At 40.6% G+C, this 72,089-nt stretch overlaps 2 long non-coding RNA genes across 2 annotated transcripts; one reads left to right on the top strand and one right to left on the bottom strand.

The window, feature by feature from the left end:
* Nucleotides 1-24,423: 24,423 nt before the first annotated feature.
* On the bottom strand, nt 24,424-35,497 carry LOC114107003 (uncharacterized). The gene is made up of 3 exons (XR_003585273.2): nt 35,416-35,497; nt 30,725-34,366; nt 24,424-25,187 (listed from the first exon to the last, which is right to left on the bottom strand). It is a non-coding gene; the product is annotated as an uncharacterized lncRNA (long non-coding RNA).
* LOC114107047 (uncharacterized) lies at nt 29,504-52,588 on the top strand. The gene is made up of 5 exons (XR_003585284.3): nt 29,504-29,574; nt 29,855-29,988; nt 41,116-41,785; nt 51,185-51,256; nt 52,230-52,588. It is a non-coding gene; the product is annotated as an uncharacterized lncRNA (long non-coding RNA).
* The last annotated feature ends 19,501 nt before the right edge of the window (nt 52,589-72,089 follow it).

Below are 72,089 nucleotides of genomic sequence, written 5' to 3'. Positions count from 1 at the left end.
GGCAACCTGTGCCCACAACTACATAATACCAGTGTAACTCGCCCTCTTGTCACCCTTCTCCTGCATACCCAAACCACTCAGAGAAGTGACCTATTTGTGATCTTCAAATAAATTTTAACTTTTGGATCATTGCATCTTTATGCATGCCATTCATTCTGCTTGTCTGGGCATTTGGGAGTAGATACCAAATGAAGGGGATTCTTCCAGCTGCCCACAGAGGAGGACCATGGTCCATCAGACTGACTGGCAGTTCATTTCTGCAAAGAGGACTGATGAGAAGATGGCTCAGCCCTTTGAAACTAAGGGGGGAAATCCAGAAAATCACCTATCTGCATATAATTATAACCTTGGTATCCATCAGCCCTAAGCAAAAAAAAAAAATCTCTGTTAGGACATGTATTATTATAAATGAAGAAACAAATTCGGTAAGTGGTTTGACCAGTTCTGAACCCAGAATAATGACCTCAGGTGATCACTTTCATCAACCTAACTACACATTACTTCTGACCTCAACAGAAGTATTAAATGACAAGACCCAAATTTGTGTATATAAGACACAAATTTATAAATGATTTAGTACATAAATCGCAGATTAACCTGTATGTCACCAATCTAATGTGCCAATGATTTTAAGACACACCATTATTTAAAGAAGACAAAAAAACACCAATTAAACCATGACACCAGCCTTTCTTACTAGAAATTTTAATTTTCTGTTATGTTAAATTCATAGGCTATAAATATGTATTTATTCAAACAACACAGAATCATCGAATGAATATATCTATGTTCCTGCTTCCATACAGCAATGACTGTCGCCCAGGCAACAAGTCTGATGTCATCCCTTGTAAGAGGCATTTCAGAGTTGTACCACTGTGAAAAACTCGGCCCTTTGGCATTGGTGAATATGGTGTCTGTATGTTACAGGAGAGCCTCTCATATAACCAAGAGCCCCTCCTCATCTGACACCAGCAGCAGCCCAATGGATGAATCAAATTTGGGGCCAGAGCCTTCCCTTTCTTTGTCTTCTGTCCCCACCATGCTCCATGATGGTCCTCCCGGTTCTAACTGCCCATCTGGCACCTCACACTGGACTCCTCTGTTAGAATTGTTAGGACTCAATTCTTATTTTATTCTTGTATTTCCCTCGAACTTCCTGTCACTTGCCATGGCCACCTTACCTCTATTATTGATCTTGGTTTATTTAAATATTTTTTGAAATTATGTTTCCTTTACATCAAGAAAAACTTCCTTTGATTAAAACAGGTAACTGTCTCCATTCTCTCCAGGAAGATTTTGTTAATTTCAAGAATGAGAAGATACTATTATTTTTAATATTTCTACTTTGTGTTTCCTATATGTTATATTAAACTTATCATCTTCACCTTTTCTTCAACAGAATATTTTGACTTTTCATGTTATCAGTGTTATATACACCATTTCCGTGTATGTTTAAAGCACCACAACTCATTGTTTGTTTGTTCGTTTTGTTTTTGCCCCCGAAAAGAGTTTTAGAGGTCTGCCATGATTCGGGGTAGAAAGACCAGCGTGAAGCACTGGTTCAAAGACATCCCTCCCCCACTTCCAGAAAGGCACCCAAATACATCCTATTACCCTGCATTTTTAAATTTTTTTAGTTCTGTGATACAGCTCTACAGCAAGATCAAAGGGAACACCTTGTCCCTGGGGTTTCAGCTAGCAGCTGAAAGAGCAGCACAGAAAGGCCCTTGACTTTCCAGGAGATCACTAGGTTCATCCAACCATTTCCCGCCTACTCGGCCAGAACCAGCTGGAGGCCCTGCAGCCCAAGCGCATGCGCACATGCACCCTACCCGCCCCTCCAGCTTGCTGCTGCTTTTTTTTTTTTTTCCTTTTCTTTTTTTAATTTCCTTTCACCTTTGAAGAGGCTTTTAATATTCATGTTAACCTGATTTCACCTGTATAAAAACGTTCATGGACATGTGGGCATTTTGTGACTTGTCCTGGTTTTAAATATCCCCGAGGGGGCTCCTGACCCACATAGAACGAGTTTGCTTCAGAGCAAACTGGAGGTGATCGCAGGAGTCGTGCATAGTTTTTGGAGATCATTCTTCCCCTTGATATGTATATGCAATGCTGTGTTGGTCAGTGTTAAGCTGCTGACTCTGGAGAGAGAAGGAAAAGCCCTGTTCGGTAGACTTCGTCAGTTTCAGGTGTGAATGCTCCCCAGTGGCCGATTTGGAGATACCTGGATGACTTCACCCGTGGCTGTTCGGAAGAGATTCACTAGGCACGCGTTACATGGCATTTCCTACTTTCAGATACAATGAATAATAGTTAAATGGAGTAAAGTTATCAGGAAGGGATGAGTGTTGACTATTGCTTTTGTTGTTAGCATAATTTAATTACAAATCTATATAATTTAATTTTTCTTAATGGCTATGTTTAAATAACCAGTTTGCAAAACTCTGGAAAATTTAGCAATGACTTTGTTTTAGTCAGCTTTTCACCACTGTGAAGAAAATACCCCAGAAGAACAACTTAGAGAAAGGAAAGTTTATTTGGGTTCAGGGTTTCAAAGGTCTCAGTCCGTAGACACTGACTCCATTGCTCTGGCCCAAAGTGAGGAAAAGGCTTAATGGAGGAAAGCTGCCCAGCCTAAGGCAAGGTCAGTAAGGACTGAGAGAAAGACAGCCAGAAAGAGACAGGCCCGCAGGCAGGCTGGCTGCTGGCCGCAGGGAAGAACAATCCTTCCAGGGCAGCTCCAGTGACCCATCTCTTTCAGTCATGCCCCACCTGCCATAGTTACCACCCAGGGTGTCCATTCAAACTAGGATGGACTGATTAGGTTAGGGCTGCTACGCCCAATCATCTCACCTGAGAACATTCCTGCAGTGACCCAAGAGCTTTTGAATACCTCATATCCCAACCATAATGTGGCACTTGCAAGCCAGTAGGAGAAGCTCCAGTCCATCCAAGAAATAAAGTATATGCTAACTTATATTTTTGATCTTTTATGTTCCCACCTAAATTTATACCCTAGAACATGAAGCTGCCTTATGCTTCCTTTTATTTGCTATGCTGTTGCAGACAGATAGAAAACCAATTTCTAACATTAATGATCATGTTTACTTATTTATACATGCTTTTGAGAGGTCATCGAAATTCACCAATAACAAAATTTAGACTATACCCCAAATCTGACTCTTCCTGAAATGACATTTTTAACCTAAAAAAGCTTATAAACAAAAAAAAATGCCAAAAAATATATTATTGCCAGTGTAAATAAACCATCTTTGTCACAAACTAAAAAGCTTCGCACAACAAAGGAAATAACAAAGTGAAGAGACAAGCTACAAAGTAGAAGAAAATATTTGTAAAATGTCCAACAAGAATTAATTTGCAGAATATATAAAGAATTCAAACAGCAGAAAAGCAATCTGATTTAAAATAGACAACTGACATGAATATATATTTCTCAAAGATAATACACATTGACCAACACAAACATAAAGAAGTATTCAACATTACTAATCAGGGAAATGAAATCAATGAGATGTCATCTAACCCCAGTTGGGAAGACTATTATCAAAAAGACAAAAAATAACAAATACTGGTGAGAATGAGGAAAAAGGGGTACTTTCATATGCTACTGGTGGAAATGCAAATCAATACAACCATTGTGGAAAACAGTATGCAGGTTCCTCAAAAGACTAGAAATGTGCAGGCATGGTGACACATACCTGTAATGCCTGCTACTAAGGAGACTGAAAATCACAAATTTGAGGCCAGCCTGGGTAACTCAGCAAAAGACTATCTAAAAATGAAACAAAAAAATACCAAGTATGTGGTTCAGTGGTAGAGCAACTGCTTAGCATGTGTCAGACTCTGAGTTGGATCCCCAGTACTACAGAAAAAAAAGAAAGAAAATAAAAATGGAACTACCATACATCTCACTATTGAGTAAATATCCAAAGGAAATAAAATCAGTATGTTGGAGAAACATCTGCACTCATATGTGTATTGTGGCACTAGTCACAATAGACTGATGAATGGATAAAAGAAAATGTGGTATATATACACAATGAATTACTATTCAGCCACAAAAAAATACTAAGATTGGGTCATTTGCATCAACTTAGATGGGACTGGAGGACATTATGTTAAGTGAAATATACAAGGCATTGAATGACAAATACAGATGTTTTCCCTTATATAGAGAATTTAAAAATCTGATTTCATAGAGGTAGAGAACCGAACAGTGTTTACTAGAGCCTGGGAAGGGGTAGGGGAGTGTTAAGGTCTGTAAACAAGTCTGGATGGCGCCTGGCAAAATGCCAGAGGGAGTGGTTTGTGAAGTAACGCCAGCGAGCCATTAAGTGTGGAGATTTCTTATTGGTTGACTGATGTATCTAGTTTATGTTAATTAAGATAAGCTGTGTGGAATGTATAAATACCGCTCCTGTCCTATAATAAACGGCTCCCACTCCTGCTGTATCAATCTACACAAGTTGTTCGTCAACCCCCACCCCCGTTTATTTTGCTGCAGCCGGACTGCGGCAGGGGAGGATGAACAAAGGATGGGTACAGGTACAGGGGTGGAGTCGGGTAGGGGAATAACTTCTAATGTTCTATAGTTAATAGGGTAACTATGTTTGATGACTGCTTTTGTCAACTTTTTTGATGCTGTGACTTAAAGACCCAACCAGAACAACTGCAGGGAAGGAAAAGTTCATTTGGGGGCTCACGGTTTCAAAGGTCTCAATCGATAGACAGTAGACTCCATTCCTTGGGGCTCGAGGTGAGGCAGAGGGAAAAGCAGCTCACATGATGATCAGAAAGCAGAGAGAGAGATCTCCACTTGCCAGACACAAATATAAACCCCAAAGCCATGCCCCCAATTCCACTCCTCCAGCCACACCCTATCACTTCAGTTTCCAGTTAATCCCTATCAGGGGATTAATTCACTGATCAGGTTAAGGCTACCACCCAATCATTTCTCCTCCAAACCTTCTTGTATTGTCTCACATGTGAACTTTTGGGGGACACCTCACATCCAACTATAATATGTTATGTTATATTATATTATATTATATTATATTATATTAATTGAATATTTAAAAGTAACTAGTAGAGACGGTTTTGAATGCTCCCAATACAAAGAAATGATAAATATCTGGACTAATAGATATGTCAATCAATCTGATCTGATCACTACACAATGTACCCATGTATTGAAATGTCACACTGTATCCCATAAATATGTACAATTACTGCTTCAGTTAAAAAAAAAAATATATATATATATATATATATATATATATATATATATATGCATATATATTGTTTACCATCACATTTGAATGTGTGGTTTAAAAGTCAATCATTAAAGCTTTTTTTCAGAAGGGGGCACTTGGCCACTTCCACCAGAGGATGCCATGGAAAGGGGAAGGAGGTCAAAACAAAAGGAAGCCATTTTTCTCTTCCGTGGCCTCAGGCTGACTCTGCTCAGCCCTACCATCCAGAGAAGGAAGTTCTGACCTGACTGCTGTACCAATAGGAAGCCACTTTCCATCCAAACAGACGTGGAACGGCTGAGGACAAGGCAAGGCTTTGTATCTCCATGTCATCCTGGTGCCTGGTACAGAGAAAGCTCTCCCTAAACAGTTGTGTGTTCAGTTTTAGACCTCACATGCTGAAAATCACAGGCATCTTATTGAGGGTGTCAGACATGGAAACCCCACTACCTTATTCAGTTCTAACAAGTTTTCCATGAGTTAATAGGCAAGTGCTTAGGCCCTGCTTTCTAATTCTTCATACCAGGAAATCATTCCTATATGGGCACCCACTGGTCTTCTGTTATTTCACACAGTAGAATTAAGCTTCTTGATTCCACCTGCAAAAGGTGGGATACAAAAAAGAAACTTCTGGATGTCATTCATCTTGACCTTGTAGACTTTTTGTAGAAAAGATCTCACCAGACAGCTTTGGGGATAACTCTCTAATCAAAATACATTCTAACAGCGACCTTCCCCTACCCTGAAATTCTTAGAGGTCCCCCACCCCCTCCCTGTTGGCTTTATGTTCTTCCCAGTAGGCTTTTGAAATTGAGCAAGCTCCTGGGAGTATTTTGAAAGGCCCAAGAGCTCTCTGGTCAGCACTTTCAATCTCTAATTATAACCTCTGCCTGATGGCTTTCACTTAATACTTCTAAGGTGGGGCTGAGAGTAATTGATGGTTTTGAAGTTTTCGAGGCTACTGTCAATGTGTTAAGGCTTAATTCCTCCTGTGATTGCAGAGAAGTTACTGAAAGTGAAAAGGAAACTAATACTCTTCTCCATCCCAGGAGAAGAGAGATTTTATTAGAGGGTAGTGAAATATTTATAAGAACATTAGAGCATGTGGGACTCAAGAACTGAATTCACCTCAAACCTTCATTTGCATACTTGCTACCAGCGAAATCTATTATGGGATGGCCTGGATATGTCACTTTGGAAATACTGCATGTAATGAACATCGAGAAAAGGTGAGTGGTTGTTGGCAGGAAGCACATCTTTCTCGCCCACTGCCTTCCCAGAAAAATATAAGTGTGCTCAAAATATAGTATAGAAATAAAGGGGCTATTTTGAAACAGAGACAGAAACATTTTGACTCATGAAAGGAATGTCAGTAATGATAGAGAATTTCTTTAACACAAAGGATTGGCTTTATCACAAAGAATTGGCTTTATTTGTGTGTCTGTGTGTGTGTATAGGGAAACTCTCAGTCTTTAGTCACGACTTTCTGTTTTAGCAAACTCTTATTCACTGGCTTCACTGGCTTCTCCTTGCACTAACACTTCTGTGATTGGTAACTAAGGCTTCATTGGTACTTACTGTCTTTCTGGCAAGCCATGTCTTTCCCTTCCACACTTATTAAGCATATACTCTAATACCTGCATTGGCCCATTACAGATGCTTTATTCATTCATTCATTCATTCATTCACTCACTCACTCACTCAACAAACACATATTACAGTCAGATGTGGGGGATTTGAGCACAAAAAGTAGTCCATACTCTCCAGGAACTCTGAATTCAAAGAGAATACCACTGTTTGAACCATCTGTTGACATTACCAAGTATGTTAAATTCTGAAGCCATATTGAAATTCTCAAAGACCATCATCATCCCTCCCTTCACACTCTTGAAGTTTCCAATCAGGTGACATATTTGTAACCCTGATCCAGTGGACAAGATATAACTACCATTCCTTAGCCTGTACAGGCCCTTAGTAGGCCAACGGAGGTGAGAGAGAAAGCTGAAGGAAGTCTGGCAGAAGTCTGGAACTTCAGCAAAGAACAGATATAAATTCATAGAAAGAGCTCTGCTCTCCTCTGGCTCAAAGTTGGAGGACAAGATATCTTGTCCCTGGGGATTCAACCCATCACAGGTTTATCTGGAATGAGTCACACTCCATCCTTTCTCTTTCTACCCAGCCAAACTAACCAGGCTTAGCAAAGAAGCCAATTTTCTTGTGAAGTCAGTAATCCCTAATACTAAAAAACACACTTACTTTGGGATAACTCAGGAGATGTCAATTCAAACAGAAGCCTACCTACAAAGTTCAGAACATAAAAGGGCAATCCGGTTTCACCTCTCCCTGAAGCCCATACTTAGTGTCAGCATCTGTGTAATTCTGTGTAATGCTAATGATTATTAAATCAAAAGGCATTCATTTAATGGAGCCATTTCAGGATCAAGCAGTAAATTGCCTTCTGCCGTATGGCTTTGGGCACTAAATGATTAAACTATAATGTCTGAGTCTCTGTTGCTGGGCTATGTAATGATGTTGTGCACCGGGAGCCCTGTCTGAGATGGCTGGGAATCTGTTTTCAGTTTGCATCACCAGCAAAAAAAAAAGTCTCTTTGGGCCTAGAGACATTAAATCCTCCTGCTCTGATCAATCACCATGGTATTCGGCATTCAGAATCACCCTGATCCTGCATACAGGATGGATGCATACATCTCCAACTCAGGGTAGAGACAGGGACTTTAAAACCAGATAATCTATAGTGACTAATAAAGAAAAAAGGGAGCGGGGAAGCCCAGCACAGAGCTCTTGAGACAAAGACAATTTGGAACACAGTAAATGAGTTGCCGCCTGAAACCACTCAAAAACCATTCCCTTGACTAATAAAGCCACCAGACTTCGATTTCATCTTCTGTGCCATCCACCCCACTAAGCACTTTAACATAGATCTCCTCTTAATCTTCATAACAACCTCTATAGAGGAAATACTATTGTTGTTCCCATTTTACTGATGATAAGACAGGGGTTTAGTGGAATCAAGTAAACCAACCAAAGCCACAGCTGGTTAATGGTGGAGCTGAAATTCCGACTCCAGTCTGCTTGACTCAAGAGTCAACGTTCTTTATCCTCAATGCTGGCAGACCATTATTGCCAATTCCTTAGTTCAAGGAAATCCATGGTAAATATGACTAGGGTGTTTATTTTAGTTCCTTGTTTCTAAATATAACTGGTAAACTGTGTATGACCCTCATCACAATCTGTTGACTCGGTCATGTCAAAAGATTTTTCTGTTGTCTTCATAAAATCCAAAGTTAAGGAACCATTTCAAATGCTGCCACAGTAGTCCACCAGAGCATACCTCCCATCAACAAGATTCTGGAACCCAGAAAGGGCCAAGTTAGATGACTACCCCCGGTTCAGAATTCTGCCTCATTGTGGTTATGCGACTTCCTGTGCTATCCACTGCAGGACTCTAAGTATTTTTAGGCATGTAACACAGTTCCTGTTCCCAAAGGGTCTTACGCTCCTGCTGGGAAGACAGTTCCACTCAAGAATATGTAAGCCCTCAGCAGGACGGACAGTGCTCTAGACATGCAGAAACTCAAAAGGCCTTCAAAGAAAGTCCACGCTATTTTCCTTTGTGAAAGACTAACTCACAGACTTCACCTCACCAGGTTAAAATCAGACTTCTTGTTCGTGCACTTGACTCAGTATGAATAAGTCATTTAAAATCATAATTGTCCAGGAACTTTGGGCACCCGTGATCAAAAGTTCTATAAAAAAATTAATAAAGCTGTAGGCATTGTACCAATCAATCCCTTGGGAAATGTCTAGTCTAATTCTGAGGGTTACTAACTTTCTTCTTGCAAAAGACAGAGGCACTATCTCACTCTTAGCAAATCAGTCCCTCTCTCCTGGTGGGTCCTGCTTCATTAACTTTTAACTGGCACTTTTAAAATTCAGTTTGTACTTTAAAACTTTTAAAGCCTTTATCAGATGTTCTTTGGAACTAAATGCATACCATTAAAATGCACACTTTTCCAACGTGATCAGATTTCATTTAAACATATTCACAAAGACCTCGAGAGGACAAACAATGCATTTAATGATAGGAACTAGAATGGCGCCAGTAATGAAGGGTTCTGTTCTGCCAATAATACCCAAAACTAAGGCAATGATTTTTCCAAGCGTTGTTTTGCTTTAGAAATTGACAGTAAAGTACTTTCACATATATTATCTTATTTAGTCCTTTTGACAACCACAGAACCAAGTGGGGTAGGTTTCCTTGTCTCCATTCTAAAATAAAGAAAGAGCCTTAAAATAAGGTTCAGAATATTTAAATACTGGAGCCAAGTTTACACAACCAGTAAGTGACAGAGTCAGAGCCAGAATTCTGGCCCTCTGGTTTCCAGCCCATTTCCAGTTGAACTCTGCTCATTATATCAAACAATATAACTTTTATTCTAGCATGATCTCTGCAAGGAAAAGTTGCAAGTCCTATTTGCCTTTGAATCCCTGGCACCTCACTTGTGGCAAGTAAGAGTTTATGATGAACCACAAATAAAGACACTTTGTTCTAGTGTCTGTGCTTCCTGGTCACTGTCACCAGTTAGCAGAGTCAAGTTAAGATGAATAATGATATTTTCAGATTTTAAATAGGCCTGAGACAGTAAGATTTTTTTATATTCCATGGACATACAAGGGGGGTCCTAAACACAGCTAGTGATTTTTAAAATTTTTTTTAATTTAATTTTTAGTTGTAGATGGACACAATACCTTTATATAATTTATTTATTTTTATGTGGTGCTGAGGATCAAACTCAGTGCCTCACACATGCAAGATCAGAACTCTACCACTGAGCCACAACCCCAGCTCCACAACTCGTGATTTTATTAACCTATCCCAAGAGGGACCTGGCAAGTTAATGCATAGATTGATCCAATATCCTCCCCTAAATGTATCTTTCATACTTGAGGACAAGGACCATCACACCTGCAACTGACTTCTCAGGAAATGTCCTTTCATTCAGTCTCTTCCAGGAGAATTCCTTGACAAGGTTTTAGATAGCTGTGGCCACATCTGCTCCCAGCGACTCTCCCCAGCCTCCAACCCAGCATAACAAATTAGAGCCAAGTGGGTTGTTGGTCCATTGCTTGACCCAATGGACTGCTGTTAAAAATCAATGAATATTCAAAAACCTTTGAGGGGCCCCAGCAGAAAGGTACACTCCAACAGAAACGATAGTGATTTATTGGACCAACCCAATGTTCCTTATTAGGAATTCAAAATGAAGATATAAGAGTAACTTAGGAGAAAGAAGAATCAGAGATGGAATCAGATATGGAAGCACACTGATTGTGGAGCAGCAGGATCAGAAACACAGGCCAACCTCCTGCCTGAGTTCCCATCGGAGTTAAGGAGATAATGGCTACATGTTAGAGCCAGGGCTGAGGTTCTTCCCTTTCTAGGCCAGTTGCTTTTTAATCCTTTCTGGATCCCAATCCCCTTACAATCTAATGAAAAATATAAGTCTGTCCGTATCTCAGAAAAAATATATGTTTATACACATTCAAACCCATGATTTTATTTAATTTCAAAGGGATTTCCAAGTCTCCTAAGCTCAACTTCACACCCAGTAGGGTCCACAGAAACCCAGGACAAGGAATCTTATTTAAACTATTAGTTCATCTAGAACAACTGTGGCATCACATTCATCTCTGAATCTCAGCATCTATATAGGGTCTAGAACATGGTAGGTATTACATATGTCTTGATCAAATGAGTGAGTGAGTGAATGAGAGCGTGAATAAGTAGATGAATAAAAGAAATACAACTTGGAAGTTCATGTTTTATTCACGGCATGCTGGGAACATCCTCTTTCTCTGTCTTATGTAATACTTTATTAATAAGCTGGGTGGTATGTGTGGATGGAAGGGACAAATGGTCACCTTTCACACGCAGACCTAGAAGGGTGTTGTGCCTTCAGTATGCAAATGAGAACTTGGATTGTCGTAGCCTGGGAGGGCAGCTCTATGCATCTAGCAATTATAGAAATGAAAAGCTACTCTTTTCTACCTGAAATGAATGTAATAATAATTGCTCAGAATTTTAAACTACTATTTCCTAAATAGCTTTTAATTTATTGTCTGGGAGAAAATAATTGAGGATTCTATTTGGGGAGGGATGAACATTAGTTGGTGTCCCAATTCACTTTGTATGTCCTATTTTACAGAGAAGGAGAAAAAGAGACAGAGATGAGGAGGGGACATCCTACTTCCCTTTAATTGCTATTGCCAGCTTTATTTGGAATGTTTCCATCTAAGGATTTGCAAGAATATAAGCTCTTTTGGAGCAAGGTTATATGACATGGTTTTATAGCTGCTCCCCCTGCCTATTGCCAATCTTGGTGCATAACAGATAGAGGGATTTTAAGTTTCTATTGTGAACCGTAAAGTTGGTAAGACAGACATACATTTTTATTTGAAGAGGAAAGAGGAGAGAGAGAGAGAGAGAGAGAGAGAGACAGAGAGAGACAGAGACAGAGACAGAGACAGAGAGAGAGAGAGAGAATTATAGCAGAATGTAATTATTTCAAATGTTAAATATTGAAAACATCACTTCAAACTGGTTACATTTAAAGACAAGAATCTATTCTGTAGGCTAGATTTTTAAACATCTTAATTCTCAATCAAAAACTTCTACATAAATGACTTTACTTCAATTTAAACCTTCCATTATTAGTATTGAAAGGTATTACGTGTTCGATTACATGTTTTCATATAGTTTTTTTTTACCTTTTTAATCATATGCCCTGATAGTGTAAGAAAATTGAGTTCACTTGCAACGCATAACTTATATGATTGCATTTGCCTTGGTGCATCCTTATTGTCCCAGGGGCACAAAGTATTGTCCTATTTTGTGCTTCTATGCAAGGAGCACAAGCATTCTCTAATTAATATATTTAAAGTTCATTAACAGGAGATCTTCACTTGGCATATAGCATAGCTAACCCTAAAAAACTAATTTATGCTAGCTATTGAGTCACTTAGCTTACCTAAATAATATATTTAGTTTTTACATGTTATGTACAGAATATCACTGCTGTATTATGCATGTGCATTTTGTAAAGAATGGCAAAACACATACGCACAAACACAATTTTCTGAATATCCTTTATGCTATAGGGACTTTCCAAAGATTATCTCAAGAGATTCGTTTTACCCCTTTTACAGACCAGGACATTGAGCTATATAGAGTGTAAGGGACTTGACCAGAGTGGCACAGCCAGGGAACAGAGCTGGGATTTAAACTCAGAATAATCTGACCTCAAAGTTGGCGCACTAGTGTCTTGCTACCTCTCCTGTGACATGAGATCATGTCTGAATCACTTCTCCTACTGCAAATCACATATTCTGCTGCATCGAGCTATCATTTGAGTAGATACAACATACAAATGTTGCCATGAGGTCCCACCCTCCCCCACTAGAGGTCAGGAACAGGAAGTGAAGTAACTTCCTCCAAAGGAAGAAAAAGAAAAATAGGTCAAAACAAGAAGCTGCCTTGCTCCAGCAATGGGAGGGCCAAATTAAACATCAGAAAGCTATAACCTAGACCTGGAAGTTAGTTCTCAGGTTGTTCTTTGTTTGTTTTAGGTGAACCCAGAACCTTGTGCACGCTAGGCAGGTGCTCTACCACTGAGTGCAGCCTTGGCCTGAGGTCTGTTTTAAAAGAAAAGGAGAGGTAGATCAGGAATAGAGACTTGGATTTTATTTGTGCCTTACACAAGACATTACGGAGTGAATTTGGGCCTTATCCACAACTTTAGTTTTTCTAACTTTGGAGTGTCGATAACAATATCTGCCTGGCACCCAACATTTTAAGGTTTTTTTTTTTTTTTTTAAATAGGACTTTCACGGTCCTTTGTGCAAGCTATATCTCTGAGAGTAGCTCTTCCTGTATACACAGCAGAACATGGGACAGAACACCAGATCCTCAGGCCCCACCCACTCCAAGGACCTCCTCTGGGCAATCTGTATGTCCAAACCCCAAACCTCCCTGCTGCACCCCGATGTGCAAGGTGAGTTCTATGGGGTCAGACCACAATCCCACACTCTCACATCAATGCTTTTTGCTATTTCCAGACACTGCAGCAGTGCTGCTGTCCAGGGTTAAAACTTAAGAACTTGAAAGCTTCCAGATAGGTGCAGTTTCTTGTCTCCACATCAAGTAAACAGCCCATGACATTGGCTTTTTAGCAGGTGACAACGGACACTCACAGAGCAGCAGCCGAGGAGCTGTGTTTACATGATACTTAATACCCTGGAAGGTATTGGACATATGGGGATTCCCCTACCCAGGTAACCCAACCCATGGATTCAGACCAGTGGTGAACGCAAGATGATATCCATCTTTCTTTGGCTGTCACCACCTCCCCAGCCTGCAAGAGCTGGCCAGCAGTTACAGACAATGACCCCCAACCTCTTAAATAGAAAAGAATGGTGTATCATATGTTTTCCGGCCAAAAGAAGAAAAAGGAAGTCTTTAAGAAAATATGTTTAATGTTGGAAGGAAAAAGGGAGACAGCTTTCAAAGGGCTATTTTTATAGTCTTCAAATGAGAAATAAATGACCACAGCTGAGGGCTACCGAAAGCAAAGCAGGTAGCCTGCTAAGCTCTCAATTTCCTTTATCCTAACATCTGCTGGGGAGTAGTTCATGGGCCTCCTGGAGAGCCGCTCATGGGTTTATTCTTCATGAGGCCCTTAATATACATTGTCTGATTAATTCTCATGGTAATCTAACATGCTCTGTCATGAGCTATCTATGTGACCTTGAGCTAATCGTTAATATTCCTGGGCCTACCATGTTCTATGTCAGGGTAAAAACTACAAAATACGTATGTTGAAATCCTCAACAATTTCACCAAGGAGTGGGCTAGAAAGGAAGACAGCATGCATTTTGAAGAGTTAGAGACCTTCCAAATTAAAGGGGGAGTCAGGAGCAGCATATATAACTAGGAAATCTCGGGAGAAAAAGAAAAGCAAATTCAATAAGCAGTTTCAAAGCATGGGCCTCAAAACCAGTGTCTCTCTTCCTTGTAATATTACTGTTTTGTGTGGGGTTAAGATGCTAGACTATCTCCTGTCTGCCTCAGAAAACAGACAGGATAACAGGAAACAGTTTCAGATTCCATAGTGATTATAGCTACTTAAGTTTGACTTACCAAATACTGTCTCAAACAGATGGTATGTAACATTTGATTAAGGGCTTATCCTGCAAGCCAAGAGAGAACATTTCTTTCCCTTTTAATATAGAAAAAAATGCGGAGAAGAAGGGAAAGAAGCTAACAACTTTGCTCATACCCCATGTGTGTCAGCTTTACCCAGTGTCTATGACTTTCCTAAAATTAACCTGTGCTTATCATGCAACTCCAGACTACAGTGTGTAATGTCAACACTACAGAATTTCAGTGAGGAAAGATATTGAAGATCATCAATTCAAAGACCATTATTTTATAGATAAGGAAACTGAGACCCTGAGAGGTATGCTGATGTGTTCTTAAGTCTTTCTTGTAGTAAGTCTGGGACCACATCTCCCAACTCTAGGACTGGCCTTCATACGTGCGAAATGTTCAATATGGAGGAAACATACCACTCTGCCCACACCGTTATTCTAAACTATCACCAATCTGTGATTAGCAATTATCAGAACTGAAAGCTGATGGGTGATGCCATTCAAGTCCAGTTAATGAGCCAAAAGCTGAGTTCTTCAAAACACTTAACATTCATCAGCATTTGGCTTCAGTTTGTGACAAGTGTTTTCAAAACACCACAGACAATTACAATATTCTTGGCTTTGCGGAGGGTAAACACACGATAAAAGAAAGTCAGAATTTCATAAATGACAGTCTCCAGAATGGAAATAATGAGTCCCACAGAGAAGGGACAATGTGTTCATCTTTCTAGCAGGCCGAATGCAATTTGGGAACTAATGAGGTCACTGGGAGATCACAGAGTGTGAATCTTCTGCTTGAGGAAGATGAAGAGGCCTCTTTTTATCATAGCAAAGCAAAGCTAACAAGCAGGACCAGGATGCCTAATGGAGGAATCACCACTAGTTTTAGGGCCCTTGGCCCCACCCCACTCACCTCCATGGCGATGGGCAGTGTCACAGGGGAGAAGGCTCCCTGCAGGGGGTACTGAGGTGTCCACTCCGTGTGGAAAAGCAGCATACTGAGAGGAGTTGGGAACCTATCACATGGTGTAACAGTTTTTGTGGGGGCTCTGAGGACCATGCCTTTAGCTTCACACTCCAGAATCCCAAGAACAGTTTTCATGGAATTCTCAAAGTTTGCTGGAACATTTTAGCTATGCTTTTATTTGTTTATTATGTTACCAGCTCAAAATCCAAACTGTGATTAATGTTAGGTTTTCTGAGATCGGAAATTACTTCAACAACAGGGCTTAGGATGATATTACCCAGTTAGCTAGCTTTATATGTATGAAAAAGATGTTAATCAAGTAAACAGTCGTTGACAATCAGCCCGTTAATAGTCAACATTTATTGAAAAGTCAGTGTGCCAGAAACAACGTTACATGCTTTCTTCAGATTATCTCATTCACTTCCCACCATGATTCCTTGAGATGATAATCATCATAATTATATTCAGGAATTTATTTAACATACACATATGTTGAACACCTGCTTATGTAACACACTATTCTAAGCAGTGGAATTACAGGAGTAAATCAATTGGTTTAAGTTCCTTGTTCCTGTTAGGTCCTAGAGCTGATGTCAGTTATTACTGCATAATCAACCTCCCAAAACCTACTGGGTTAGAACAATTAGAATTTATTATTGCTCATGCATGGGTTTCCTGAGTATTTTTTGGATCTTGGCTGAACTCACTTATGTATCTGTAGCCAATTGGCAGGCTGGTTGGTCTGGGGAGAAGACCCATCTCCACAGAGAAGACTCATCTCTACTCCACAAGGTTTCTCATCCTCCAGCTGCTCTCCTGAGCTTGCTCTATGGCAAAGGCAGGAGTCTCAAGGTGGAGAGTGGAAAGGGACAGGGCCTCTTGAGGCCTGGTTTGAGAAGGAACATAGCATCACCTTTGCCACATTCTGTTGGAAGACCTACCCAGATTCAAGGGTGGAGTCAGGGAGTACACCTCATGATGGAAAGAGTTGTGAAGTCCCATTGGAAAGCACATGACTACTGAGAGGCCATCAATGAAGTCCACCTTCTGCATATCTAAGGGTGACTAAAATGATGCTAAGGAATTCATGAAAATATTTTATTTGAGCCTCAAAATAATCTTATAAGGCAAATTTTATTAACATTCCCCAGATGAAGAAATGGAGGCCCAGAGAGTGTTAAAACTTGCCTGAGATCTATGAATATTTTCTGATGAAGCCAGGATTCAAACACAAGGGTCCCAGGCCTGAGCACCAACCCACTGTGCGATTCTTTCCAGCCTGGGCACTCTGGGAGAGAGAGAGCATAAAATATAGCCACATCCTGCAAGGCACTTGAAGGCCTGCTGGAGATACATAGCTTAAGTCCACAACAAATCAGTGACAGTACATGTCACTGACCCATACTTAAGAAATGCACTTTAAATAGTATTGGGGATGTGTAATATACAACAAAGCATCAGTTAGCAATACATCATATCACTAATCTATACTTGATAATTATCCAACACAAAGTGAAGACAAAGGGAACCAAGACAGGAAGAGACTGAATAGAGCCTCCAGGAGTATGGATACTTACAGCCAAAGGAGAGGGTTTTCTGATACAGCATCCCCTGAATTTCTTATAAAAAGTGCTTATAGAAAAATTCTGTTTCTTTAGAATTACACTTAATATTCCTAACAGATGACTGTAGCATTTGATTCAGCTGCAATCAATAGGAAACCTAATAATGACATTACTCAAGTAGAGTTTTGTTTTTTTGGTTTTGTCTTGTACAATAAGGAGTGTGGGGAAAAATAGCCCACAGCTTCACGGTAGTCAGATGACATCATCAAGGAAACAGGGTTCTTTCTGTCTTTGTTCTCTGCCATCCTGTGGACATATCCTTATTCTCAGGGTCTCATGGTGCCAGGATGGCTGCTATGCCCATGAGTATTCTTGTGCATTCCCAAAGAAGAAAAACGGGGAGGCAGGAAGCCCAAGGAGAGCATTCCTGCACATCCTACTTTTAAAATACTTTCCCATAGCTTCCACCCTGTCACACCCTCCTTACTCTCTTTGGCCAGAACTCAAGTCATGCATAGCTGCAAGGGAAACTGGGGAAGCTAATGTTGCAGTTGTCTGATTCCCTGCTGTGGGAAAAGAGAAAGAAAGCTGTTTTCTCCTCTACCTTCAACCACCATAACAAGGATGCCACACTGGTCCTAAGAAATTGTGGGGAAGTCACTAGGTAATATATGGGGGATTGTGGAAGATGAGGGCTATTTTAGTAAATTCATACAGATCCATGTCAGAGTTGATCCCCAATCTTTGTGGATAAGGATGCTCTTCTCTTACTGGCACAGGGAGAGGCCCTAGATCAGGGGATATTATCTTCTTAGGTAAGAAAGGTGGAAGGTCAGAAAGCTCTTCTTGCATCTTTCTCAAAGGCCTCCAGCAAAAAGTAACTGATACACCAAAGGGACATATTTTGAGTTGGCCTCTCCTGAACTGCTTTAGGGCAGGTGACCGGCATAGTAGGACTGCCATCAATAGCACCAGAGGGTGCTGAGTGCTGTTTCAGACTTGTTGAGTGTGAGCTGAGCATTGAGCCCTCAAACAGAAAATAAAAACCAGCATCCAGTTTCCGGAGAAAGGTCAGAATTTGAATTATAGGTGTGATACAAAGAGGAGAGGGCTGGCAATTTTATCCTCAGTCTGAAAAGACCACGTATGCTCAGTCTCTCCAAAGAATAAGTATACATTGAAAGCAGTGCTATGCAGTGACACGGGTCTGATATCACCTGGCTTCTGCCAGAGAGGGAGCACTAGACATTCACGCTCTCAAGTGGTCAGTGTCCTGGTGAAGAGCAACAGAGACTAGAATTGAGCAAGTGTTTTCCAGGCAACCTCTAAAGTTCAGACTAGCTGTAAGTGGACACAGCAGCTATTAACTGCTGTGAAATCTTAAGAAGGCAAATGTATTCATGTGATCTCCTTTCATTGCAAGCTTGAGAAACTCAGCTGAACTTGGCTTAAAACTGGCTTCAATAAAATCAATTTATTGGTTCATGAAAGAACAGGGCTTGTTTGGTTTCAGGCATGGCTGGATTCAGGGTCCAAGACCTCAGGACCCTGTCTCTCTGTAGTCAATCCTCATCTCTCTCTTCATTTGGGACTCTTTCCTAATATTGGACTCATTCTCTCTTTTACACATGCTTTTCCCCATGCATCTGGAAAAGGGAACAGGAAGCAATTTTAATCTAAATTATCTTTATAGCTTGTGATCCCAAAATGAGGGAAGGCCCTATTTTCTCACTAAGCACCTAAATAGCAAATCTGGACATAATCTGATTGAGCCTTCCAGGGTTCCCTGCCTATCCCAAGCCATGAGGATGGATTATTCTGATTGAGTAGACTAGGTCACATGCTGACTTCTCTGGGAAATTGGGAGATTCTGAAAAAAAAAAAGAAAAAAGAAAGCAGTTCTTTCAACAGAAGAAGTCCTTTCTTACAAGCCCTGTTGCAAACAAATTTTAATTTAATAACCAGATCCCTGTTACTGGTTAGCAGATTCAGACACAGGGAACTTTTTGATAACTGTGAAGATCTGTTTGACTCATTACCCTGTTGCCCACTTGCCCGTTTAACTAGTAAACAGCCTTTTTACCTTTCAGACACACTCCAGGCAGAGAAAGCAGATGGAGCCTCAGACCAGTCCATCCCAAGGCTGGGTGTTTTCCGTAACCAGATTCTGCCCTGGTTGCCTTATATTTACATATGCTTTAGATTATATTTGGCTCCGCCCCCATGCCTTCCTGAGCTACATCTTGGATTCCTATTCCATATGCTGTTTCTTCAGGGCCTTGAATATTACTTTATTCTACTCTGATACAACCCCTTTCCCAGTTCCCATGACTGGGTCTCCATCTTAAATGGCTACCTAGTGCTAGCTACCCCTGCATCCTGCTCTGCTCACTTGTCAACCCTTCTTCCTGTCCCCCACTGCTTGGACCACCCCTGAGCCATCTCTGAAGGCTGGTTCAGTTCCCCAGTTATGATAGTTGCTAACATCCCTAACAACTCTTCCTTAGTCTCTAAACATACAGGGAAACCAGAGCACATGGAACAACAATCTTGCAAGTACCCACACTGTGTTTATTGCTTGTAAACATTCCATCTTCTCTACAGAACCATGCAGAAGTGGGAAGAGCGCCAACTCCCCGGCTTCTAGATCACACTTTATCACCTGGGTTTTTAAAGAGCTTAGGCTGCTGGATATCAAGGCATCAGATCCCTTATAAAATAGATCATTCCCTTTCTGCCTGAGCTGCTTTTTTCCATTGAGTTCAGGCCTTGCTATGCAGTACTTACCACTTGGCCCTTCTATTTCCCCTGTATCTCTTTCCAAGTTCTTAGACATAGAAATGTCTTTCCCCTTCCCTCAGGAAAAAACAAAGAAGTCATGCACACAAATGCATACAAATAGACTCTCTTAGGTCTGCCCCATTAATTTCTCAAACATGCCCAGACATGAACTCCAGCAGAAGAATAGATGTGGGTTCAGGTTGAAATCTCTGCCACAAGAAGAGGCATGTTACTGGAAAACTGTTTCCCAATCTGGGTCTACATTACCAGAACCCTCTTGGTTTGTGTACTGGATACTGCTCCCACACCTCTTCCTCTCCTCTCAGCCCCGTCTTCTACTGCAGCCACTGCTCTAGGTGTATGTGTGTGGGGGGGGGGGGAGGGGGTCGTGTAGTCTTTGTCCAGCTTTACACAAGTGCAATCTAATTGTGTCTTAGTTGGGACTCCACCACATACCTGTTGCTTTCTGTCCCAGGACTTCTCCATGTCCAGTGCATGCAATATGCCCACAGGAAATTGCCTGGTATGTGCACATTACAATCCAGATGTCAGAGGGGAGCTAATGACCTGGGACCACCCTCGACCAACAGATGACGGAAGCAATGGATGCATAGTGCCTGCCTTGGTTTTCCAGAAAGCACTATTGAGATGCCATGTACAGGGCTCCTCAAAGGGGTCCAGAAGCTATCTGCAGTAGAGGCCAAACCAATAGCTCTTCCCTCCTTCCCTGTCTCACAGCTGTCCTTGTGCCTCAGTCTTCCTCTGTGCTATCACTTTTCAAATAAAATATCTCAGGCTCTGAGGTCAGGGAAGCCCAAGTTAAGCAAGTATACCAGGGTTTGTTGGCAATTGTCTAACAGTGCCAAAGCGACCTAGTTTCAAATTCTGTCTAACTGTGTGACCATGGACAAATTACTCAGCTACCTTGACAATTAATGGACCTCATTGTGCCTATCCAAATATCAAACTAGATAGCCTGGATGAGGGGCCCTGCAGGTGCCTGACACAGGGCTTCCCTCAGTCTAGAGTCATCCTCTACTTCTTTTTATTCTCACTCAATGTCCTGATACAAATAAGAGCCATATATATATTTACCAGTAATAGCACACATACATGGATGCATATGTAAATATCCATTGAACAATTTAAAATAGTGTGCTTTAAATAAATTATATTGTCATATTTTTCCAAAGGTAAAAATTGGGGGGGGGGGGGGGACTAGGTTTGTGATGGAGTGATAGAGTGCTTGCTTAGTGTATATGAATCCCTGGGTTCAATCCTCAGCACCACTGAAGGAAGGAAGGAAGGAAGGAAGGAAGGAAGGAAGGAAGGAAGGAAGGAAGGAAGGAAGGAAGGAAAGAAGGAAAAATTTTGTGGATGTAGTAAATATTCCCTGAAAGGAAAGAATACATCCTTGTTTTGGATGATGCACTTCATGCAGATCCCAAATGGGATGAGGAAATGCATTCTTATTTCTATCAGAGCAGAAATGCCTTCCTTTCACAAATTTTAAGCTAAATGACCTTCTTGTCCTCTCTGAATGTTTATTTGCTTATTTATATATATTTATTATATACACATATATATGTATGTATATATGTTTGACAAAGTGGGTAAGATAGTAACCATGGTTGTTTCCCAATAAAGGAATTAAATTCTGAACTAAGGAAAACACACTTAAGTCCCTGGGGTTAAATCAGGATAGCAGTGTAGCTGCTCGGGCTGTTATCAATTGTAACTGTGCCCCAGCAGACACCCACAGGAAGCTCTAAGCATACTATCACCCATAATACAGAGGGTCAGAACAGACTTGAACATACAGGCTCAGTCATATGCAATGCTAATGACAATCTACCAGAGAATAACAATTCTTAAACTTTTTACAGATGATGATGATGATGACGATGATGATTACTATTATTTGGGGGTTTTGTTTGTTTGTTTTAGTTTTGGTACTGCAGATTGGATGAAGGGATGATTTACCATTGAGCTATATCCCCAGCCCTTTTATTAAGTTTTGAGATTAGGGTCTCACTAAGTTGCTGAGGCTGGCCTCGAACTTGCAATCTTCTTGCTTTAGCCTCTCAAGTCTCTGCAATTACAGGCATGTACCCCTGCGCCTGACTAATGGCAGATTTTTAAAGAATATGGTGCAAAGGGAACATTTCATTTGTGTATTTCTTGGGTGCTTTTAAGAATATATCAATGGGGCTGGGGTGCAGCTCAGTGGTAGAGTGCTTGCCTTACATACACAGGGCCCTGGGTTTGCTCTTCAGTAACACAAATATAAATCAACAGAAAAAAAAAAAAGACCGGTATTTGTATTTTTTAAAAACAGTGGGAAGAATATGAATGGAGGCTATGTATATCTGTATTTTTCTGTATTTTCTAAATTTCAAAAGAAAAACTTGCCAACAAATTATTTTTAAAATTGCTTCAAAATTATTTTTAAATTATTTCAAGACACAAAAGTGCACCAGAATTTTTTCTTTTAATCTCCTAAGTTTCATGAGTATTCTAGACCCTTTCCAGGATATACAAGTCTTAGGTCAAGAGCTCGTGTGTGTGTGTGTGTGTGTGTGTGTGTGTTTGTGAGTTTGTGTGTTTTGCTGGAAATTGAGCTTGTACATGTTAGGCAAGCTCTATACCACTGAACCACACCCCAGCTTTCTGGTCAAAAACACTAAAGGAAAGAGCCATTTATTTTCCTACTCATCATTCTCTTCCATTTTTCACCCCCAGACTTTGCCACATGCTTCAACTCACACTATACTATCTCTTACATTTTTAAAAATATTTTTATTAGTATTAATGTACCTTTATTTATTTATTTGTTTATATGTGGTGCTGAGAATTGAACCCAGTGCCTCACACATGCTAGACAATTGCTCTACCACTGAGCCACAACCCCAGCCCCTACATTTTGTTTTATATTTATGCACGGTATTCCTTAATTTACCTAACACTATTTATTAAGCAACATCTCCTGTTTGTCTGTATTGTGCTAGTTTGGGGAGATAAAACAGATGGAACACATGTGTTCCCAGTCTTCAATACTTTTTGGCCACATGAGCATGGCCAATTTCTCATTGAGTCTTAGTTTCAGTTGGTTATAATAATAACAACAACTTTTGAAGGGTTGAAAAAATTTTTCTGAAACAAGCTTAATATTGCATGTAGCACATGGGAAGTGCTCAATTTCACAAAAAGAAGTAGAGATCAAAATGCAGGTGGTTTCTCACTAGATGTGTGGGGGAGGAAGGGGCAAGCTCTTTCCTTTTTGAGAGTCCCTGTTTCCACTGTAAAATGGGGCAGTAACTTTGTCAAACTTAGTGGGTTGGGATGAGGATTAAATGAAATAAAGAATGTAAAGACTGGTCATATCATGCTATGGTTTGAATGAGTACCACAAAGTTCGTGTGTTGGAAACTTAATTCCTGCTGCAGTTCAAATATGTTTTCCCCCTCTGAAACTTGATATTTGATTGTCATTGTGATAGTGTTGGAGGTGAGGCTTCATGGTGGTATTTCATGAGGGCAGAGCCTTCATTGCATGAACTGGTATCTTTCTTGAAGGAATGGGTGAGCTATTGCAGGAGCCTGGACTCCCTTTTCTCTCTTCCACAAGCACCCCCTTGCCTTTCTGCCTTCTGCCATGTGTTTAAGCTGCAGGAGGCCTCCCCAGGAGCCTCACACCATGCTCTTGAACTTCCCAGCCTCTAGGACTATGAGCCAAAAACAACTTTTATAGATTGCCTAATATCAAGTATTTAAATAGAGTAACAGCAACAGAAAACAAACTAAGACAATCCCAAAGCAACAGTGTTGAGAGGCAGAAACTTTAAGGGGTGAAGAGGTAGGTCATGAAGGTTCTGCCCTCACAAATGGAATGATGTTGTTATTGTAGATATAGTACATAGGTTACAGCTGAAGTCACAGGTACAAGTGAGACTTCCTGGCAATAGGGTGTAGAATGAGAATTAAATAGAGCTAAGTATGGAACCTTGGGTAACAGCCCTATTTAAGCCACAAACAGAAGAAAAGTCTGCTGCAACAGGATAGAGAAAGGGAGGATGTAGGAGTGAGGAAAAAATCAAGATAAGGTGGTGTTAAGGAAGAGCAAGTTTCAAGGAGGAGGAAACCATTGGCAAAATTGAATGTGGAGAGATGTCAACTAAGTCAAGGACTGAAGATCACACATTGCATTTGGCAACTGGTCAGTCACCTTGACTTTAGCAGGTGTGATTTTGATGGAGTGCATGGAAAGCAGAGTGGTGGGTTGAGAAGTCCACAGGGTAGGGGGAGTGGGTCACTGTGTAGACCATGAGCTCTAGGGCTTTGCTTATGAAATAAAGGAGAAAGAATGCTATAGATTGAGTTAATTGCAGGTCGGGGTAACTGGGTTTTCCTTAGGGAGGCCAATGCTCTAAGAAGTTCAGATCCTATTGCAAGAGCCAATTATTGGTGATAAAGCTTGAAACACAGGAGGGAAAAAAAAGCATTAATTAATAGAACTAGCACTGGAAATATCTTCCTGCTATAAGATACCACAAATCTTTGGTGCAAAGACAAAATAAATGGATCAGTCAATGAAGGATGAGCAAAAGTGACAGCTTATTTCTTCTTTATGCCTAATACTATGACCAGCACAATACTTTTAAATGGCATTCATTTGATAAATAATTGTTTGTTCTTTTTGACTTGGTCTCTATAAGAATGGCACTGAGTCCATCTGATAAACACTAAACTGAGTTAATCCATCAATGGTGGAATGAGAAGTTGCAGAGTGAAGGAAAACAGAAGAGAGGGTGTTTATAGGAGTTGCCAGTGTGAGTTATGAGGTTGCTAGAACACTTCACAGTGCAAACACTTATCAAATGACTGCTGAAGATGTTTCATGTCAAGTCTTGACTGCCAGTCTACCAGCTTCTATTCTCACCATCTTTCCATTTCAATATCAAACAGACTGGGGCAGAGAGGATAGAAGAGAACAGGATCGCATGGTGCAGGAGCAGAAGGTGTCACCAGCTCATCTCAGCTCTTTCTGTCTGCTTCCCTTACCAACTAGAATGGCAATTTCTTGAGAACCACCACCAAGTCCTTGCATGTGGTAAGGAGGCGCTTGGAGTTTGTGGGGAAACTGTAGGATGGGTCACATGATGGACGAACAGCAATGGAGGCTCAGTATGTAAAATCTGTTCTAGCCGATGTTGAAGCAGAGAAGTACAAAGCTCAGTCCTTGTCTGAAGGCACTCACCATGCAGGTGAGAAACAGAAAATGCATTCCAGAAGTGGACCATGATGGTTTCAGCCTCGTGCCAAATGAGGGAACCCAGGGACATGCATGAACAATGACCAACAGGAGGGTAGCCTAGAAATGGCAGAAGAAACAAACGACATGGGTTATTTGCTTAGGTTATGAGCATCCAAGGGCAAAAGCTGCATTCATAGAACATATTTCCAAATCCTGATAAAACTATGCAAATAAATCACTAGACACTAGAGAGATCAAGCCATGGTCTGTCAAGATGAGTTGGCTGGAGGGTAGTGACTATGGCAAGAGCTGAGACAAGTAGAGGAAGTCCATCATGAGGAGGGTTCCAGGTTACTGACATGTACACTCAGGAGACCCATAGGGCCCTCCAAAGACCCACAATGTGCTTGCTACCAGCCATTGGTGCCTGCAACACAGAAGCACCAGCATGCCAACCATGTTCTCTGGAGATATAGCATCCACAGCTGGGCAGGTAAGGGGTGATGGTCCCTTCCCCCTTGCTCCTCCTTGCCAAAGCCACTGGGGAAACTGAAACATGGATAGACAGGAGGAGGGAAGCTTTGAACCAGAGCAAGATTCAAAGTTCATGGGCTTCGCCTTTCAAATCTGCAGATTTCTACAATCTGTTGATGAGGGATAGAAAAGGGGGTTAGCATAGAACTGTGGAAAGTACTATTTAGGAGGAAAACCAAATCCATTTCACCTTTGTGCCCCCAATATGTTGATATTTCCCAAATAACCACTTAGATATCAGCAATGATATGTACATTAATACACATATCCAGGCATGTGTGCATATGAACAATAAATCAAGGAGTCAATATTTTCATAGGATAAAAATAGCTTCACTCACAAGGGGACATTTGTTGTCCCCTGCATGCATTGAACCAGGTGTCTAACCTATTAGTCCATTTTTCCCTTCGCAAGAAATACCACATTATCCTCATTTCTCAGATAAGAAGACTAAAACTTCAAGATGTTTAATAGCCCAAGTTATGCAATTTGCAGGTGACTAGTAAGTAGTGCTTCCCTCTTAACCTCCTCTTACTGCTTATCCTAAACCAGGTTTCATTAAACCATTCTCTTGCTTTTTAACCATCTCATTCTATGAATGTTTAAACTTCATTCCAGAGAAGTTAAAGGACTTCACCAGAAGTCGTGTGATTATTTAGTAACAGAGAAAGAAATTGTAACATGAAATGGTCTTCTAACCTTTGCTACAGGGCTTATAATAAGCCTATTAAAAGAAAGAAGATGGGGGGAGAAGGAGGAGGAGAAAACATTGCAAACTGTCCTACCAACATATTATTACACTTTTGTTTAGAACAGCAATTGTCATTATCTTAAGCGATTGCAGCACAAGAGAGGTGACGGGCTTTGGCTGTGCTCTTTTCTTACCCAGCCTGAGGAACAGAGGAATCCTGTAGAATTCTAACCTTCCTGGGAAGGTCAAAGACATTGTTACCCCTTCTACCACCAGCTCTGTAAAAACAGGTGCATGCTGTCAGTTTGCACAATGCCCAGCACACAAGTTCAATAAATGTGTGCTGATTAGATAGTCAATATAAATCAATATGCCCTGGACAAAAGAAATATGTTCTTTTCCCCCCTTTACATTGTAAGTATACTACTAATAAACAGATTTGCTTTGGTTTTCCTCCTCCCAACTCATTTCTGTGCAACTTTTATTTGCATCTCTGGTTTAGACACAAATGGTGTCATCCATCATCTCTTCTGAGCTAACCACCATGACATCATGACCTATGATAGACTCCAAGGCCTGGTCTGGTAGGCTGATCTCTCTCCATTTGTGTATTATTTTTTCCTTTGAGTTAGTTGAGGCTGTTGTGGTTTGTAATATAGCTCATACTCTGGGATCTGGCTCCCAGACTCTCTGTACCCCCAGTGAGGGACGAAGGGCAAGACTCTGCAGGCCCCTTCCCTGCTGACAGATGGTGCCAGAAGGCCTGTGTGGAAACTCATGAAATGAAGTGGGAGTTTTCTCTCCCCACTTCCATTAAATTCTAACCCTATGGCCCCTCACCCACATCACAAAGCCTAGCCATGTCCCGTAGGCAGTCTCTGCCAGCCAGGCCAGGTCTGATCCTGCTCTCTGAAGGTCTGAATGGGGAGTTCTAGAAGGAAATACAGCTCTCATTCCAAAGTTGTTTCATCTTCATAGGGGGAAAAAATTTTTTTTTTTTCAGAGAAAGGTAAATGCAGCTAATCTGAGAAATCTTGGTTGATTATTTACTGTTACTTAACCTTCAAAAGATTCCACTGCACAAGGGGAGGGCAGGCGTTTATACAGTTCATAGCCCAAGTAACTGCTCTTTCCATGGACAATGAGCTATGCTCAGCCAGTTAGCCTGGGCTTATATGCAAAGAGGCCACCTTTGCAGCCCTCTCCACCTCCCAGAATACCTTCCTGTGGCTGCTCATAGCAGCTGACTTGCTAATGAAGTGGAAGGTATCAGATTTCCCATGATTCCTGAATTATTGATGCACTACTATACAAATTAGATTTTCCTGTGCACCTGATCATCCTTAGCTAATCTTGATAGCATGTAAGTGATGCTGTTAATGTTGTTTTAAAATATGGTTCTAAGGTTTCAGAGCATCATTTTTCTAGGACTTGAGTTTTCAGGCCAAATCTTTGTTCAAAGATAAGAACTATTCTTAGAATTATTATTATTATTACTATCTGCAGCAATCATTCAAAACATGTAAATTCAGCCTACAAAATAGATAATAACACCTTGTAGAAGTACATGTTAAGGGTGCCATGTCACAGGATACAAGGAACACTGTCCATCTCTCGTGGGGTCCTTAAAAAATATAGTAAGTAGGGGCTGGGGTCGTGGCTTAGCAATAGAGCGCTCGTCTAGCACATGCGAGGCCCTGGGTTCGATCCTCAGCACCACAAAAAATAAATAAATAGATAGATAGATAGATAGATAGATAGATAAAGGTATTGGGTTCAACTACAACATATAGTAAGTAAAAGTAGAATGGTTTTGTTCCAGAAGAGGCAAAAGCAAAATGCATAAGGTAAACAGACTCAACCAAACATGAAAAACAACAATACGCACTTCATTATTGCTATATCAGAGCAACTGGCTACAAATAGCAACTGACTACAAATCACAGAGGCACAGCTAATGGCTAAAGTGAATCAATGGTTGATTCTCACACATAAATAACACTGTAGTTACACAGTCATGAGACACTCAAGTCCTCTCTTTTTTTTCTCTTCTGCTATCTTTAATCACATGACTCGAGGTGGTTGCTGAAACCCCAGTAACCCCATCCATGTCCCAGGAAAAAAGAGAAAGGAAAATAAGGACAAAAAAGAGTGTCTTAGCCTATTTCCCAGAATCCCTGCACATAGATTTGCCAGATTTGGCAAATAAAAATACAAATATATTACATGAGAGATTCATATGTATATTTAGAATCAAAAATTATTCACTGTTTACCAAAATTCAAGTTCAATTGGGTGCCTTATATTTTCTCTGGCAAGCCTGACCACCCAAAAATATCTCCTTAGGTTTCCTTAGCCATCCCTACCGTAAGGGAGCTGGGAATGCTGTCTTTTAGCCAGGCACATCGCCACTTTGGAGTTGTTTTACGGAGGAGAAAAGAAGCAGAGTGAATATTGAGTAGGAAGCCAACAGCAAAGGTGAGTCTGGGAAAGGGAGTCAGAGCCTCATTCATCCCCCACATCCTCTGAAGAATCCCTTGCCTGCATCAGCCCCTTATGGCCTCCGAAAGTTCATGGCCTTTATGTCTTTGCTCTAGATACAAAGTAAAGATTCAGATTTCCAATAAACATACAAGAAGTGATGTATGTAGGTGACCTTTGTCTTCTTTAAAAAGGTCAGATAAAAACCAGTCTCAGTGGCACATGCCTGCAATCCCAGTGACTCTGGAGGCTGAGGCAGGAGGACTGTAAGTTCTAGGCCAGCCTCAGTAAATATGCTAGACCCTGTCTCAAAATAAAAAACTTACAAAAGGGCTGGGGATGTAGTTCAGTGGTAGAGCACTTGCCTAACACGTGCAAGGCCCTGAGTTTAATCCTCACCCAAAGAGGGGACAGGACCGATGATAATAATACTGCCACCTCTCAAAATATTTTTGGAATTTAGATCTGGAAGAAGCAGACATCTTCCCTTACGAGGCATACAGGAAGTTGGGGCAGGGCTAAGGATGCCTTAGCCATTTGTCATCTCTGAGTAGAAATTTTCAGCAACTTCCACTCTGCATCCCACTAACACCATTCCTCCCCAGAACCTTCTCCCATCGTTGTAGGAACACAGATTCTCTTGTGAGGTGTCAACAGCTCTGGCCAGTGGACCCAGGACATACAAGAAACAGCCGGGTATGAAAACTGTCCTGCAGCAGCTCAATGGCCTCTCCTGACAGTCATCTGTGGCCCTGTCCTTCTGCCCTTGTACACCATGTGGTGTATCCTAAAGCAAAGGTGGGGAATGCTGGGGAGAACAGACCTGAATTGAAATTCTCTCTGTCCTTCCCTTGAAAAATTCAAACTTGGGTCCCTTTTGCCTATTTGTGATTGCTCACAGTCCCTACCCAATATAAACCAGGTTTTCATGCTTGCCTTGGGCTCTCACGTGGGTGGCCTGGGTCTCTACTTCCAAATGTCACTCAACCTCCAATCCATTCTTAGGTCTTTTCTGTGGGTTAACTATGGGGTCCAACTTTCAAAAGTAAGTGTTGTTTTTTCTTTTTTTCCCCCTGAGATTATGCTTTAACATCTCGGTCTGTGTGGTTCTCCAACCTTCCCTGATGGCTGTGGGACAGACACCAGTGAGCAAGTGCTGTCAATAAGCATGTAACAGACCTCCGGCCTGCGCTCCAGCCACCTTCATTCCTGGTTGGTCATGTGCTCTCTTGCTATTTATACTGCTTTGGGTCAGCTACTTGATACTTAATAAAATTTGCCTCCAAGCTGCCCTGCAGGGAAAATGATCTATCTGGGCACAACACTGTTCCAACTTCACAACCTCTGACCATTGCCCAATGTCCTCTGGAAAGGTTGCAGGGCTCGAGTGAGGGGAAGGTCCATGCTACTTCCTGGCATTCAACGGCACCAAGTACTTTAGTGTAAATATAATTATAGCCCTTGCTTTCGGGAGGCCTCTGCAGCCAACCTCTCCCACATGGGATCAACCTTAGATGGCGTGAGCCATGTGGAGATTCGGCCTCTGCTCAAGGTCAGTACAGACGGGGTCTGCCAGCCATGATTTTACCAACCTTTCAGTTATTTCAGAAAACAAGAAGAGAACGTAACACAGGCAAGAGTGGATCTATGGGATGGAAATAATGAGCCATTTATAACCCAAAACGAGACTGCCAGGAAAAACACGCAAAAAGGACATTTTATCAGAGGCCTTTGCTGCCTAAGACTAGTGGGCCACAAGGTACTGAGTGTTCGGCTCACCGGGCCAAGAGCTACAGTAAGGTGGCCTGTCCCTCCTGTCAGCCTGATCAAGTGGCCTTAACCACCTGGTGGCGAAGAGCTTTTGTGCAGTCTGAGTGTGAGCAGGGTGGCCTTCTCACATTTTTGATAGAGACGCGGAGTCGCGTTGTGACACTTCACAAGTACATACAGCTTACGCAATTCCAGGAGCACCAGGGTCTGCCCATCAGTGGTTTGTCCCCAACGTGCAGCTTCTATAATGTGCCATCAGGCCCTCCAGGTTCTCCGCCGAGCCTGTGAAAGAATGTTCAGGCTCTGAACTTGGCCCTGGCTGCTGGGCAGTGCTTTGTCCCAAAGGTGTGTGGAATGGCTTGGCTGTCAGCACCCGCTGGAGAGATAGACAGAAGTGCCACAGGCTGATCCTCTTGTGGCACCAGTGCAGAGGAGGCTGGTGACAGGTCCCAGATGGCCGTGGCCTACCCTGAAGCACCCTGCAGGGAGGAAGAACGGAGACTGTCACGCTAAGGCAGAGTGGGCCAGAAGCCTGAACAGGGGCTCCTTTGAAGGGTAACCAACACAAAGCGGACTTCCTCAAAGTTCCAGCCACAGCAGGAATGCTGTCTGTGGTTTGGGCAAAGGTCTTTTGTCTGTTGACTGGAAATTTGGCACTGTGCTGTCCTCCTAGGGCTTACCTGGAGCGAAGTTATAAAGTAGGTCAAGTGTGTTCGGTGCTCTCTCACCTCCAGTCTCTGCCCTGCTGCCCGCCTCCCTGCTGGGCTCTGTTTGCACCCAGGCTCCCATGCACTCCACATAGCTCTGAGCACCTGCTCCATACCAGGTGCCGTGCCAAGTGCTAGGCACCCAGCAGGGCTTTCTCAACACCTGGTGGCCTCCTGTGGAGCACTGGGCTAGTCCTCCCTGAGCCTCCTCTCCTGTCACTCTCAGCCCCACCATGTCCCCCAACTACCTCTCCATCCAGTCACCACCTATGGATACTTTGCCTCTCAACCTTGGAGGTGGGACTGTTTCTTTATAGTTCTCATCATAGTAAACTCACATTGTCTTTATAAAAGGATTGCTCTTGGCGCTCAGGGATTCCTCTCAAGAATCTCTGCACATTGAAAAGTGATGGTGTGGAAAACCCACACGTTCCATAGAGTGGAGCAAGGCACCCGTTGGAAAATTCAAGGCAGGAGGGGACAGGAACGTACCATATTGTCTGAACAGAGTTTTTGCAATGCCACCAGGTAAACAAGTTGCCCTTTCACCTCTTCACTTATTGGTGAGGAATGTGGTCATGGTTGAGTGGACAAATTCTGGAGCTGGACTACCTGGGTTCAAATCCCATCTATGCAAATAGTGACCTAAGAAAGCTACTTGATCTTTGTTCCTTGTTTTGCTCATATGACAAGAGAGATGGTAGAAATAATCTAAGTGCATCCCACAGAATGGTGTGGGGATTACCATAAATTATTATGTATGAAATCTTTGTAATACTGGCATGCATAGTAAGCACTCTATAAATATTAAAGTTCATTTTTCATGAAGCCAATTCAATGCTTTCTACTTTGCAGTCAGATTTTTGTGATAGTCATATTCAAAAGAGGCAACTTGTTATTCAGATTACAATTTCCTCATCTGCAAAATAGGAAGTAGTGAGTGAAGGAGGATGTGGGAGCAGAGGATCAGTCAGATGACCACTTTCTGGTCTATGATCTCCACTAGCTCCGTGACCTTGAGCAACTAGCTGAACCTCTCTTCATCCCAGAGATTGAATTTGGTCTGCCTCTCCCAGACTCAGGCCATTCGAATGACACTTGCAGACTCTTTGCCATGTCCCTGTTCCACATCTTCTATACAGCTACTTACTTAATACTTTCCTTTAGATAATCTTTAAATCTTTTTGGTAACCTCAAAGTAAGCAGTAATATTCATGTACACAAGGGCTTGATATGCTAGGTCTAGATTTTTCTAATGCATGTTAAAATAAATGCCTAATGAAATTTTAAGCTGTTTATATTCAAATCATCTTTCATGCCATCAATGATGTTTACACACTATTTTAGGAAACTCTGGTTTAAATGTTTTCTGTGAATCCAGCCAGCTCTAAAATCCTCTCTGTACTGTTACATAATTTTCATGTGGCTATTTAACTTTGAATGTGTTTCTTATTCTGTTTCTCTCTCTCTCTCTCTCTCTCTCTCTCTCTCTCTCTCTCTCTCTCTCTCTTGCACTCTCGAGGGCATAGATCGTGGCTTCTAATTCTTTAGGCTCATAGCAGAGTAGTTTATAAGTCATTTAATTTTAAATTATAAATACAGCATAATTATATACACGTGTGTGTATGAGTGTGTGTGTGTGTGTGTGTGTGTGTGTGTGTGTGGTGATATATCACCCACTGACCCCTAGACCCAAACCTAAATGCACATCTCTTTGCACATGAGTGTTGCTGTTTTCCTGGGGTGGTAGTTCACTAAATGAGGGGAAGCCATGAGTGGGCACTCAGGAAATGTTGCTTTCCTTGACTTCCTCCCCTTTCCTGTGCCCCTTTGTTGGTGAAAATTTTTTTTGTCCATATGAAAAGCAAGCCTACTTCCTAAAGAATGTGTAGCCCAAGTTACTGTGGGGCCAGAATAACTGTCCTCAACCCTAAAAGAAATTCCATTCCCAGATCCAGAAAGGATCTAAGAAAGGAAGGAATTAAATTTCTAAATATCCAAGAGGTCTGGAGAAATTGTCTGGTAATTTACTCAGAGCTCATCAGCAAAAATGTACGGCACACCGTAGTCTCATGACACCATTCTGGGTTCACAGCCTGAACCCCTTCTCAATCAACCAGGGTTTGTTCAGTGACTTCCTGAGTGATTTTTGTGCCAATAACCTTGGAAGACCCAGTTCTGAATAAGATCATCAGACTGGGAAGAGACTTCTAGAAGATTGTGAGCGTCCCAGAAGCAAGGAGTATGTCTTCCTCTTCTTTGCACCGCCCAGGGCTTAGCAAAAGCTCACACCTGTAGCAGGTAGGCATTAAATATCTGGGCTGTAAATGAATGAATGAGTAACTCCAATCTAGCATTTAAGGAGCTTACAATCTGAAAAGAGAGGTGGCATAGGCCAAGAAAGGGTTAATTAACCGTGCACTTGACATTGCAAGAGATAACACAGGCCAATAGAAACATTAATAGAAAGGTTAAATAAAGTTCCCACTGTCATGAACCCTCCCCCAGAGTACCCAGGGTTGATTCAGTGGCAGGTCTCATAAAAGAATGTGTGTTGGCTGCTCTTCTGTACTTATTTTTCCAGCCATGAACCCTACTTCAGAAAGGAGTTGCTAGGGTGCTGTCATGTGACTGGTTTCCAAAGCCCACTGATTTTATTGGCTGCTGGGAGTGAGCAGGGTATTATTTAATGTAAATAAATCAGTGGGTGTTTATCCTTCTTAACATGCTTCTGACATCCTCAGGCAAAAGGAGAAAGGCAGCAATGACTCTGTAAGAGCTATGGAATTGCAATATAGGAGAGAAGCTGGAGGCTTTTAATTAATGATTCTGTAGGCTTTCAGGCAGGGTGCCCCTCAACATCAAAAGGCCTTTGCTATGACTTCCTGGGCAGAGGCGCAGCTCCCTAGGTTTCCAAACTGCTGGCACAAAAACAGCAGTTTAAATCAATGTTCTCTATTATTCATTAGATACCAAAATAGTCTTCCCAAATATACACTTAACTGAAAGATGCCTTCTTCCATGGAGTTTTGAACCATTTTTAGTTCATGAAATCAGACCAGATATTTCAGTATGTTCTTTTGAGCACTGACTGATACCACCAGCAGCAAACCCTACATAATTGGAGAGAATGATATTACCATTAATTTTTTAAAAATGATTTATGTACCCGGCCAATAAAAATTTCAAACAGTGCCAAACAGTTACAGAGTAGAAGTAAATTTCTATCGATCTCTGGAATCTTCTCCATAGAGGTATTCACTGTTGTGTTTCTTGGGCATCCATCTAGAAATATCCAATGTATGTGCAACCATATTTGCATATCCACACCCTTCCATATGCTCTTATGTTCCTTAGCAAAACTTAGCACACATTGAGGGGTTTCCTGCAAATCTATGCAACTGCACTATAATATAAATGTCCTATAATTTACCCAGCCCCTCCTGATAGACATAATGTGGCTTCCAAATTTTTACTCCCACACACATATTTTTTGCACATATATATGAATAGAACTATGGAATGGATTTCTAAAAGTAGAAAGGCAGAGTCAAAGGACATGTGCATACGGATGCTGTTAGATGTGGCCAAATGGTGACACTAAACTTTTCATGAGAATTCTCAAAAGTAAAGTGTTCATGCCAGAAACAAAGTGAAGACGGTGTTTTATTTTAAACTTGACTACCTCAGTCAAGCTAGCAGCAAATTTATCTATGAAACTCATTTGCCAATGTCTTGTCCACCTAACACACACACACACACACACACACACACACACACACACACAAACACTGCTATAAAACAATTCAAAATATACTGTGACAACAGCTTACTAAATGAGGAACTTTCCAGAAGTTTCTTACCACTAAATTGCGTGAGTGCCTGTTGCAACAGGGTTAGCTTACCAACGCCACACTCTCCACTCTGTCCTTTCTGTGTTTACTACCCTTTTGTGGTCCTGTTCAGTTTACACCACTGCCTTATTTTTCTTTTGTAACCAAAGGTCAGTTTGTGACCCTGCCCCCCACTCCCCTCCTTCCCCCGGCCTCCACAGGTGGCCAGTTCTTCCCACCTTGGTTTCCCCCACAGAAGCCTTGGAGTGTTAGCTCAGGCTGGTGAGAAGGCCCAGGCACACAGGAACTTTGACAGAGTTTGCTGTTACCTGTGGGGGTAAGCTGGTAAACAGAGAGCCTTGTGTTCACTCTTGAACTGCCACCTCCCTTACTGGTTTCTTCTATTGAAAAAAAAAAAAAGAAAAAGTGGAGACCCAGAACATTCTCCAGTTTCCATAGTGTTTACCCAACACACTCTGCTACAATCCCCCCGCCCCCTCCTGGCTTCTTTCCTATTTGCCTTCGTAACATGAGAAACAGGGCGGAGGCTTGATGTTTGTTTTGTAACCAGCTGTAACCATTTTCTTCTCTCTCCTCTGACTACAAACACATTACCTTCCTGGTAACCCTTGAAAATCGGACTTCTGGCCAAGTTGAGATTGAATGAAGTCATTTTGGTTCCATTGGTGACAGTCAGTTAAATAACTCTTCTGCTTACAATCAGAATAGGTTGCAAGTGGGAGAAGATGGCGGAAGCTCTCCTTACAATACATTTTGATTCCAATGAATTCATGAAATAATGTCTGTAAAATGAATAATCAAGAAGCTTCCTTTTTTTTTTTTTTTTTTTACATTTACCTCAAAATCACTCTCGAAGAGCCAGAGACTGGATGAAAAATATTTTTTTTAGACTCTCCAAAAAAGTTATTTCAATATCACCATGCTGTGAGCTATTTAAGTTCCCACTTATAAAAGTAAAAATAAGAAAAGCACTGCAGTATTGGCCACTGTATTGGCAACCTACAAGCTCACATGAGTCTACCACCTGCCTGAGGGAGTTTGGAAGCTGATACTATTACTTTTGGTCATAGATGTCACCACAGAAGTCACCAGAAAGCAGGATCCCAGTTCCTAGGAAAAGGGACTAGAATGGATAATGGGTGGGAAGGACCAAACTATTCAAGACCAGATTCCAGAAACCTAGAAAGAAAAGCTCCTTACCAAATCCCTCCTCCCAACAGAGAGGTTTCAACATCATTTGTTTCACCATGGGGCACTTATCACAAAGACACAATGTAGCTTTGGCAAAGGATTTCTTTACTGAGTTCTTTCTCCTTTTATTCAATAAGAATGTATCACTGGCTGGTTGCAATGGTCCACGCCTGTAGTCCCAGTGGCTCCAGGGGCTGAGGCAGGAGGATCATGAGTTCAAAGCCAGCCTCAACAATGGTGAGGTGCTAAGCAACTCAGTGAGACCCTGTCTCTAAATAAAATTCAAAATTGGGCTGGGGAAGTGGTTCAGTGTTTGAGTGCTCCTGAGTTCAATCCCCAGTACCAAAAAAATAAATAAATAAAATTTAAAAATAATAATATTGTATCAGGGGTGTCTTCTGTGCCAGACTTTCAGCAGGGTGTTGCACGAACATGAAAAAGTCATCCATTTTGCCCCATGGAAGGTCCCGTAGTAAATATTGTTAAATGAATAACTCAGTGAAGTCATTCATGCATAAATGAATTAATGAAAATTACAATTAAGTTAGGGGGAAAAATATAGGTTTGATTTTCTATCATCTGCGGGGATGACTTTCTATCATCTGCAGACTACAGTGTTGTTAGTGACCACCCAGGGTGGCAGGGAAACGCCTTAGACTTTCAGTGGCAATCAAATATATAATGGTCAAATGAATGGGGGGAGAAATAGTAGTTTAATGGAAATAAGCAAAAGACCATAGTATGAGCAAAGATCAGCAGCCTATAGCCCATGTCCAAATCCAGACTGCTGCCTGATTTTATGAATAAAGTTTCATTTGTGCACACCCATGCTCATTCATTTATTTACACTTCATCTATAGTGTTTTGACACTACAACAGCAGCACTGAACCACAGAAATGCATGAACCAGAAAACCAAAATACTGTCTGGCCCTTTACAGAAGATGTCTGCCAACCCCTAGCCTGGAGGTGCAAAAGAACTGGATAGACATGGACCTGTGGAAAAGTCTAATAGATGGAACTTGTTGTTCAAAAAGGGCTCGGTAAGAATTGAGACAGAAAGATAAATAGGTGCCAAACCCTGACCCTTCTTCTATATCATGCTCAGGAATTTGGTATTGTTCCTTTAGAAAATGGGTAAGAACAGTTTTGCATTTATCCCTGGCATCGAGGCAGAGGTGGGAAGGGTGGGGGCCAGGAATTTGGATTCTTAACAGACATCCCAGGAAAATTGGATGTTAGTCATCTGTGGGCACCCTTTGCAAAATATTCTATATGATTCAGTGGGAAGAAAGACAAAACCACTTAATTGCATGACCACATGATTGATCAATGACGGAAATTGGGACAGAAGGTTATAAATCTACTCCAGATTCTGGAAAATAAAATCACTTGTCACTGTGTGTGTTTGAAGGAGATTAGTGATATGGGCACTATATGTACTTCATGATTGTCAATGAGTGATTGCCCATTACAAGATTTGGTCAGTTTTAATGTATGGGGGATCAGTGTACAGTTTTCCTTCCCAACTCAGTTTTAAAAGTTGTACTGAAATGTTCTTCCATCCCTCTTCTAAACCATGTTAAGGAATTTGGTCTTGTTCCTTTAGAAAATGGATAAGAACAGTTTTGAATTTACCCCTGGCATTGAGACAGAACAGATAATTATGAAAAGAGGTCAGCTCTCAAACCTTACCTGGGACAAATTCCTTGATCCAACAAACATCGGAGAGCTTAATGCTTGTCCTTACGCACCTTGCTCTATGATTGGGAAACGGACCTGGCATACAGAGGCACTCAATCAATATTTATTGAATAAAGGAATTAAGGAAGGACTAAAGACAATATTTTAATTGCATCATTATTAAAAGGTCTCCTGATCAGGCTGCCTCTGCTATAAAACAATAGACGAGATTCTCACTGGTTCCTGTTTCCACACTAGTAAGCACCTAGATCCGGGCATTATCAGGTTAATAGTGAAATGAAAGCCAGAGAGAAATTCCTCCCCTTCGTCTCTGGTGCCAACATCATCAAATACCCATCACTGGCCAAACCTGTGTTTACTCTGTGCCCTGTGGCCTAATGAGAGGGGATGGGACAAGAAACACTTCTACTAAAAACTGTCATAAAAATAATATCACTTGGCTCCATGTGGTATCTTTCATTGGAAGATCTTGAATCATTTTTTTTTCTGTTGCATAACCATCATTTCCACCATTTGATTTCCTCTACAGGAGAAGCCAAACCATACAGAGAGGTTGTGACTTGCTCAAGGTCACTCAGCAAACCAGAAAAGCAGTTTTTAAAAGCTCAGGAGTTGATCAGGATGTATGAAATCCATGTCCTTCCAGGCTGGCAGGGCTGGGTTCCTGAGTCAGAAAGTAACCCAGTGTTATCCAAGCTCAGTGTCTCTGAAGAATGAGTCATTTGAGAGGAGACTCAGGGCGCACGGGTCTATGTCAAGCTCATGTTTCCAGTGTGACACATGTCGTCCCTGTCTATAAGATTTCAACACCTGTCACCAAAGCCCATCACATACGGGGCCTCTTCGAAGGCTCAGCCTTCAGAAGTGGAGAGCTCTATAGCTTGAGGTGTCCGTCCTTTCTGGCTATCACCCAGCTGTCAGTTCCTACAAATCCAGGCCTCCCCAGTCCTGTGCTCATTAGGAGACCAAGAATAGAGGAGCCACAGCTTCGGACTGATCTGGGCCCATCCTAGTATTCCCCTTTGACCCAACATAATTTCTAAAGAACCCTTCTTTTATTCAAAAAACATGTTCTGGTTTAGACCATAAATCAATGATATGGTCACTCTAGTTCTGACAACCAGGAGGCATCTATACTGAATTCAAACACCTTCCTTTTTCCAAAATTGTTCTATCTCAGCCACTTTTGTTTTATAAACCAAAATCTTGAACTCAGGATAGACCCAAACTCCTGCCAGTTCAAGGATCTCCTCTGAGAGCCAATCCAATCTCTTCACAAGTGCTCCTGAGAGACTACACATGGCCTGTATCACTAACAGCTGGTTATTATTTGGAAAATACCTCCTTGTCTTGCACCCAAATCTGCTTTCCTTGTCTTTCATATGTCAGTCACAAATCTATTCTGAAATAAGTCGAGAAGTCAATTCCCCTTCCTGTTCCTGAGAGGAACCCTGAAGTCCTCTGTTTTCTAGCCCCCCAAATCACCAAGCCTCAGGAACAAATTATAGTACAGAATTTAAGAAAGTGTCTTTGGAGTCAGACAGTCCCAGATTCTGGTCTCACCTGTCACTCCCTAGCTAGGTGACCTTTAGCAAACATCTGTCTAATTCTACTTATCTTATCTATAAATATTGAACCAACATTAGTTATTAGAGGTAGGTGCTACTAGTTAAAAGCCAACGGCCAGCCATCTTTCTTTCTCACTAAGCAAGGGGGCTCTCTAAACCCTCTAGACTACCTGACTCCATAGCAGCCAGACGTGGCCATGCAACACAGTTCTAGGCAATGAGGTGCAAGTGGAGGTACCAGCTGGAGTTTCTGAGAAAGCTCGTTCGAGGGCATATAATCAGCTTGCAGTTATCTTCTTAGTTTTTACCTCTTAGCCTTTCCCTGTTTCCTACTTCTTACCAAAAAATCAGTTGTGACAGCTGAAATAGAGCAGCCAGCTGGGAACATGAAAAAGAAATCTTTTAACAAAGGAACCTAGTTTCTGATGGCATCAAGGGCCCTGTATTTGCTCTAACTATCTACAGCTGAACTTCTTACTCCATGAAAAAACAAAAATCCCCTCATGTGGTCAAACCATTGAAGCTGAGTTTCTGCTACCTCTAGTCAATACAATCTTAAGTAACATATCAGAAAATGGTTGGGAACATAAAATAGCTACTATAGAGCCCATCACAGAGCAAATACACAGTGAATGGGTTTTTTTTTATTTATGATGATATAGCAGAATTATTGCCATAGATGTTAGAGGCTGATTTCTAATTGAATCAGTGTAGTATGTAGCTACAACAATCCTTCTCAGATCTGATAGCATTGGTACAGATAAACCTGTGATCTCTCAAACACACAGGCACACGCACATACACACATACACACCTCGGTTGTAGATGTTTGGACAACTGCATCTCTGTTAGTGGCTAAGCAACCAACTTGTTAAAGCATCAGATCCCAGAAGCACTGAGAAATGAAATTCCCTCTCAGAAAGCAAGCTCTTGCCTGTCTCGAAAGCCCTGTCTGGTTTCCTTTCTGGAGAGAGACTCCATCCATGCTGCATAGTATACTTCCAAGAAGCGTTCGCTTCTCCGAATGACAAGCAGATCACAGCTCTTTAAGGATGGCATTGTTTCATGAGAACAGAGTTTCTGCTGAGAACCAAAGCCACACCTAAAACAAGCTGACCACAAGAGCACATGTTCAAACACAGCATCGGGAGGAGTAATTAGCTTTCCATAACCTAAGACAACCACTGGCCAAGATCCGACAAGGATGGGACTGGCCATCCACTCTTCCGTGGAGGCCACCTATCACAGTATCTATCCCACCTCCATTCAATCCCACTCCAAGCCAGCAGATATAAGGAGTAGCACAATTAAAAACCAGCCAAACAACCTGTGGGGTTCAGAGCCAAACAGACCCAGGGTTCAAATCCCAGGGAGTCATTTAGAAGTAACCTTCAGCAATTTTCTCTCTCAAGCTGCAGTTTTTGCATCTGTAAAATGGAGATAGGCATGTGCATTTCCCAAGATTGCAGAGGATAGAAAGAGACAGTGTGCATGACCATATGTGGCAAAGAATTATCATCAGTTTCCCTTCTTTCTCTATCAACAGGATGGCCCCGGCTGACTTGCTGTATCCATCCTTCAAGTTCAAGGAGTGAACCCAGTTAGGGTCACTGCCACTGACTGCAGCTTGCTGCCTTCTGCCCTGTGAGTCATCATCCAAGTTTTTGGGTCACACTTGGAGAGCCAAAGCCTTCCCTGAAGCTGAGGTCATAAAACTGAAAAAGACAAAGCTCTGCTTTCAGAGAGCAGGTTTGGTAGGTGGTGAGCAAAGCCATCTCTGAGAGGCCAGCCTGACTTTGGGTATGGGAGTCCCCAAGAAGCCCAGCAGGAGAGGGCTGACCCATTCAGCTCCCCCAGCCCCAACAGCCAAAGATTACACCTGGATCAAGAGCTCAGGAGCGGGAAGCTGCTTCTCCTAGTCACTATGGACACGGCACCCTCGGGACCTGGGCTTCGGCGAGGATAGAATATGACAGTCACAAGATTCACACCTCAAGCCATGAGACGTGATCTTCTTGCTCCATCCCCTGGCAGGGTCACTGGTAGTCGGTTCCATAGCTACAGTGGTGCACACAGCACTCCTCACCTCTGTGTTGCAGGAACTGCCACTATTTTCTCCACCTTTTTTTTTTTAACCTTTGCCATATCCAAGTACGTTATCAAGCAGGATTTGTGGATACTGAGACTGGCTGAATACTTACACATATATTTCTCTGGTAAGCTAACACCACCAAACCATGCAGAAACCAGAAATTTAGTGTTCATATGTCATGACTCAACACAAAGAGAGTTTTGTCACAGAAGATAAAACAGATGAACTAGTAATAGCAAACGGGAAACATGAGTTGTATAGCAGGCTCTGTGCTAAGCACTTTAATTTCTATTATTATTACTTTCATTAAAAAAAAAAACCTGATGCTTCTTGGTATACTCTAGGTACTTATCCCTTGTAGGTTTTAGATATAAATCTTTTCTCATTTGTCATCTTTTGGCTGTTCTGGCTTATAGTGTATGTCCTTTAACAGAAATTCTTAATTTTTAAAACATAGTCAAAAACCAATAAATTTCCAACTTGGTGGTTTGGCCATCAAGAATCTCCTTTAACGCCTCCAGTAGCTTCTCTTAGCTTTACAATTTTACCTTGGCACTGAATTTCTGTTCTGTATATTCTTGAGACAGTGAACCAACCTGTTTTCTTTCATATATTAATCCTCCATACCCTCAGGTTCTGCATTCACAGATTCAACCAATCACAAATCAAAAGTATTTGGGGGAAAAAAATTGCATCTGTACTAAATATGTACAAGCTTTAAAAAATTATTTCCTAAATAAGAAGTTTAGGGCCGGGGATATAGCTCAGTTGGTAGAGTGCCTGCCTTACAGGCACAAGGCACTGGGTTCAATCCCTAGCACCACACACACACACACACACACACACACACACACAAAGTGTAAGAACTGCTTATGACACTTATACTGTGTTAGGTATTATAGCAATCTCAACATGATTTAAAGTATAGGGAAACATGTGCCCAGGTCATGTGCAAATACTATACCATTTTATATAAGAGATTTGAGCATTCTCAGATTTTGCTATACTGGGAGGCAGCAGCATGTACTGGAACCAATTCCCCCAAGGATACTGAGGGGTGACTGTAATGAACAGTTTCCCCAGTTGCCCTTTAGTGGGTTCTAGGTAATCCATCTTTTCCCTACTGATTTATGGTGCCCTGTTTATCCCAAAGCAGTTTCCCATACAGGTTTGGGTCTGCTGCTGACTCTGGGTCCTTTTTCCACAGATCTATTTGACTGTGTACCAGTCCAAACTGGTTTATCCAGGAGAATGAGTTTTTTGAAAGTAGACTGAGGCATCATGAAGCATTATTCCTTCATTTAAATTTTAAAATAAGTATGGTGAGGTCCTCAAAATGAAATGCCTTGCTATAAATTTCTTTTGAAAATACCTTGAATTTTTAGGTTAATTTTTAAATTACATATTTACATGTCAAAGACATATCTTTCCATTTATTCAGGTCCTTTCAAATGTACAATCTGATTTTAGGTGTTTCTCAGAAAAGTCTTTGTTAGGTTATTTCCCACATACTTTATAGTTTGAGAAAAAAGATACTTTGGTAAAGTTGATAAAATTTTAATTGATCAGCTATTCACCATCTTTGCTGACGTTTATTACTTTAGTTTATCTGTTGATTAAATCTGCTCTTCTAACCTTTTTCTTTCTTCTTGACTTTCTGTTTTGACCAGAAACTTCAATATGTGAGATAATTCATAGTTAATTATTATCAAACAGAAACAGCGAAAAGAGGGTGTATCTAAACTTTCACTTTAAATTATATCGTATGACCCTTAACAGTTTTCAAATAGCGTCCCTACTCATTACACCATTGGTACTTTCTGATACCCCATGGGTGGGCAGAACAAGTACTGGACATTCAAATCAAACCAACACAGTGTGGTTGGGTTGGGGAGGTTCATGTAACTAGAAAGAAACAAAATTTATATTCACAGGGTTTTTTGGTTTTTTTTCCATTCAAAAAACTTTATGTTTTACTTAATCTTGTTTATTTCCAAAATTATCTGACCATGGTTTCTTTTTATATTCACAATTTCTAAGCTTCCAAGTTTCCCACTATGGCAGGCTGACTTACATCTAGTGAAAATATATAAAACCACATGATTTAATAGCAAAGTGAATTTTAATTGAAACCTCATAACATTCTGAAAAAGATGATCTGATATTATCCTATCTTCTTCTTGTTGTTGTTTGTGTTTTGTTTTGAGACAAAGTCTCACTATGTTACTCAGGTTGGCCTCGAACTCTTGGCCTCAAGTGATCCTCCTGCCTCAGCCTCCCAAACTATTGGGAATATAGGTAAACAACACTAGGCCCAGAAGATCCTACTTTTTTTTTTTTTTTTTTTTTTTTTGTACTAAGAATTGAACCCAGAAGCACTTAAACACTGAGCTACATCCCCAGCCCTTTTTATTTTTATTTTGAGACAGGATCTTCCTAAGTTGCTTAGGACCTCCCTAAGTTAGTGAGGCTGACTTTCAACTTGTGATCCTCCTGCCTCAGCCTCCCCAGACTCAGATTACAGGCATGAGCTACTGTGCCCAGCTAAGCCTACCATTTTTAAAGAAAACTATGCCAGTAGATATTAAGAGTTTCTTTGAAGTTTAAAAGCCATATGTTCATATTAATTAGGGTTGTAATTCTAATAAGAACTTTGGTCTATACAATGACAAAGCAGTTAATTGGGTCACTCTAGGTAAACAGGTTATTTCAATAAAAGGGAGAGGAACCGAATGCAAAATAATCATGACATTGATTTTATTCATGTCTCCAATGAAGCTACAGCTCCTATTTTATTGTTGTTGTTTGGACTTACGTAAACATTTAAAAGCTATAGCAAAAGTGATATTACTATTCCATTATTTTAAGAAGGAAAAACTAACTGAAACAACTGGAAAATGACAGACCTGTGGACAGAACTCATGAATCAAGGCCAAGCGTGGGCTACCAGCTCTCTGTAATCAAGCCCCGGATCCACCTGCGGAAATCAAGGCCTTTTAAATTCACTGAATAGCACCTCAACAGACACACAAGCAGATAATTACCATGGTCCCTTGAAAGGCAAACCATCTGGGAGAAACTGGGGCATGTATTTGTTCCCAACAGCCAAGGGATTTTTCCACTTGCATTTTCACTCAGGGAAGATGTTAGGGACTCTTCCTCTCTAAATTCTGCTGCTACTTGGAAAGTACATTCTTTGGATGACTTTTAAAGGGGGTACCAGACTAAAAGAGCAGGAAAGCACACCCAACCATGGAAAGGTGCTCAAATAAGGAGAATATACATCAGGAGCGCTTGCTTCGCACGCACAAAGACCTGGGTTTGCTTATATCTTAATATCTGCTGGTATAGCTTTCAGAAAATACATCAGGAGAGGAAACAAAAGACAGTAGCCTGTCTCCAACTAATCTTTGAAAACTAAATAATAAAATACAATAATATAACCAAGCAGAAACCTTGCCTAACTGGAAAAATAAGGAGAAAAAAATTGCTCTAAATTAATCTTAGATTCAATGATTTCCTTTGAAAGGGTGCATACTTTATAATGAAATTTACAGGGAACTAACAAGTCTGTGTGTGTGTGTGTGTGTGTGTGTGTGTGTGTGTGTGTGTTTGAGAGAGAAGAGAGAAGAATTTTAGGTATTATTTTATTTTTTAATTAATTATTTATTTGTTTATTGTGATGCTTGGGATTGAACCCAGGGCTTTGTGCATGCAAAGCAAGCACCCCACCAACTGAGCTATATTCCCAGCCCTATTTTAAAATTTTAATATTATAAAATTGAGCTTTTAGTGAAGCGAAGAGAAAGGAAATGGCTTCAGAACCGAAAGATCATGGATACAGTGATTTCTACTTAATCTCTTATGAGCAAAAGGAAAAAAAATCACCTCAACTGAAACTAAAACAGTTGTTATGGCAGAATATCCAATGACAGCTAATAGCGCACTGGCTGTCTATGTTGAATAAATGTTCTTTTGGAAAAAAAAGAAAGAAAGAAAGAAAGCCGATGCGTGTTAAACCTGTGAACTTGTACCAGTTTATATTGGGCCAACTACTGTGCCCACACCTGTTTGTTCAGGCATTAGAGCTGAGCACTTGTAAAGGAAATGAATACATCTATTAAACAATGGTTAAAAATAAGCTGAACTATTCTTGAGACATATCAAAATGATGTGACCAAGTAGAAGAAATTATCTCATGGTATAAAAATAGTCAAATCAGATATTTCCTCACATTTTACGATGAGTTTGTCTTATTCACTGTGTGTAAAATAGCTGACCGTCATCCCAGGAGAATGAGCAGCGACCAGATTCAATACTGCTTGCTCAGGGGGTCGAACACTACTCTCAGTGCCTCAGAAGCAGAGTATCTGAAAGTGCTGCTGTCACACAGAGACTGATACTTGACCCATAACCGAGGAGGAACATTTAATTCTATGGGTGCTGCTTAGGCCTCATGAGCTAATCATGGTATAGGTGGAGCATCTCTAATGTGAAAATCAAAAAATCCAAAAATTTTGAGCAGCAACAGGCCACAGATGGAAAGCTCCACACTATGAGGTAGTATCTCCTGCACAACATTATTTTATATCTGTATGAAATCACCATCAGGTTATGTATCCAAGGTATATAGGAAACACAAATGAATGTCGTGTTTAGACTTAGATATGTCCCCAAGATATCTCATTATGTGTATGTGAATATTCTAGAATCCCCTCAAATATGAAATCCAGACCTGGGTAAAATATTTTTCCCATCCCCCTGATATTTGGGCTTGACTATCTGGCCTACTTTAGCATCTGGAATGTTCCTGAGTATGACGCTTGTCTGATTTCATTTGGGCTCTTGTGCTTCTGACATATTCCATGAAAAGAATATGTTCCAGGAAGCTATTCATCATAAAGGGACAAGCAATATACCAGAGAGACCGGAACACTGGAATCCAGCCATATCCAGGTGTCTATAGTTGACCCACAGACCGGAATGGGAGCAATAAACACTATCATTTCAAGCCAAAGTTGTAGGTGGCCGGTGATGCCACATTATTATAGCAAAATGTCACCCCAGTGCCTTAACACATACCGTTCCCTCCACCAGGAATACTCTTCTACCCACTCTTTGCCTGGTTAACTCCTACACAGACTGCAGATGCTGCAGACTAGATTAACCCCCTTTTCACATCCTGTGTTCCCTCTTCTGAAGATTTATTACATTTACAATTATATGCTTCATGTCACTCAACCGGAATGTGAGAGTCTTTAAGGAACAAGAACACGGTGTCTTGTTCATTGGTATTTTTCCAGCACACAGCACACATAACTAACCAAGTAGATTCAGCAAATACCTGTTAAGTGATTTTTTAGACAGGCAATGTGGTTCTGCCCCTTAAACTTCACTTTCTGAGTTTTAATTCTCAGCCACCATAAAATGAACACAGTGATACCTGTGTCCTGAGGAAGTGAGGATTTAACCATTACTTTGAATATTACAAACATTTGAGACATAAGCACATCAAAGACCAATAATTTTTAAATTTTATTATAAAAACCAATAGTTTTTATTATGATTAGAAAGATAGATGTATCTATCCTCTGTCTCAGAAGGTTATTTGTTTTAAAGTGATATTTTGGCAAGTCAAATAAGAAAAAAAAATACACTATGTTGCCATTTATGACTGTTTAATTTAAATGTTTCAAAGTATGCTTATTTATACATGCTCTGTGTTCCTTTAAAAAAAAAAAGGCAGTTTAAGGGACAATTCAGCTAAGGTTTGCAAGTAACACTTGGTTTATTTCAGACATTTGTCATTAAGTGACTCCATCTTTTTTAAAAAATAAACTCATTCTTTCTATTTTTTAAAAAAGTCTTCCTTTCTTATTGTTTTAGAATTGGCACTTTTTTCCCAAAATGTCATTATTCATTGTACTACAAGTAGATTTGCAACAGAACTGTATTTCATTCGGCTCTTGTCTTTCGTCAAAAGCAACATATAGGTCAGGTAGTAGTACCACCTGTGATCCCAGCATCTTGGGAGGCAGAGGCAGGAGCCATCACAAGTTCAAGACCAGCCTCAGCAACCTGGCAAGGCCCTAAGAAATCTAGCAAGATCCTGTCTCAAAATTTAAAAAGAAAAAAAAAAATTTAAAAGGAATGGGGATGTGGCTCAGTGGTTAAGCCCTCCTGGGTTTGATCCTGGTTTCCAAAAAAAGAACATATATCTACTATAGAAAATTTAGCTAAGCATAAAGGAAAATTTAAATTTCGGTAATCCTATCATCCAGAGATAGCTACTACTTATCCTTCCAAATATTTTTATTCAAATGCATATCTTTCGTGATGATGGTACTACATTATATGTGGCCCCCTTATCCCACTGACCTTCTACGCCAACAGACATTCGTCTATAACATCTTTTGTGAATGGCCTTCCATCAGACCATCTTGTACATGAGTTATCCCTATTATTGGAAATCCAGTATATTTCACTTTTTTCTCCTTTGTGGCATATTCTTTTGAATGGGGAAGAGATGTAATTAAATTATTCAAACCCTTAGATTTAATTTATTAATTTATTCAAAACCCTTAGCCACATACTGCTGTCTTGAGTAGTTCAAAGCCATTACCCAAGCAACTTGCCACATTGCCTGTGTTTGTTACTAAAAGTAGTATCATCTTGCAAGATGGGTAAGGTGGGTCAATGAGCTACAGAGAGACAAGAGCCCTGGAGGAAGATATTTCACTTCTGGCCTCAATATCAAACATGCAAACTGGAACTGATAAATCAATGTAGGATCAAAAATAGCAAATAATAAAAAGTCGTGATTCTGAAAGGGGAGTCAGGGAGACGAAAAGGAAAGTGTAAGCCACTGCTGCTCTCACTCCCTGCAGCTACAATGTCCAGATTTGTTTTTCATGTACATTATTTCCCTGCACTCTGGCTTACTTGTATGATAAGCACATCTCTCTTGTTTCACCGATAAAGGAGGAGAGGCACAGAAAGGCTCACTAAAGCGCCCAAGATCCCACAGCTGGTGCACAGCCAAGGTCCCACAGACAGTGTGTTCCTTTTGTATTCTTGTAGTTCTCCGTAGTACTCGGAATTGTTAAGAATTGGCAATGGGGTGTCACGTGGCAGGGAGATTAGCAGAAACATAATTTTCCTGAGAGATGACTTGGAGACATCTGCTAGCTTCTCAGCACAGATCTAACACCCTCAGCAAGAGGATGATAAATACATCTACCCACCTCTTCAGGGGGACACAACCATTATTGCTTAAAGAGCTTTGATATTCTCAAAGGAAAGGTGTTGCCAAAAAAAGTGTAAATATTTTCTTTGTTTATAGTGTACAAATGAGGAAAAGGAGATTTGGTTTGGGCAAAGGAATTATTGGAAGACACACACATTCCTTATTTAATACTTCTAAGACTACATTCCTGAATTCCTTGAATGGAGGGTGGGGAGATCTGTCATACTTCAATACAGTGAAATTCTTACTCAACACAATCAGAATTGCTAATTGATGAACTAGTCAGAAATGTCAGTTACGGAATAAAAAGGATACATTTACAGTGTGCTTTAGTTTTCTGTGACTATAGCAAAATATGTGAGATAACCAACTTATAGAGAAGAAAAGTTTATTTTGTTCACAGTTTTGGAGGTTTGGGTTCATGATCAAAATGGTCCTGTTGTTTTGGGTCTATGGCAAGGAAACACATCATGGCACAAAGCATTGGTGGAGCAAAACTGTTCACCTTATGGTGGCCAGGAAGCAAAGTCAGAAAGAGGAAGGAGGCAGGGTTCCACAATTCCTTTTAAGGGTAAAGTCCCAGTGACCCAGAGATCTCCCACAAAGTCACACCTCTTCAACTTTCCACCACCTCCCTATAGCACTTAGCCAGGGACCAAGTCTTTAACACATGTGCCTTGCGGGGAGACCTCAGATCCAAACTTCCACACATTGGAAGCATGTTTTCACTTTAATCAGCGTGAGTGTATTGTCCAGTCTGGGAGAAGGTTAAGCTTTCTCCCTCACTTATAAGTTCACTGGCAAAGAGCTAAAGTCATATTTTCTTACCACCAACCACATCCATAAGATTTCAATTTCCATTTCTATTTTTTCTTACTTTGTAGTGTGAACTTATAGACACTTACGAGCAAAATATAGTGTCAATTTTATTATTTTTCCCAATATTTTATCACTAATTTGAAATTATTGAGTCTTTTCAAATCATTCTAGTAAAATCCCATTGTAATAATTCTCTCTTCACATCCACTAGCTGATATAATATTGAAGCAAATGACATAATTTTAATAATGAGTAAATCTGGTACAAATATGTTAGGGAACAAGAAATCCTGACTCTGAGAAGGTATAAAACTCAACTCCTGGAAGCAGAAATGGGCCAAGCAGGGACAGAATGACTAACTCTGTCATGCTCTGAGTACCAGTCCTTGTCCTTGGAGGGAAGAGAGAAGACTATGAGTCACTTAAGTAGAAACTGTTTAAGAGAACACCACTGTAGTTTCTATTAGTTAATTGCTAATATTAAGCAGTGTCTTTGTGGACTATCTGGCAACAGTCCAGGGTGGGAGTTTGAATTTTATGTCACATTTATACTCAAAAATTTAATCCCAGCCTTCCTACACCCCCCAAATTCCCAGGTTCTGCAAATATACCCACCCACATAATGAGTTTAGGTTCACATTATTCTGTTGTTTTACCCCTGAAAGACCCAGTTACTCAGCAGGGAAACCTCTGGAAATGGAAAGGAAGGGTAAGATACACAAATTGCATCTTCAATTTTCTTCCTAGTAATTACACACATTACGATCTCTCTCTTTATTCCTTATCTTTCCTCTCCCTTATTGTAGGGTAAGTTCTGAAGAGGAAGGTTTCTATCTGCCTCATCTACCTTGGTATTCTTAGCACAGCTAGGACACTGTCTGGCCCAGATATGTTATGTAATCAATGTTTGTTAAATGAATGATTAATCTGATCTGGGTATGTACAACATAAATGTCTCCTACCCTGATTTGATTTACTTAATTACTAACTTCTAGTTTTCCTTGTTTAGTAAAACCTTATGTTGTTAAAAGATGCTAAATTACTTGGCAAAAAAAAAAAAAAAAAAAACTGCCTGTAGAAGATAGATTCCAACCTTGTATGAATCAGGCCAGAAAACACAAAGGGCAAAGTCCAATGACCAAAGCTATGCAACAACTACACTCACTGGGTATACAAAAGGATTTCATGTGGTTGTTCAGACTAGCTCCCAATAAGTGCTTTTGCTCATCTATGTAGGGCAACCCACCACTCACTACCTTACATTGTCCCCAAGTTCATCACACTTTATGTCACCTCTCATGGTAGCTATATAGTTCAAGACCATTATCAGAACTTCTGGTGTCATCCGTGATAGAACTGCTGACAAATGAAGAAATAAGTTTTAAAAATGGATTCCATATCTTTGCTTTAACACTTTATGTTTTGTTTTGTCTAATTGTATTGTTGTTGTTGTTGTTAGATCTGCAACCGAAAGGGGGACACACACGAGAAAGACGACTTTTGTCAAAACAGATGGATGAAGAAATCAGTGGTAAATGGAAACAATAACTCATTTCTGATTTTAAAGGATGGGGGAAGCAAGAGAAAGCTCGCTCAGAAGAAAGTAAAAGTAAAGAAAAAAGCAGCCCGTTGGAGAATTATTTATTTTTGATTCATCAATTAAAGAGGGGTTTCATGCCACAGGTCACTAAAGAGTTAACATCACCATAACTTACTTGAAGCACAATTTCATTCACACAGCCTCTCAAGCTAGATTTAGGAGATTTGCCTCAAATCTTCCCTCCCCTTCTACATTCAGCCATGAAAACCATTGAATACGGCCATTGAAGTACCTTGCAATTTCAGCCCTTCTCCTTCCCACTGATACTGGTTCAGCCTCTTATCCCTGTTGAAATGGCTGTCACAACAGTTCTGAATGGCCTGTCCCAATCTCTTTCTATACTAGTTCATCTCTTTACTGCTACCAGATTTCTGTCTACCAGATTTCTGTCTACTCCCTGGCATATCATTTAAGTCTTTCATCTGGGCTCAGCTCACCCCTGAAGCCTCAACTCTTGTCATTTCCTTACACATGCATTTTTGTGCTTCAGACACACTTAAGAAGACCGTGAGCTAGCTGGATGTGGTGACCCATGCTTGTAATTCCAGCAGCTCGGGAGGCTGGGGCAGAAGGATCACAGGCTCAAAGCCAGTCTGAGCAACTTAGTGAGATCCTAAGCAACTCAGTGAGATCCTGTATTTAAATAAAATACATTTTTAAAAGGGCTGGGGATGTGGCTCAGTGGTTAAGCACCACTGGGTTCAATCCCTGGTACCAAAATAAATAAATAAAAATATAAATAAATAAAGACCATGAACTATATTTCTCTGAAGTTCAATGGATCAATCTGGAACAACTGAAAATTTGTAAATATAATGATTTCTTCTTCTTTGCTTCTGTAGTGGATGTTGTGATGCACCACTCAGATACTTCAAGACCATGATGTTTATTTTTCTGACTGCAGGGAGACCTGGTTCACAGAGAATCCCTCTCCTATGTAGCTGCCTCGCTCAAGCCCTCGTTCACTCCCATGCCTGGGACTCGTTGAGGCACAGCAAAGCCCAGCCCCTCTGCTGGATGGGAAGAACTCAGGAGGGAGCTCCAGAGGACTCATCCTGTGTAAAGGGCTGAGACCTCCATGGAGAGCTCACACCAGCTCAACTCTCCCTGTCTTCCTGCTTCCCTTACTTCCAGGAACACTGCCCTCAGCATGGAATCTCAATCTCAGGGTCTGATTCCAGGAACCCAACCTACAGCCGTTTAATCTTCCTAAATTTTACTTGAACTATTATTGTATAAATAATGATTTGAACTTTAATTAATATTTGTGCTTCACCACTTAAACTTTTTTTTTTAAAGGTTCTGTTGTGATTCACAATGTTCAATTGAAAGGAAAAGACATCTATATCTCTCTTTTTTTTTAAATCTACTCATTTCTATCCATCTCCATTTTCAGATATTGCTTAAATTATTAGAGCCAGAACTCTGAAATCCAGTTCCATCATATCCCAGTTTCCTACTTCAATAGGTTATATATCCCTTTTGTGTTTCAATTTTCTCATATGTAAAATGGGATTAACATTAATGTCCCAAAATAGATTATTGTAAAGATTAAGTGAGCTATCATATATAAATCATTAAGATTGATATTTAGAAAAAATATGTGCTAAGATTCATGAGAGTGAGCTGGGGTTGTGACTCAGTGGTAGAGTGCTTGTGTAGCATATGTGAAGCACTGGGTTTGATTCTCAGCACTGCATATAAGTAAATAAATAAAGATCCATCAACAACTAAAAAAAATGTTTTAAAGATTCATTGTGCTCTACATATGTAATAAGAATTGTAATGCATTCTGCTGTCATATATAAATAATAATAAAAAAAAGATTCATGAGAGTAACACTGGCTTATATAACAGACCCAAAATTGTATAATAACCCAATAGATATATCTTCCTTGCTTATATAACTTTACAAAGTGTTCCTGCACAATTGGAACAACTTTATATGGCTTTTCAAGGACCCAAGTAAATGATGCTCCATTATCTTCATTATATGGTATCTCCATCCCAATTGTTTTAGTTAGCTTTCTGGTCATTGTGATTAAAATAACTGAAAAGTACAACTTAGAGGAAGAAAAGTTTCTTTGGGGTTCATGGTTTTGGGGTTCTCAGTCCATACACACAGCCTCCATTGCTCTGGGCCCAATATGAGGCAGTATACCATGAGGGAAGACCCAGTGGAGAAAAGTTGCTCCCTTCATGGTGATCAGGAAGCAGAGGGGGCGGGGGGGGGGGGGAAGGGGCCACAGGAAAGATGCACCCTTCTAGGGCATCCCCCCAGGTAAACTACCTCCTCTAGCCACACCCTACCTGCCTACAGTTCCTACCCACTCCATTTTAACTAGAATGCACTAATTAGGATTCAGCTCTCCCATTTCTTATCATTTTACCTCTGAACATTTCTATATTAATACAGGAGCTTTGGGGGAGACACCCCATATCCAAACCATAACACAAATCATCCAGAAAATAGAATGAACATAGAGAACCACAGGAAATTTCTATGGATCAGGGATGGAAGTGGAAGTCATTATTTCTGCTCACATTCCATTGGCTTGAACATATCACATGACCATATCTAAGTGCAAAAGAGGCTGGGAAATGTAGTCTAGAAGAGTATTAATGACTATGCAGCAAATTTTTCTATTATGATTACCCTTCTTGTTATTTCCAACTTTCGACCTTGGGCTCTTATCTCTTCACCTACAATGTCCCAACAGCTTCCTCATGAGTCTCCCAGACTCCAGATTATTTGGGCATCCCCAGACTCCCCCTCCACACCAGACCCAAAGTTATCTAATCATGTCCTTCACCCTCCTCCAATTTAATATCTGTCTATGACCCCTCAACTACCCAAGGATCCAATCAAAGCCTTTCAGTTCCTTCATGACTTAGCCCCTCATATCCCTTTGGTCCCACTCCAAAATCGCCCCCACCTTGCATTTGCAGTTGGATGTGTACTTTGTACCTACAACCAGTCTGGACACTGAGGATACTGTCGTGAGAAGACAGACAGGATCCCCGCTCTGGTATTTTAGTGAGGTATCCAAACCAGCAAATGAACCAATGAACACACACAATTAATTAGCAAGAACTCCAGTGAAGAAAAATAAAAGGTAAGGAAACTGGAAATGACGAGCTAAATAAATAGATAAATAACATCTCGAAATTTCCTGCCAAGTAACAGCCATTCCACAGAGAGATAGATCACAGACTTCATCTTTGCTAATATTACACACACCCTGCAATTGCACATAACAAAAAATTCTTATATTTAAGTTCCTTTGAACTTCTTTTATGACTGCTATTCAAGGAAATAATATGCAGCAGTAAAGATTGCCTAATGTGTTGGTCATGTGGGATGTTGAAAGAATAATGAAATTTGTTACTGCCCCAGGTGGGGAGTAAGAGTGCAGAGGATTCCATTTTTTTCCTACAGCCTTCTGTACAGGAAAAAAAAAAAAAGCTCAATCAAAAATATTTAATAAAATCAAGTTTTGATCAATTATATAAAAACTATTGTTTTTGTTTGTTTGCTTGCAGTCGTGGAGATTGAACTCACAGGCCCTTTACCATTAAGCTACATCCTCAGGTCTTTAGAAATTTTATTTTGAAATGGGGTGTTGCTAAGTTGCCTGGGCTGGCCTTTAACTTGAGATCTTCCTGCCTCAGCCTTCTGAGGCAGAAGGTTACAGGAGTGCACCACCATGCCTGGTGAATTTTTTTTTTTTTTTTTTAGTTACCTGAACAATATTATTGTCACCTTTGTAGCTTAGAAATGTTAGATTCGTAATGTTTCTATCCCCTTACTTGATGTAGGTATTCAAATCCAGGACGTATGAAGCCAAAGGTTTTCTTATAGATGCTGTTCATTTAATCAGAGTAGGTTTCTCCCTCCTGCATGAGGTCTTTACTGGTCAATTATGAGCACTTGCCATGATGTGAGATCCACATAAAGCCATGAATTTATTCTTTGAGCCCTTCTATTAAAACTCATGTAAAAGAAAGTTGGAAAAAAATCTAATTGTCCAATCATTGAAGAATCTTTAAAGAAAAATTGGAAACAGTACAATCATCAAAACTTAAGTTTTTATAAAATAATTAATAGTTTGCAGAAATAGATGAAATATAAAAGTAAGTGGAAAAGGGAGAATGTAAAAGATCATAAAGAGTATGATTCTATCCATTGAATTTAGAAAAACCAGAATTACCTAAAATAAGTCAGAGGAGCAGTCCAGGGCTGGTAGAGAAATTTCACAAAATCGTTAGGGCCCCAGAGCTTTCTGCATTGCTACTTTTTTATTTTCAGTCCATAACTTCCAAACTATGGCCCAAAGTAGTTACTTGAGCTGTAGCTGTCATATCCTGATCCCAGACATCAGAGGAGAAAATAGGGAAATGTCACTCTCCTTGTGACAGACAGAATAATGACCGGCTAAAGATGCCCACATCCCAATCCTGAAACCTATAAATATGTTAATTTTCATGGGGAAAACAAGGACTAGGTAGATGTAATTAAGTTAAAAATCTTTAGATAGGGAGATTATCCTGGATCACCCAGGGAAGCTCAATATAATCACAAGATTCTGGATAAAAGACTCAGGTAAGGAGATGTGACCGTGGAAGCAGAGGTCTCCGCGATGTGAGGAGGAGGGTGTCAGTCAAGAAATGCATGAAGCTCCTAGAATTTGGGAAAGACAAACAGACCTTCTGCTTCAGAAGGTCTGAAAGAAACACAGTCTGGCCGACTCATTCAGACTTCGGACCTTCTTTGTGATAATTTGTTACAGCAGCAAGAGGAAATGAATACATCTTCCCCTAATTTACCAAGAAAGAGGACAAAAGGCGGCTTATGGGGGCACAGCTAGCATATTCTGCCACAATGTTTTCTTGTTAAAAAAAAAAAAAACATAGAAATATGTATTGCAAAGAAAATAATTAGGTCTTCCTAGAAGTCTTTGGTACCAGATATGGAACTCCAAACCCCACTAAGGAAGAAATGAAGGATAAATTGTATATCTGTAAGGCCTGTAACCAGAGATTTGTCCATGGTTACGCGGATTTTTCCTCTCTCCTTTCTCTGTTTCTCTCTCCCCTCTGCTTGCCTCTGGTTTCAGTCTCTCCCTTCTTTTTTCCCATGAGGGAGGATCAAGGCAGTGGGTACCTCTGGGCCATTTGGTCCAGACCTTTGTCTGGTCATTCATTTATTTACCATGTCCTAACTGAGCTCCTTCTGTGTGCCTGGCTAGTGAACCAGATAGGTGAGACCTTGACCCCATTCTGGTAACTGATACAGATAACAAACAAACACATAAACAAGATCTTTCTGGAATTTAACAGGTGTGATGAGGGAAATGAGCAGAGATAAGATACAGAGTCACTGGAAAGACCACACTAGACTGGGTGGGCAGGGAAGGCTTCTCTGACCGGTTGACATATGAAACGCCAGAGAAATAAGGCACACATGAACATGACCGAGGGGACAGCGAAGGCTCTACTGTGGCCGAAGGGAGGCCAGCACACCTGGCACAAAGCGAACAGCTGGGCGCCTGATCTCATGGATACCTTCTGGGCTTCCTAGGGACATGCCCAGCACACCTGTTTTCTTAACTTAAGTTTTAATAGCCATCCCAGTTTAGATGCTGTGCTGTAAAATCACCCTAATCGCCCCACCCATGAGCCCTAGGAGTCAGGATTTTATCCTAAAAGAAATGGAATTGAAAATCCTTAAGCAGGACAGGGATGCGGTTTGATATTTATCACCAGAAAGCTAGAGAACAAAGTAGTAAATGCTGTATATGAAATACTGCACATCCAGAAAGCAGATTTTATTTATTTACTTATTGTCCATGCGTTTTTACTTTTAATTTTTTGACACAGGGTCTCACTGTGTCAAAAATTCCCAGGCTGACCTCAAATGTAAGATCCTCCTGCCTCGGCCTCCTGAGTAACTGGGATCACAGGCGCGTACTCCTGTGCCCTCAAGAAAATGGAATTTTTAATAATAAGAAATCGACAGCAAGGAAAATAAATGTTGGTAAAACAAGAGCCTTAATCTAAGGTGTAGATCCACCCTCATCCAACACGTGGACCTTGAAGCCATGATGTGCTTCTTCCCTCTTCACTAAACGTGAGGAACTTTCTAAGGCAGAATGCATCCAGCTTGCCGGGTCTCCTGGCAACTTGGCAGTGAAATGCTCCCGTGGGCTAAAATTCCAACTTCCATGGATCCAAGCTGTTTCAGTCTCAAATATTTACCTTACCAGGCTCCTCGGGGTAACTCAAGGAGGAGGCTGTATTCCTCTTGGCTCTCCCATACATTTCTTTCTGGGAGAGAAGCAGCTGCAGATCAAGAATGATAGCCCCATAATTCATCTCTCCAGCCACAGCAACTCCTTACAAATGCCCTTTTCAAATGAGGAAAAAGATATTTCTTGCCATTCCCTGCCCTCCACCCTCTCCAGCTGAATCTGAGATGGCACCTCCTGAGGATGGTGTCCCCTGGGAGCTGAAGTGATCTTTCACAAAATATCTGACCCACGACTGCCTCTGGAAGAGAGACTCTGAGACTCAAATACTGAGCACTTATTGTGCCAATTAGAACACATTTTTTGTGGATGGTTGTTTTTTTAATCAAAATGACATATGCTTTTTTTTTTTTTTTAATTTCAAGATGAAGAGAGTGGGAAATGAAAAGTGGATTTTTCCTTCTCCCTTCCTTTAGCCATTGTCCCTGACCCTAAGAATGTCCTTCCCCTTGGAACCTCCCATATCCGATTCTGGAGTTTTCTATACATCTGCAAGCAGATGGAGAAGTATATGTAGGCATTTAAATAGATCCCTTGCTAAGAGCCAAGTATATGATGCATGGCATTTTTGGTTGAAAGGTGACGCCAGCTAGCCATTGAGATGATATGATTATGTTAAGATTTGCATTCATATGGATATTGGACTCCTGCTGTTCACCTAGGCTGGCTACGGGACTCCTGGAGAGTTCCCATTGGTTGGGGAAGTACAGTAGGAGGGAGTTCCGGGGGAGGAGCTCGCTCGGGGGTCCGAGAGGAGGCCGCGTGGGTGGAAAAAATCTTCCCGGGCGGTACCGGACATTGGCGGCAGTTTCAAAAAATAAACTTTGTTCCTGCTTGAGTGGCTCGTGATTTTGTGCCCAGCCAGACTGCGGCAACTGGTGGCCCGCACGGGGAACGCCTGAAGTTTGGAGGTGAGTAAAATTGCTCGCCCCTGAGGGAAGGCAACAAAATGGGTGACCATTTCAAAAAACAATGTGTTCTCGTTTTGATTTATCTTGTTTTTGTTTCAAGCTGCCTATCCCTAGAATTTTCTCAGGCAAACTGGGAAAATTGGTTGGCTCAAGGTTTGAAGTTGTTCGGCCCTGAGAAAGAGAAAATTGATACAACTATTCTTTGTTCGGTTTTTGTTTCATTCTGTTTCGGTTTTGTTTTATGCTATCTTATTGGGTTGCGTTACCTTTATAGTAGATTAGAAACTAGTAAAAAACAAACCGAAAGACTGTTAAGTAAATTGTTAGAGGTCCAGACTATGGTAGAAAACATGTTAGGTCAAGCGAAAGAGAAGGTCTCTCAAGCTAGTCAGACAGAGGAAGATTTGAAGAAAGAAAGCTTAGAGGAAAAACAACCATCAGGCGGGGAATTACAACAGGAGGCTGCTACTAACCCCGTTCTATCACCAGAGGGCGTAATTCAACCAACAGCTCCATCTACAGCTGAGCGGCCCTCAACTCCCGTAGTTGATGGACGGAATCCTGAGGCAGGACCCCAAAGATTAGCATGCCCTGTACTTGAGCAGGCAGGAGGGCAACGAATTCACCGTGCTTTAGATTTCAAAACAGTGAAGCAATTAAAGGAGGCTGTAACAACCTACGGGCCGCAAGCACCCTTCACTGTGAGCATGGTCGAATCCATTACCAACTTAGACATGACGCCAGCAGATTGGGCTAACATGTGTCGATCTGTGCTAAATGGAGGACAATATTTGTTATGGAAGGTTGCCAATGAGGAATTTTGCATGGAGACAGCTAGGCGAAATGCAACAGCCGGTTACCCTCAAAGAAATCTAGAGATGTTATTAGGAAAAGGACCTTATGAGGGTCAACGGCAACAAATTGAATATGATCCTGGCGTATACGCACAAATTGCTGCAGACGCAGTTAGGGCATGGAAAACTTTACAGGGGCATGGAGATTTACAAGGACAATTATCTAAGGTAATACAAGGAGCTAATGAACCTTACGCTGAATTTGTAGATAGGCTTATTCAGACAGCATCTAGAGTATTTGGAGATACAGAACAGGCAATGCCATTTATAAAACAACTGGCTTATGACCAAGCAAATCGTTGCTGCAGAGAGGTCATCAGACCATGGAAACATGAAGATTTAAACACATATATTAAATTATGTAGAGACATTAATGAACAAGGGCAAGTCTTAGCAGCAGTACAACAGGCTTTAGATGCCAGGCCAAAAACATGCTATAATTGTGATCAAACAGGACATTTTAAAAGGAGTTGCCCCATAGGAGGAGGGTTTAACAAGGCTAGGTATCAAAGGAATAGAATACCGGGTATTTGCCCACGATGCCGTAGAGGGAAACATTGGGCTAATGAATGCCGTTCTCAAACCACCATAGAAGGTATTCCGTTATCAAAAAACAGACAAGGACCAAGTGTTTACCCACGATATCGTGGAGAAAGACATCAGGCTCCATTGCCAAAAAACGGACTGGAGGGCCCAATGCTCCGGGGCCCAAAACCACAAATATAAGGGGCAGTGGAGGAACCCAGCAACACCATCAAGGTAGTGCCCAGGACGCATTATCCATTAAATCCCTCATCAGACAAACTAGAGGGAGCGCAGGGTTGGACATCTGCGCCTCTGCCAGAGCAGTACTAACTCCAGAGATGGGAGTTCAAATCATTCCCACAGGAGTAAAAGGACCTCTTCCCCAAGGAACAGTAGGCTTATTATTGGGACGCAGTTCTTCAACACTAAAAGGACTTATGATAAGTCCTGGGGTAATTGATCCCGATTATGAAGGTGAAATAAAAATTATAGCTAGTTCTCCAAGAGGTATATCAGTAATTTCACCAGGAGATAGAATAGCACAGTTATTAATAATACCCAGCCTACATGATAAATTTTCCAGTCGTACTGTAGAAAGAGGTTCCAGGGGATTAGGCTCCACAGGTGTAGATTGGGCTATGCTGTCTTTAAATCTAGATTCTCGCCCAATGCTAAAACTAAATATTCAAGGACATGACTTTAATGGGCTACTTGATACAGGTGCAGACCTTAGCATCATCTCTCGTCAAGAATGGCCAAAACACTGGCCATTACAACAAGCCACTCAAACGCTTCGAGGCCTAGGAGTGGCAACTAATCCCCATAGAAGTGCAATGGTATTAGATTGGAAGGATCCTGAAGGATGTGAAGGAACTATACAGCCCTATGTATTGGATCATCTTCCTATAAATTTATGGGGACGAGATGTCCTAGATCAATTAGGTTTGACATTAACAAATAACATCAATCCTAATGCGCCCACTACTAGAGCTAGACAAGGCTTTAGGAAAGAAGAAAGATTAAGAGAACAAGAACAAGGTATGACAGCACCAATTCAAATAGATCAAAAAACAAATAGACATGGATTGGGTTTTCAGAAAGGGCCACTGAGACAATCAAAATTACTTGGAAATCAAAAAGACCAGTGTGGGTTCCTCAGTGGCCCCTGACTAAAGAAAAGATACAAATAGCCCATGACCTGGTCAAACAACAATTAGCGGAGGGACATATACAACCTTCCGTATCTCCCCATAATACTCCCATTTTTGTCATTAAAAAGAAATCTGGTAAATGGAGATTGTTACAAGATTTAAGAGCCATTAATAATGAGATGGTTATTATGGGACCTGCTCAATCAGGGATTCCCCAATTGTCTGCTTTACCAAAAACCTGGTATGTTTTAGCTATAGATACTAAAGATTGTTTTTTTTCAATTCCAATTCATCCCGAGGATAGTCCACATTTTGCATTTACTATCCCTGCACTAAATCATGAAGGTCCTGATCAGAGATATGAATGGAAAGTACTCCCTCAAGGGATGGCTAATAGTCCAACTATGTGTCAAATTTATGTTAACAAAGCAATCCAGCCACTTAGAAATCAAAATCCTGAACTACAAATATTTCACTATATGGATGATGTGTTATTGGCACATAAAGATAAAAACACATTGCTAGAATGTTATGCCACACTTACAAATTTATTAAAAAATTATAATCTAGAGATAGCAATAGATAAAGTACAATTAAATCTTCCAATTAATTATTTAGGGGTTTTATTATCCTCAACCATGGTCCGTCCACCCAAAATTCAAATACGAGTAGATCAACTCAAATCACTTAACAACTTTCAAAAGTTATTAGGAGACATAAATTGGATAAGGCCTTATCTAGGCATACCAACAGGAGAGTTGGGACCTTTATTTGATATTCTAAAAGGTCCATCAGATCCAAATTCACCCCGCATGTTGACGCCTGAAGCAAGAAAGGCATTAAAAATCATTGAAACATATATGGAAAATATGCATTTGGATAGAATTGATATAAGTTTGCCTTTATTATTTATTGTATTGCCAACAAAAAATATTCCTACAGGAGTATTCTGGCAAGAAGGTCCATTATTGTGGATACATTTATCTTATTCTCCTAACACTATTCTTACTAGGTATCCTGAGGCTGTAGGACAATTAATACTCAAAGGAATAAAAGCAGCCAAGGGAGTGTTTGGGATTTCTCCCAATAAAATTATTACTCCATATACTATAGATCAAATTGATGAGTTAGCTAATGAGTTAAATACTTGGGCAATAATCATGTGTAAATCTAATGTTTCATTTGATAATCACTTACCGTCTAATCCTTTGTTGTCTTTTTGGTCTAAACATCCTGTAGTTTTTCCAAAGATGACAAAAAAAAACCCTATCATGAATGCTCCAAATATATTCACTGATGGGTCAAATAATGGTACAGCAGCAGTAGTTACCCCTGATCAAACTTTTACATTTTTAGTACCCAAACAATCAGCTCAAAAGGTAGAGCTTAATGCAGTATTACAAGCTTTTATGATGTTTAAAAATTCTGTATTTAATTTATTTTCTGATAGTCAGTATGTAGTTAATGCTATAGTATCCCTTGAAGATGCTGGTAGGATTTCCCCTTCTTCTACTGTTTTCTCTTTGTTTTCTACTATACAAAGTCTAATCTGGGACAGAAAAGATCCATTCTTTATAGGACATATCAGGGCACATACAGGATTGCCTGGAGCCCTTAGTTTGGGCAATGAGTTAGCAGATAAAACTACACATGACATACATATTTTCTCCACAATAGAAAAAGCTATAAATTTTCATAAAAGGTTCCATGTCAATGCTAATACTTTACAAAAGCGTTTTAAAATAACTAAAGAACAAGCCCGACATATAATAAAACAATGTCAAAATTGTGTGACATTTTTACCACAAGTTAATCTTGGAGTCAATCCTAGAGGACTGATACCTAACCATATTTGGCAGATGGACGTCACACACTTGCCAGAATTTGGAAAATTAAAATATTTACATGTTACAGTTGATACTTCTTCCGGATTTCTGATGGGCTCCCTTCATGCTGGAGAAAAAACTAAAGATGTTATAGCTCATTGCTTACAAAATTTTGCCACTGTGGGCGTTCCAAAACAGTTAAAAACCGATAATGGTCCTGGTTATACGTCCACCTCTTTTAAACAATTTTGCTCATCATTTGGCATTACTCACATAACAGGAATTCCATACAATCCACAAGGACAAGGCATAGTTGAAAGAGCTCATCAAACTATTAAAATGTACTTATTGAAACAAAAGGAGGGAATTGGAAAGGGGTATATATCCCCCAAAGATAAACTTAAAATAACCCTTTTTACTCTAAACTTTTTAAATTTGGATTCATCAGGGCTTAGTGCTGCGGAAAGACATTTGTATCCAAAAAATGTACATAAGCCTAAGGTACTTTGGAAAGATATTCTAACAGGACAATGGAAAGGTCCTGACCCAGTGATAGTCTGGAGTCGGGGCTCTGTTTGTGTTTTTCCACAGGAAGAACAGCAGCCGATTTGGATTCCAGAAAGACTAACTAAAACAGCTCCTACAGATCAAAAGGAAGATGATTCCACTCAAATCCATAACAGCTGATATCCAGATCTCCAGCTTGGCTATTCTTACATCTGTGACAGTGATTAACCAGGATGTTTTTTTCAATATCTATTTTATTATTGCTTTTTCCCACATCATAAAGTTCTATTTTATTTTTGAGCTCATACAGACCTAGGTTAATGTTTTTTCTGATCAGTTTTATATTTTGACTGTGGAGTTTTTGAACATTGCAATGGAGATTTCACCTAGGTAAAGCTACAAGGCCTTTACTATTGTCTTATGTGTTATATGTTATGTGTGCACACTTCTGTTTTGTGTTGTATGTCTGTATGTGCGTATGTCCATATTTCACACATGAGGGGCGCTCATGCACATGGATCCAAAAAAAAAAAAAAAAAATTTTTTTTATTATTCACGTGATTTTAATAGTTTAATTTAATTTGGGTAAACAGCTGTTGAGGATTGTTCTAATATATGAACAAATAGAAGGTTAACAAATCTGTTTGTTTACTTTCACCTTTCCTTTTCATTATATTTAATAATTCTGTTCAGGATAATGTAAATTGTTCTAAATATTGTTTTCTTAGTACCTGTTGAAATGTTACATATTTTTTTTTTAGCATCATTGTCAAAATTCCTATTTTCATCCCAGTGCCGGTGAAGACAAAGATAAAACCAAACTACAACTTCTTTGAGAGTTATCACAACAAACCGTGTAAGCTGATACATCAATGATTTATAACTCAACAAGTAATGCTCAATCAATGAGTCGATTTATTTTGGAAGGATATGGACATATTGATAGATTCCTCTGCTTTGAACTGCTTACAGAACTTGCCTGGACTATGTATCACTTGTATGCTTTATTTTGGGAGGATATGGACATATTGATAGATTCCTCTACTTTGAACTGTTTGCAGAACTTGCCTGGACTATGTATCACTTGTATGCTTTGTGATCTATTTGTTGATGCAGAGAATTATGGTAGTGCTAGCGTATCTTTGCTGATGTGTCACCAGTGATGTAATTTTTCCTAGGAGCCGTTAATTGACTTGGTGTCATGACATTTCTGTATCCTCCTCCCTTCTACTAGTGATGGTCTAATTTTGGGGGCCAACAGAGGTGAGGTAAAGAACCTCATCCCCCCACCAGCACCAAGGCCAATTTTGGGGGCCAACAGAGGTGAGGCAAAGAACCTCACCCCCCCACTGGTACATAGGCCTATCCACAAGTATGGCTATATGCTGGACCGGTAGTCAGTGACGGGTATGATCCAATTGCAGTGGTATCAACTTAAGACAGGAGGCTGACGCCTAAAAGTCAGTTTTCCGATGACGGGTAAGAACCATATGTTGAATTGGACAAACCTAACAGGCACGGTCCCTAGCCAGATTGCTTGTTACTTAAACAGAAGGGGGGAGATGCTAAGAGCCAAGTATATAATGCATGGCATTTTTGGTTGAAAGGTGACGCCAGCTAGCCATTGAGATGATATGATTATGTTAAGATTTGCATTCATATGGATATTGGACTCCTGCTGTTCACCTAGGCTGGCTACGGGACTCCTGGAGAGTTCCCATTGGTTGGGGAAGTACAGTAGGAGGGAGTTCCGGGGGAGGAGCTCGCTCGGGGGTCAGAGAGGAGGCCGCGTGGGTGGAAAAAATCTTCCCGGGCGGTACCGGACATTGGCGGCAGTTTCAAAAAATAAACTTTGTTCCTGCTTGAGTGGCTCGTGATTTTGTGCCCAGCCAGACTGCGGCAATCCCTGAAAGTCTTCAGAGTGATTTCATAATAACCAGCAAGTGCAGATTTTACCGTTTGATAGAGTGGAATCATAGTTCCCATCAGGGACTTTGAACCTTCCTGCACAGCAGGGTAGCTCAGTTAGTCCTGGTGACAGTTCACAATGGGGTCAAAAATCCAGGATCAGATTGCCAGGCGAGGAGAACGTGGGAATGTGAGGGGAGGTTACAACTCAGAACCGGATACTCAGAGCTTGGGTAGGAGGGAAAGTCACCGAGAGGATAGAAATAGAGCCTGACATTTCTTGTAGAAATAGAGAAAGCAATCATGAAATTCATATGGAAAAATAAAAGACCCAGAATAGCAAAAACAATGCTAAGCAGGAAGTGTGAATCAGGCGGTATAGCGATACCAGACTTCAAACTATACTACAGAGCAATAGTAACAAAAACAGCATGGTACTGGTACCAAAACAGGCGGGTGGACCAATGGTACAGAATAGAGGACACAGAAACCAATCCACAAAACTACAACTATCTTATATTTGATAAAGGGGCTAAAAGCATGCAATGGAGGAAGGATGGCATCTTCAACAAATGGTGCTGGGAAAACTGGAAATCCATATGCAACAAAATGAAACTGAATCCCTTTCTCTCGCCATGCACAAAAGTTAATTCAAAATGGATCAAGGAGCTTGATATCAAATCAGAGACACACCGTCTGATAGAAGAAAAAGTTGGCTACGATCTACAGTCGGTGGGGTCGGGCTCCAAATTCCTCAATAGGACACCCATAGCACAAAAGTTAATAACTAGAATCAACAAATGGGACTTACTCAAACTAAAAAGTTTTTTCTCAGCAAAAGAAACAATAAGAGAGGTAAATAGGGAGCCTACATCCTGGGAACAAATCTTTACTCCTCACACTTCAGATAGAGCCCTAATATCCAGAGTATACAAAGAACTCAAAAAATTAGACAATAAAATAACAAACAACCCAATCAACAAATGGGCCAAGGACCTGAACAGACACTTCTCAGAGGAGGACATACAATCAATCAACAAGTACATGAAAAAATGCTCACCATCTCTAGCAGTCAGAGAAATGCAAATCAAAACCACCCTAAGATACCATCTCACTCCAGTAAGATTGGCAGCCATTATGAAGTCAAACAACAACAAGTGCTGGCGAGGATGTGGGGAAAAGGGTACACTTGTACATTGCTGGTGGGACTGCAAATTGGTGCAGCCAATTTGGAAAACAGTATGGAGATTTCTTGGAAAGCTGGGAATGGAGCCACCATTTGACCCAGCTATTCCCCTTCTCGGTCTATTCCCTAAAGACCTAAAAAGAGCATGCTACAGGGACACTGCTACATCGATGTTCATAGCAGCACAATTCACAATAGCAAGACTGTGGAACCAACCTAGATGCCCTTCAATAGACGAATGGATAAAAAAAATGTGGCATTTATACACAATGGAGTATTACTCTGCATTAAAAAATGACAAAATCATAGAATTTGCAGGGAAATGGATGGCATTAGAGCAGATTATGCTAAGTGAAGCTAGCCAATCCCTAAAAAACAAATGCCAAATGTCTTCTTTGATATAAGGAGAGTAACTAAGAACAGAGTAGGGTCGAAGAGCATGAGAAGAAGATTAACATTAAACAGGGATGAGAGGTGGGAGGGAAAGGGAGAGAGAAGGGAAATTGCATGGAAATGGAAGGAGACCCTCAGAGTTATACAAAAGTACATACAAGAGGAAGTGAGGGGAAAGGGGAAAATAATACAAGGGGGAGAAATGAATGACAGTAGAGGGGGCAGAGAAAGAAGAGGGGAGGGGAGGGGAGGGGGGGATAGTAGAGGATAGGAAAGGCAGCAGAATACAACAGACACTAGTATGGCAATATGTAAATCAATGGATGTGTAACTGATGTGATTCTGCAATCTGTATATAGGGTAAAAATGGGAGCTCATAACCCACTTGAATCAAAGTGTGAAATATGATATATCAAGAACTATGTAATGTTTTGAATAACAAACAATAAAAAATTAAAAAAAAAAAAAGAAATAGAGCCTGAGAGTCTAGAGGCCCAGAATGCGGGGGCTGCTCTGGAGGGGAGAGGAAGCACCCCAGGGTTTACTGTCATCCCTGGGGTGACGGGGAGGAAGCAGAAGTGGAGAAATCATGGTGTCAAGATGGGTTTGCTTTAGAGGAGAAGCCAAGATACTGCTGGGAAGACAGGAAGAGCCCAGGGTCGCTGAGACTGATGGAGGCAGTTCTAAGGGCAGGAATCAACTGGTGGGAAACATCAGGTGGCAGGTGCCAAGAGGTGGGATGGAGGGAGAGAAGTGTGATCCCCTCCTTCTTCTCTTCAAGAGACTTCTAATAATAACGATGTTGCCTTTCAGGGTTGTTTTTATTTATTTATTGTATTTTTTTATTGTAGCAAAATATATATAACATAAAATTTAGCCAATTTGGGACGAATGATTCAGTGGTATTATGTGCATTCACAGTGCTTTGCCACCATCACCACCAGTGACCTTTCCCATATTGCCAAAATAAAATTGTGCACCCATTAAACAACAACTCTCCAGCCTCCTCCTCCCAGATCCTGGAAAGTGCCATTGTGTTTTTTGTCTCTATATATTTGCCTTCCCTAAGTACCTCAGGTGAGTGGAAGGAATCATACAGTGTTTGTTCCTTCACAAATGGCTCGTGCACTTAGCATACTGTCATCAAGATTCGTTTGTACTGTAGCATGGTCAGAACCTAATTTTTCTTTAGAGCTGAATACTATTCCATTGCATGCATATCCCACATGTTGCTATCCATTTCTCGGTGGATAGACACTTAGATTGCTTCAATGTTTTAGGTATTGTGAACAGTGCTGCTATGTTCACAGATATACTTTCAGGTATTTTTCTAAATGACATACTTCAAGTCATAAAAAGTGAACAGAATTAAAAAAAAAAAAAAAAACAGAAAAAAGGATATTTTGGGAGAGGGAATGTACGCATGAAGGTGTGCAGCATGCTCAGTGAATGGTAGAAGGACCCCTGGGGCAGCAGCATGGAAGAGGGACAGAGTGAAAGGTGAGATAAGATACATGGACGGATCAGGTTATTGAAGTCTCAAAGTACAGACAATAACAGAATACGGTCAACGTGTGTGTTCGTCAGTGTTCCATTACTGTAACAAATTCCTGAGACAACTTATAAAGAGAAAAGGTTTATTTTGGCTCACAGTTTGGGAAGTTCTGATCCACAATTGATTGGCCCCGTTGCTATTGGGCCCATGAAAGGCAGCACATCAAAACAGAAGCTCACAGCAAGCAAAACTGCTCACCAGAGGGTCAGGAAGTGAAAAGATGGAAGAGGAAGTGGCTGGGGTAGCGCCATCCCACACTGACTGAAGACTTTCCACTGGGCTCAGCTCTTAAAGGTCCCTGTGAACAGCACCCATCTGGGAAACAGGGCTTTGGACTTGAGCCTTTTGGGAACATCCCAATCCAAACTTGAGCAGCATCTCGTCATGTCACGTCTTAATATTTTTGCCTCATTTGCTTTATTGGGACAAGACGTGGCATTACAAACACTATTGATTTTCCTGCATAATCTCCCCATTCCCTTCTCTCACTCCCCCTCATAATGGTAACCATTATCCTGAATTTCAAGTTGAATCTCCTAAAGTTTTATGACTTTACTACATATATAAACCATGCAGTATTTGGCATACTTTTAAACTTTATATAGGTGACATCATTCTCTGTATTGCATCTTTTGTTTTTTTCCATCAACATTATGGCATAGAGATTTTCCTGCATAATTACCATTCCAGCATATGAATATCGCACACTGTGTCTTTGCACCATTACAAGCAATGTGGCAATGAACATTCTGGTACCTTTTTCTTGTTTCCATGTGTAAAATTTTCTCTAAGCCGTAGACTGTGATTTGGAAATGCCAGGATGTATGCTAATGTACATCTTTGACTTGATTTGTGAAGTCAAATTGCTCTCTAGCTAAGTGGCTATCCCAGGAATGTAAAATTGTCTTCATTTTGCCAAGGCCTCACTAATAAGAAATACTTTCAGATGTTTAAATTGAATAAGTTGATAAAATAGCACAATGGATGGGAGCCCTGATTTTGGGGTTAAACTCTTGGCGTTCAAATCCTGGCTTTGTTACTTACTATTGTATGATTTTTTTATCCTACTTTCCCTTGCTGGAAGAGGAAGTAGTAACCGCCTCGTGCAGTCCCACTAGGATTATGTGTGTTAATACATGCAAAGCCTTTAACACACCTATGGTTAGGGCCCAATAAGGCCTTGAGGACAATACATAGTTAGTGATCAGCAAGGGTGAGCTTAGTTTTAAAATGTGGAATTAGCCATTCAAATCTTGTCTTCAGTGGATTTCCTGTTCCTGGCTCAGCCTGGAACTCTTCATACTGATTTGTAGGCATTCTTTAAATGCTCTCATTCATGATCACTCCTTTGCATTTATATGTTGCAAATGTCTTCTTTTAGTCTGTGGGGTTTTCATGACATTTTTCCTCATAAAATTTTCAATCAGAATTCAGTCAAGTATACCATTCCTTGCTTTCCCCTTATTTTCCCCCCTGTTTAATACAGTTATCCCTCCATAACCACAGGAATTAGATCCAGGAGCCTCCGTGGCTATCAAAATCTGAGAATGCTCAAGTTTCTGATATAGAATGGCACAGTATTTGTACATAACCTCCACAATCCTCCCATATACCGATATGATATACATATATCTATATCATCTATAGATTACTTATAATACCTACTATAATGCAAATATTATTTAAATAGTTGTTCTACTGTATTATTTGGGGAATACTGACAAGAAAGCAATCTGTACATGTTCAATAAAGACACAAGTTTGGTTTTTGTTTTGTTTTGTTTTGTTTTTTTCAAATACTGTCCATCTGCTGTTGAATCCATGCATGTGGAACTTGTAAATGCAGAAGGTGACTGTAAGTCTTCCTTTGTACAGTAATAAAAATATTTTCTTATATTTTGTTTTCAAAAGTTTTTAAAGTTTGTTTTTCACATTTAATATTTTAGGATTTAATCTACCTGAAATTTAATTTTGCGACTTAGAACAAGGGAAGGAACTATTTTTCAGCCTCTTCTGTTCCCTCCTAGGTTGAGCATTCCCGACTCTGAAAATCTGAAATCTTAAATGTTCCAAAATCTATAGCTTCTTGAATATTGACATCGCAGCTGACCTCATGGGATGTGTCACCATCAAAACACAGGCACACTAAAGTATTATGTAAAGTTAAATTATCTTCAGCCTACATGGATAAGGTATATGTGAAACATAAATAAATATTATGTTTGGATTTAAGTCCCTTCCCCAAGATATCTCAATATATATTGCAAATATTTTAAAATCTGTAAAGAAAAAAAAATCCGAAGTCCAAAACATTTCTAGTCCCAAACATTTTGGATAAGAAATACTCAATCAGTACTGATTTATGGATGTGGTGTTGCTTACCTGCATTAAATACTTCACTGCCTTTATTTCAGAAGCTTTAAGATTAATCTTGAAATGTGGGATTATTCCATTGCTTCAGCTGTTGAGATATGAATTCCCTTCCCTCATGTGACACTTTAGGATGTAGAAATCAAGGGTAGGCTGCTATTCTGTGAACATCTTCACAATTAGGTGGGGTTTTAGTTCATTTTCTGTTGCTATAACAAAATACCTGATGCTGGGTAATCTACAAAGGAAAGAGGCTTATTTCAGCTCCTGGTTCTGGAGGCCAGAAGCCCAAGATCATGACACTTGTCCAAGATCATGACACTGGTGAGGGCCCTGTGCTGCTTCAAGTCACAGGAGAAAGCAGACAGCAAGAGGGTATGTATGGAAGGCAAGAGTTTACCTCACTTTGCAACAACCCACTCTCAAGGTAACTAATGCAGAACCTTCAGTGAGAAACATTAGTTCCTCTTACCGACTTCATCACCTCCTAAAAGAACCATCATCTTTCTACAGTGAGGATCAAATTCAACTTGCATTTCAGAGGGAACAAACCAGAGTCCCATAGTAAATGGGATGACAGACACAGAGGTTCCCAAAGGAGTCCAACTTGTCCTTGCTCTCTACTGCTCTGCACCCTGCTCTTCTTCCCCACCTCCAGTCCTGCAGCCTAAGGTCTCCTATCAGACACATGGCTACAATCCACAGAGGAGGTGCTGCACAAAGCCTAGGGCTCCACACAGATGTCTCCACGAGCCCCACCATGATACAAAGTCACAACCGGACCTGACTCATCTTTCATGACAGTGCATTAAGAGAACAGGTTAAAGCTCCTTCTTGGATCCTGCATCTTCTTCACCCAGACCTTTCATTTCCCAGCTCCTCCCACAGGACAAATCCCTTGATCCATGACACTCACAGTAGCTCACTGGATATGGTGGAGTGAGCCTTCCCATCTGAGTCTTTTATAATTTCGTCATCCCTTGCTCTTCCATGTGGATTTTTCAGTCAGTCTTGTAAGTTACCCATTCCAATTGGAATGGTTTTGAATTTAGCAATGAATTTGGAGAGAAATGACCCTTTAAAAAATATTTAAAATTTATGTTTTTAATTTAAAAACTATTTATTGATGTTGTATGAGAGTGCAAATCATTTCTATATTAAACCTATATTTACCAGTCATCTGCTGATCTCTTACATTACTTCTTCAAATTGCTTGCTTGTATTTTCTCTTAGATTCTAAGAAGGGAATCCTATTTCTGTGAATAGTTGTG

The sequence above is a fragment of the Marmota flaviventris genome, chromosome 3 (assembly GCF_047511675.1).
Source record: "Marmota flaviventris isolate mMarFla1 chromosome 3, mMarFla1.hap1, whole genome shotgun sequence".
Classification (NCBI taxonomy): domain Eukaryota; kingdom Metazoa; phylum Chordata; class Mammalia; order Rodentia; family Sciuridae; genus Marmota; species Marmota flaviventris.
This window is presented reverse-complemented; position numbering and strand designations above follow the sequence as displayed.